Raw genomic sequence first — 72089 nt, forward strand, 5'->3', positions numbered from 1 at the left:
GGAGCTCCATAGAGGCCTCCGAAGCCGAGGGAGGTGCCTCCATTCGCTCGCAGGCAAAGCCAACTGCACGATGACCCCAAGCATAGGGGGGCTGCGGTTTGCGATGAACTCCGCCTGGAACTCCTTTCTTGACGCCAGATAAAGCCACTCCCTCGACACCGCGCTGGAATGCAGAAGGCTCTTCAAGCCATCAACGCGACGGAGAACTTCCTCTACGAGCTCGCTTAAGGAAAGAACCTTGTGCGTGGATGCCTCACCGTCGCTTGTGGTGTGTGGTACGATGGCGGGCCATGGGTGCTGCTAGCGGAGGAATTGTTGTGTGGGGGCGAAAGTGATGATACTGGTGGTTCTCGCATGGTGGTGTATGTCCCTGCCGGTGCATGGCAAAAACGAGCATGTGGGGCCGTCTGAAAAACGGCTTTTGCTCGCCAGCATGCACCTATGGCGCGATACCCAACACAGTGTCACGGACGGATACGGGCAGCGGCGCAGGTAGGTCCAGAGCGTTTGACTAGTACCCAATCGTTGGTCATGCCATGGTCAAACAGCCATGCGCGCGCGAGAGGTGATGCCCGTTATAATTCTGCATGCACTACGGGGAGTACAGTTAGCATGCATGTGCGCACCTCCTGTGGTGCCCATGTATTCCTGTGAAAACCGAAAAAGAATGTTGTAACCCGCTGAAAATTGCATCTAGTTGCACGCCATGGGGAGAACTGCCTCCAGTTGTATCCAGATTACACGGGGAGAACTGCCTCTAGTTGCACGCCATGGGGAGTTTTAGTAGTTTGGAGCAGCTAAGTGCTAACACCTGAGCTTACTAATATTGAAAGAAGTCCACATAACCCCCTCAAATTTCAAAAACCGGCCACTTAACCCCCTCAACTCTAAAGCCGGGTATTTAACCCCCTGATATTTAGAAAACCAGACAAAACACCCCCACACATTGTTATAAGCGGTTTCACTAGGCAGTTTTGCAATGCGGCATGAGTTACACTGGTAGAAAAAGAGGCTTCCGTCCAGCCCCATTAGTCGCGAAACTGTAGGAACCGCGACTAATGAAGTCTTTAGTCGCGGTTCGGCAGACGAACCGCGACCAAAGGCTTGGGCCAGGGCGCTCGGTGGCCAGCTGGTGCACGTGAGGGGCTTTAGTCGCGGTTGGCCAGGCCAACCGCGACTAAAGGTGCCCAAAGGCCTTTAGTCGCGGTTGGCCTGGCCAACCGCGACTAAAGCTCCTCCCCTATATATACCAGTTCAGCGCACTCACTTAGCCATTTGGTGCCACTTCTCTTCACAAGGGGGTGTAGGTTTGCTTTTGGTTCCTCTTATGCACACAAGGTGTTTGATGAAATGCCCAACAGCGTGAAACAAACATGATATGAAGTGTTGGAGCCACACTTGAGGTTCCTCCTCGATCGCGGTTAGCAACTTGAACCTTTCATGCATGTGTGTCATTGATAAAATATGCATGTGTGTTGTTCATTGTTTAATTTCTATTGTTTATAGCTAGTTACTTTAACAAATGCATGATGGTTAATTATATATTTTATATTATAATAATGCAGATGAATCGGCAATGGATGTACGGTAACCGACTCTCCCGCGAGTTCACTACGGGTTTGAAAGATTTCCTCGTAGTGGCTAATGCGAACAAGCAGAAGGGTTTTGTTATCTGTCCATGTGTTGACTGTAAGAATCAGAAGGGTTACTCTTCCTCAAGAGAAGTTCACCTGCACCTGCTTCGGCACGGTTTCATGCCAAGCTATAATTGTTGGACCAAGCATGGAGAAAGAGGGGTTATAATGGAAGAAGATGAAGAAGGGGATGATTTCATCGATGAAAGCTATCTTGCTCATTTCGGTGATACTTTCATGGAGGATGCTGAAGGTGAAGGGGAAGGTGAAGGGGAAGGTGAAGGGGAAGGTGAAGGTGAAGGTGAAGAAGAGGCACGTGATGAGACCGTTGATGATCTTGGTCGGACCATTGCTGATGCACGGAGACGCTGCGAAACTGAAAAGGAGAGGGAGAATTTGGATCGCATGTTAGAGGATCACAGAAAGTCGTTGTACCCTGGATGCGATGATGGTCTGAAAAAGCTGGGCTGCACACTGGATTTGCTGAAATGGAAGGCACAGGCAGGTGTAGCTGACTCGGCATTTGAAAACTTGCTGAAAATGTTGAAGAATATGTTTCCAAAGAATAACGAGTTGCCCGCCAGTACGTACGAAGCAAAGAAGGTTGTCTGCCCTCTAGGTTTAGAGGTTCTGAAGATACATGCATGCATCAACGACTGCATCCTCTACCGCGGTGAATACGAGAATTTGAATGAATGCCCGGTATGCACTGCATTGCGTTATAAGATCAGAGGCGATGACCCTGGTGACGATGTTGAGGGCGGGAAACCCAGGAAGAGGGTTCCCGCCAAGGTGATGTGGTATGCTCCTATAATACCACGGTTGAAACGTCTGTTCAGGAACAAAGAGCATGCCAAGTTGTTGCGATGGCACAAAGAGGACCGTAAGTCGGACGGGGAGTTGAGACACACCGCAGATGGAACGCAATGGAGAAAGATCGATAGAGAGTTCAAAGATTTTCCAGCTGACGCAAGGAACATAAGATTTGGTCTAAGTACAGATGGCATGAATCCTTTTGGCGAGCAGAGCTCCAGCCATAGCACCTGGCCCGTGACTCTATGCATCTACAACCTTCCTCCTTGGTTGTGCATGAAGCGGAAGTTCATTATGATGCCAGTGCTCATCCAAGGTCCGAAGCAACCCGGCAACGACATCGATGTGTACCTAAGGCCATTAGTTGATGAACTTTTACAGCTGTGGGGCAGACCTGGTGTCCGTGTGTGGGATGAGCACAAAAAAGAGGAATTTAACCTACGAGCGTTGCTTTTCGTAACCATCAACGATTGGCCTTCTCTTAGTAACCTTTCGGGACTGTCAAATAAGGGATACAATGCATGCACGCACTGCTTACATGAGACTGAAAGTGTACATTTGCCAAATTGTAAGAAGAACGTGTACCTTGGGCATCGTCGATTTCTTTCGAAAATTCATCCAGTAAGAAAGAAAGGCAAGCATTACAACGGCAAGGCAGATCACCGGCCGAAGCCTGCGGAACGCACTGGTGCTGAGGTATTTGATATGGTCAAGGATTTGAAAGTCATCTTTGGAAAGGGTCCTGGCGGACAATCAGTTCCGAAGGGAGCTGACGGGCACGCAGCCATGTGGAAGAAGAAATCTATATTCTGGGAGCTAGAATATTGGAAAGTCCTAGAAGTCCGCTCTGCAATCGACGTGATGCACGTTACGAAGAATATTTGCGTGAACCTCCTAAGCTTCTTGGGCGTGTATGGGAAGACAAATGATACAAAGGAAGCACGGCAGGACCAGCAACGTTTGAAAGACCCTGATGACCGGCATCCGGAATGGTTTCAAGGTCGTGCCAGCTACGCTCTGACCAAAGAAGAGAAGGTCATCTTTTTTGAATGCCTGAGCAGTATGAAGGTCCCGTCTGGATTCTCGTCCAATATAAAGGGAATAATAAACATGGCGGAGAAAAAGTTCCAAAACCTGAAGTCTCACGACTGCCACGTGATTATGACGCAATTGCTTCCGATTGCTTTGAGGGGGCTCCTGCCGGAAAATGTTCGAGTAGCCATTGTGAAGCTATGTGCATTCCTCAATGCAATCTCTCAGAAGGTAATCAATCCAGAAGATCTACCACGGTTACAGAACGATGTGATCCAATGTCTTGTCAGTTTCGAGTTGGTGTTCCCGCCATCCTTCTTCAATATTATGACGCACCTCTTGGTTCACCTAGTCGAAGAGATTTTCATTCTCGGTCCTGTATTTCTACACAATATGTTCCCCTTCGAGAGGTTCATGGGAGTATTAAAGAAATATGTTCGTAACCGTGCTAGGCCAGAAGGAAGCATCGCCAAGGGCTATGGAAATGAGGAGGTAATTGAGTTTTGTGTTGACTTTGTTCCTGACCTTAAGCCGATTGGTCTCCCTCGATCGCGGCACGAGGGGAGACTAAGTGGAAAAGGCACGATCGGAAGGAAATCAACGACATGTATGGACGGCCATTCTTTGACTGAAGCACACCACACTGTACTGACCAATTCCAGCTTGGTGGCTCCGTACTTTGAGAAACACAAGAATATTTTACGCTCGGACAACCCGGGGAAGCCTGAATCCTAGATTAGGAAGGCCCACATGGAGACTTTCGGCAGTTGGTTGAGAAAACATTTAATGAATGACAATGATGTTGTAGATCAGCTGTACATGTTGGCCAAGACACCATCTTCGACTATAACGACTTTCCAAGGGTACGAGATAAATGGGAATACATTTTACACGATCACCCAAGATAAAAAGAGCACCAACCAAAACAGTGGTGTCCGCTTTGATGCAGCAACCGAGAATGGGCAAAAGGTCACATATTATGGTTACATAGAGGAGATATGGGAACTTGACTATGGACCCTCCTTTAAGGTCCCTTTGTTCCGGTGCAAATGGTTCAAGCTAACAGGAGGTGGGGTAAAGGTGGACCAGCAATACGGAATGACAATGGTGGATTTCAACAATCTTGGTTACCTTGACGAACCGTTCGTCCTAGCGAAAGATGTCGCTCAGGTTTTCTATGTGAAGGACATGAGTAGCAAACCGAGGAAACAGAAAGATAAGAAAACGATCAGTACATCATGCGATGATCCAAAGCGCCACATTGTTCTTTCAGGGAAAAGAAACATCATGGGAGTGGAGTACAAGACAGACATGTCAGAAGATTATAATATGTTTGCTGAAATTCTGCCCTTCAAAGTGAACACCGACCCAAGCATTAAGTTAAATGATGAGGATGCTCCATGGATACGGCACAATCGTAAGCAAGCAGGGACACAAGGGAAGAAATGATGTGTAATAATTTATTGTACCAAACTTTGTTGAATGGATCATGTGAATTATATTACCCGTGATGTGTTTGGTGTCCATTTTCGAATGATTCGAGATACCACTGATTCAATGTGTTTTATTTTTCTGAATTTTTTGATATAATATTTGTGTTTTTAACATATTGAATTGAATTAGTTTTATTTTTCTGAATTTTTTGATATATTATTTGTATTTTTAACATTTTGAATTGAATTAGTTTTATTTTTCTTAATTTTTTGATATATTATTTGTATTTTTAGAATTTTGAATTCAATTAGTTTTATTTTTCTGAATTTTTTGATATAATATTTGTGTTTTTAACATATTGAATTGAATTAGTTTTATTTTTCTGAATTTTTTGATATATTATTTGTATTTTTAACATTTTGAATTGAATTAGTTTTATTTTTCTTAATTTTTTGATATATTATTTGTATTTTTAGAATTTTGAATTGAATTAGTTTTATTTTTCTAAATTTTTTGATATAATATTTGTGTTTTTAACATATTGAATTGAATTAGTTTTATTTTTCTGAATTTTTCGATATATTATTTGTATTTTTAAGATTTTGAAAAAGAAAAAGTATTTTAAAAATACCTTTAGTCGCGGTTGGCCGGCCCAACCGCGACTAAAGGTCGTTGCGCGCGGGAACGAAAAACCCGCCAAAAAAGCCCTTTAGTCGCGGGTCGCCTCCCCAACCGCGACTAAAGGTTACCCTTTAGTCGCGGGTCGCCTCTCCAACCGCGACTAAAGGTTGCCTTTAGTCGCGGGTCGCCTCCCCAACCGCGACTAAAGGGGGGGCTATAAATACAAGGGCCCGACCCGTCGCGGGCATTTCTCGTCTTCTCCGATTCTCTGCCGCGCCGAAGGCCTGCCGCCGTCGTCGCCCTCGCCCTCGACGCCGCCCGCCGTCGCCCTCGCCCTCGACGCCGCCCGCCGTCGCCCGCCGCCCCCTCTCGCCCACGTACGGCGCCCGCTGCCCCCTCTCGCCGTTGTACGCCGCTCGCCATCGCCCGCCGCCCCCTCTCGGCCATGTCCGTCGCCCGCCGCCCCCTCTCGCCCATGCCGGCCGGCCTCCCTCGCCCACCGCGCCGCCTCTCGCCCGCCCTCAACGCCGTCGCCCGCCGTCGCCCACCGCCCCCTCTCGCCCACGTACAGAGAGCTAGCGAGATCGTGGAGAGGGAGAGAGAATTTTTTTTGTTCTTTTTAATTTTAACTAGTTAATTAGTTTAACAAAAACGGTAAAATAACTTAACAAAAAACGTATAACCGTAAAATAACTTAATTAACAAAAAACGTATAACTTAACAAATAATCGTAAAATTTGATAATTAACAAAAAAAACGTATATACGGAGAGGGGGCGGCGAGGGGGGCGGCGATGCGCGCGGTGTTTTTTTAGGGATCGAGAGGGGGCGGCGAGGGTTATACATGTGTGTTGTCCTCGCCTCCCTCTCCGTGACGCCGTCGTCTGCCGCCCCGTCTCGCGCTCTACCGCGACACCCTCTCCCACCCCTTCCTCGCCCCCTCCTTTTGCCACCGCCCTTTCGCCACCGCCACCGCCACCGCCCCCCTTCTTCACTTAATTAATTTGTTTTTACTACATGTTTTCAGGACTGACATAATGGCGGACGATAGAGCTGACCCGATTATGGACAACTATGATCCGGACGGTGAAGCACATATGTTCGGCATCATAAACGGCGATATTCTATATGTGCCGACCGGACAAGAAGAAGATGGTATCTCTTCTTATCTGAACCTTGACGGTGAAGATGAAGGGCGCCGTCAGCAAGATGATGCCGAACAAACGTCGATAAACGACGATCTTCAAATGGAAGTAGCAACCACCTCCGGCGCCGAGGTATATATATACATTGAGCCTCTGGTGATACAAACTAACTGATTTGAATAAATATGTGTGGACTAACGCGCGCGACTCTCTTTCTTATTTTAGCCCTCAGCCGGATCGTCGAAACAATCGAGTACGTCATCAAAGCATGGCGCAACCAAGACGATGAAACAAGGAGAAACATGCACCATCGAGGTTGTCGACAGTGCAACCGGCAGGCCGCTGGAGCCCCGCAAGAACGCCACCAAGTTTGTCAACCAATGCGGAGCCATTGTTAGAGACAACGTCTCGATCACCGTCCAGGAGTGGAATAAGCCAAAGAAGGCACGAATTGCTGGTTTCACTTTTGTCGATAAGAGAACAAAAAAAGATTGCTTCAAGAAGCTTATGGAACATTTCGTTCTACCTCCGGAATACAACAAATTCGATGAGGAGGGTAACAAGATTGAGGAAAACAAGGAGAGGAGGAGGCTAGTCAAACAGTTCGGTCTTCATAAGATGGCCGACGCATTCCAGAAATTCAAGCAAAATCTAGCCCATGACTTTGTCAAGCAGAACAAGACTCCGGATTTCAAAGGACAATATGAGAAACTGAAACATGATTGGCCAGAATTTGTGAAGCAAAAGAAATCGGAGCAGTTCATTCAAATATCGAAAAAATAAGGAAAATGCGGCTAAGAAGGAGTACAATCATATATGGGGCCAGGAGGGTATCGCCTTTGGGAGCCTAGGTGGGAGAAGATGGAGAACGAGCTGAGGGCGCGAGGAATCCGTCCAGGTACGGAGGGATGGGACCCAAGGGCCAAAAGCTGGTGGTACGGGCATGGGGGAACGCTGAACCCGGAGACAGGGGAGTGTGTTTACCGGGGCAAAATAATTAAACCCACCCAAGCCCTTATTGACGTAATGAGGGATGCTCAAGAGGGGAAGATCAAGTTCAACAGAGAGAACGACGCGCTGACAAAAGCCCTCGGGAATCCTGAACACGGAGGACGTGTACGAGGCATGGGGCACATTCCGTGGAAAATAGGGTTCCCCCAGAACGATGACCCGTACGGTTATAGAAGCCGGAAGAGAAAGATGGATCAGGAAGCAGATGTTGTGGCGCGGTTGGCATCGGAAATGGATGTGATGAAGAAAACCGTGAGTGTACTAGTAGCCGAACGAGATGCAGCTCGGGCGCAGCATGAAGATCATCCAGCGGATCTCAGAAGCCAGCAGCGGAGAAGCAGTGTGGCTTCCACGGAGGCCCCACCGGCTGGTGCAGATGCACCGACAATTGAAATTACTGCACCGGAGCCTCTGGTGGTCGAAATTACTGCACCGGAGCCTCTGGTGGTCGAAATTACTGCACCGGAGCCTCCTCGCTACCCCGTGGACGATATAAAGGAGATGAAAGAATGTCATCTGTATTATCCTATCGGGAACATGTCCATGAAGGTAGCCATCGGCAGTGCTTTACCATGTTTACCTGGAGCACTCCACCACAACAACCCCATTCAAGATGGCTATGCTCGTGTCACGGTGGAGGACATAGTCCAAGGGTTTGAGGACCTGGAGATTGACATTGCTACACCTGAAGGGGAGAAAAGACTTGGAGATGTCAAGCGCCATTTCATTCTATGGCAAAAGAAGTTTATCAAGTTTCCAGGCGAGGCGCCAAGGACAACAAGTCCACCCCCCTACGGTGGTGGCGGTTCACCTACACCTCCGTCACGTCAGCCGACGCCCCCCAGTCCACAACGTCCGGCGGGTGATCAGACGCCGCCCCCCAGTCCTCGTCCGGCGGGTGATCAGACGCCGCCCCCCAATCCACCTCCGGCAAAGAAGCAGAAGCAGTCCTGGATTATTAACCCGGACCCTTATGTACCTAAGACCACAAAGGTACCGGAGCCATCATTGAAGCCTCTCTCCACAAGGCCTTGGGAACGTAGTGCCGAGGAAACTGCCGCGGCCGCGGCTGCTGATCATGAGAAATGGAAGGCGGACTGCAAGAAGAAAAGAGAGCCCGAGCCCAAGCCAGTATTTTCTGATGAGCAAAAGAAGTGGGCTAAGTCATTTTTGAGCACACCGTCCCAAGCCGCGAAGAATCTGCCTGACGACTATGCACGTGAACTTCGTAGGCAGGCACTCATGTTGAAGGAGAAGAAAGAGCGGGCGGAGAACCAGGAGAACAAAGCCTTGGAGGAGGCCGAGAAAACGGAATTAGAAAGTAAAAAAAGCGGGAAACGAGTTGCCCAGCTCGGGGAACAAAGTAAACAATCGATTGCCCCGCTTATAGTGAAAGCTGCCGGTCCGGATGACCCCGATATCATAGCAGCTGCGGCAGCACATGGATTGACTGTAACGAGTGCCAGAGAACAAGCGGCCAACTTAGGTATTACTCTTCGTGAACTATTAGGCCTTGATGAGGCGCCAGTGAAGGAGGTAGTAATTACATATGTGAAGAATGGGCCTCTCGTCGAGCCTGCGCAGGAAGAGGATCTACCTCCACAAATGAAAGGTCTGCTGAAATGGTACAAGGGTTACATAAAAAATAAAAACGCCAAAGAATATATTTATGCGGAAGTTAGATATGAGCATCACTTCAAACATTACTATGTACAAATTCATCTGAGTGAATTGTTCCAGCTTTTCAATCTACGCGAGCTCGACAAATCTATCATCAGTTGCTACATTCTGTAAGTGATTTATTTCTACCCCATCTCGTTCATATTGCCTGCACTATATATATGTCCTAACTATATTGTTGTGTCCGCTATTATACATGCAGAATGAAGATTAAGGAATGCAGAGTAAGGAACATCCATGATGTTGGGTTCATTGACCCACACATCGTTAATGGATATGTGTTGGAGCATCACCCCGCCGACATGGAGGCAGACCTGTGGCAGTTTCTTACAAAGCAGGAACTCAAAAGTGATATTCTATTTCCTTACCATTTTGGGTGAGTGTTTCTGTCTTGAGAACATTCTCTTTTGTTTACTCCATGCATGGTATGTGGCCGGCTAATCGATGAGTTATGCATGACGTACTGTGCATGTATCGTGTCCGCAGGTTCCACTGGATTCTGCTAGTAATTAAAGTTGACACCTCAGAATGTCTCGTCCACGACTCTCTGAATAAGGATCCAAAGATTTGGGTCGACATGAGAAGAATGCTGCAGAAGTAATTATTTTCATTCATTTGCGCTCTATATCGATCGGCCTATTTCGTTCATTTCCTAATATCAAGTAACTAATAACTCTCTTGTTCATTTAATTTTCTTTGCCTCGTAGGGTTTGGAGACGGTTCGTAGATACAAAGGTCGGTGAATTCAAAAAAGAGCTAGAATTCAAAAGGGCAAAGGCTAAGAATGGTGAGGATATTCAGCCAGCGGGGACCAATCTATGTGCATACTATGTCTGTGAGATGATCCGGAGATACACCTCTGAGCGGGTTCGGAGTGATACCAATGCTCAGAGGAATAACCTCCGGATGATGCTTAGTCCAGAAGCTCGCTTCCGACCACTTCAAGAGGAACTAGCTGGATGGTTCAGGAGAGAAGTCCTCCATCCTAAAGGAGAACACCATTACGAGGACGTAGAACTTTATATGCATTAAATTATGTATGGAAACTTGTTCAAAATTGTATATGGTCATCCGATGATATTGAATATATATTGTATATTCCTCTTGAATTCTTTTTGGTTCTAATTTCAAATTTGTTTGAAATTGTACATTCATATGCATGTATGTAGTACCGTAGAATATGTGAAACTCCTTCAAAATTAAAATAAAGCACAAAAGAAATAAAACAATACAAATTAAACAGAAAATAGGTTTAGGGGGGGGGCTAAAACCCTAAACCTGCGGTGGCCTTTAGTCGCGGTTGGCCAGAAGAACCGCGACTAAAGGTCCTCCGCCCCGACGGCCGCCTGGCGCCCACATGGACGGGCCTTTAGTCGCGGTTCTTAAGCAACCGCGACTAAAGGGTGGGGCCTTTAGTCGCGCCCGTTCGGTCGCGGTTGCGCAACCGCGACTAATGGCAGTTGCGAACCGCGACCAAAGGCCCTTTTTCCACCAGTGTTAACAGACCTACAGAAGGAAAAAAAAGCTAAGGTGCACATAGGGCCTAACTGTTCACGACACCACTCGTACTGCCTGATGGTGCTGCTCCTGCTGCTTCATCTAAGCATGGGCGAGCAGTGGTTGGACGCCCGGTGTATCTCTTCAGCGGCCGACGTCTCTTGCTCCTCGTCGTTCTGTGGCCTCTCCTGATGTCCTTGTTGCTCGTTCTTCAGTGGCTCCTTCCGGTGGCTTTCCCGCTGTTTTTCAGGTGTCCTAGGTTGCATCGGTGTGTCAGATGAGGTGTGCTCATGTCCTAGGAGGTTGTGCTCTGTGCCTGTTCCAGGACTCGAGGTCGGCATCTCTCCTGCTCTAGAGTGAGCGTCTCTCATGTCCGTCGGCGGCGCCTTTCGATCCAAGGCGAGAGGGTAGGGTCCCTCTACGGTGAGAGCGAAGGAAGATGCTTGGATTCCTCCATCCTTGGACTCGGTCATGTCCACAACTCCACTCTGTTTCTGCAGATCCTCGTTGTGCTCATGCTGCTCGCAACTCTTGGTTCTTGTTTGCTGCGGTCGGCGGCGTGTACTAGCTTGGGCTTCCTCTTCTTTATGTTTGGAGCTAGTATTCTACGTTGAGTTGTAAGCTTCCTAGGATGCTCCCTTCTATCGTTCGACCGATGTGCTTGTTGTTGTGTTGTAATTCCTGACCGGTTGATGGCTTTGTTAATTCAAAGCCGGGCTCATCGCGAGCCTTCGTTCTAAAAAAAAGCACTGGTTGGAGTTGTTCACAGTGAGAACGCGAAGGCTTGTCCGAAACTGGCACTGCTTGTGGCAATCCTATCATTTTGAGTGATACGTTCGTTGCTACTAGGAGTAGTACTGAATCTGACAAAGCAAAGATTGATAAGAACCTTGTGTACGCGTGTGTGTGTTGCCTTCCCGCCGGCTGCATGATCAATCAACCGGCTCTATTGTGCATGCATATGTTAATTGATGGGGATAGATAAAGCTAGCCACATAGCAGAGTCGTAGCAAGGATTGAGCGAAACCGTCAGCATGCTTTGTTGACGTCGTCCCGTGTCGCCGGAGAGTGCTTGGTTCATGGACGCATACAGCGTGTGCGCGTGGTGGCATGGAGGCGACCAACTGCAACTGGTCTCGTGTGGAGATATAAATCAACGTTGAGATGCGAGTGAGGGCGAGTAGATGTTGCATACGTCCACTTTCATGGCAAGGAAGCACGCCCGAAACGATGGCGTTGAGTGTCAATCGGCACTCCATGAGAAATCATGTGGTTGCAGGCCCGGTGGATAAAACCGCTCTCAAAACCACCTCCAAAGCTATCAGGGGGGCAAATACCCTGTTTTAGAGTTGAGGGGGTTAAGTGGCCGATTTCTGAAATTTGAGGGGGTTATGTGGACTTCTTTCTAGGTTTGCTTATATATATATATATATATATATATATATAGAGAGAGAGAGAGAGAGGAAAAAGCAAAGTTATGAAACTTCCCTCGGGAGGCTGCAATCAGAAACGCACATTGTCCCTCGTGATCTGGTCCCTCCTCTTTCCTGTTTTTCATTTTCTATATATTAGGTGATTGCCACTTATTTCCTTATATAGAGCAAAGTGGACCACGCACCGCTGTTCATAGCCCAGTAGCGACAGTCATAGGCTGCCAAAGTGGCAGCTTGCCAGTCCTCGGCCCATGCGCCTTCGGTGCCGAGCCTGACGAAAGGTGCATGGTCAAATGTTCTGCCAAGCCCGAGCAACCTTTGACTTCAATGCCTTTCTCTCTCATCTAGCTCACCCCTCGTCACCCCTCAAAAAAAATCTCACCCCTCGTCTTTCCCTAAAAAAAAGCTCACCCCTCGTCTCTTTCCTCTCTCTCTCTGATCCATCCACTTTCTCTCTCTGCCCCATCGATCTTCTTCTCTCTCCCACAGTCCCACTCGGTGCGGGCTTCTCAACCCTTTTCCTCTTGTTCCTCCACCGTCATTGGCTGCAGCCCTACCCGACGTTGGCCAGATCCATGGTGTCCTGACGTTGGCCAGATCCATGGTGTCTTGTCCTCTATGGGTGACGGCTTTCCAATACTACAACCCAGTCGCCCACGCTGTTGGCTAGGGAGATTCACGATGGAGGCTCTACGCCGTCGCCCGTCCAGGAGAGATGCAGTAGCCAGGGAGTGTCAGGACCCCGACTCAATGCCACATCGATCTAGCATGTAACACCTCATATCACTTTGCGGCCTCACGCACGGTATCCCCACGGGTGTCGCCTTACCTTTGTCCGGGACCGTTTGCGCCTTTTGGCACACGTATATGATGGTGTCGCTAGCATCCATATGATAAAGAGCCCGGGCTGACATGGCTAGTCGTAAACCCAAAGTGGCACTAACTTACAGGGACAGGCATCCATGACCCAGCATCGAACGTGTCGCTCATCAGCGAGTGAATCCAAGCTGTAGCACTGGGCTAACAGGACTCCGGTGAACCGGGCTGTAGCGGGCTAGCAGGACTCCGGTATTCATCGCGTGACATTTCCCCGAAGGGACAGACACAGGATCGAAGAAGGACACATGCCGGCCAACCTAAGTGTTCCGGAGCAGTAGCAAGCTACCAGGGCTCAGTGGAAGCACTAGGAGACATTTCCCGGTAAGAGAGTCTACTAAGGATAAACAACTAGATAGTCAGATCCCACACATAGCAATACACATTACACGTACGCATAACATGCAAGTATGTGTTGTACAACATGGCATCACAGCATAACTCAACAATCATATAGATAAAGGCTCAGAAGAGCCATCATAGCATTTATTGCAAACAGGGGTCACAAAACCCATCATATAGAGCATACAAGCAACAAGCGGAAGCATTACATGTCTGGGTACAGACATCTACAAATGAAAAAGGCTGAAGAGCCTGACTATCTACAACATCCGATCAAGATCGTAGCTGAGGTACTAGCTACTAGTCGAAGTCCACGAGAACACTAGTAAGACCGAAGTCTCTGCTGCAAAAACATAAATGAAGCAACATGAGTACAAAGGTACTCAGCAAGACTTACATCAGATCCTATCATACATGCATGTGTATCAAGAAGGTAAGGTGGGGTTTAGTTGCAGCAAGCCAGCTTTGACTCTGTGGCTATCCTGTTCTACGACTACCAGAAAACTCTGGAGGTGAGACAACGTACACGAGTCCACTAATCACCACACAATACACTACTATGGATTCATCCCCATCCCCCTACGAGAAGGCCATCCATAGCACTCACACTTGTCTTGAGCATTTTAGAGTATCCACTTCAAGTTGTCTACGTACCATGTAAGCATCCAAGAAGTCCATAACCGCGGACCCGGCTATTCGAATAGATCATGTTAACCCTGCAGGGGCGTACTTCTTCACACACGCTCTCGCCACTTACCGCCATGTACACGTCATGTATCTCGGCAACCTTCAAGCGGAAGCCTGGCGAGGGTGTCGGCCACGACCTGACTAACCACACAAGACTCTAGTCCAGGTTTATCGCCTATTCGGGTTCCACCCGTAAGGAGATCCGGCCGGGGTGTCGCTTACGGCCCCAAACGATGTGTACAGGGTTCCTGAGCCCACCATCCGGGTGCCACTCGGTACACCAGGCCACGTGTGCCTAGTCTGTCCCAAGCCCACCCTGCCGGGTGCCACTTGGTAGAAAAATAGCACTACCTACAAACACCAGAAACTAGTTGCGACTCCTGGACAGAGACCAAGTTGGTTAATAAGTCGAGAGGGGTCGAGTTACCGGAACCCAATGTGTGGTAGTATCGAGTCATTGGACAACATACATAGAACTCAGTGCTTAAGGACGGTTCCAGTGAGACAACCCACCATGTACTCCTACATGGCCTCTCACCGCTACCTTTACCAAATCGTGTTCACACACTTCACTCTCAGCATCAGAACATATCGTAACACTCCAATTCATTCCCAATGAACCAGACCTGACACAACTCTAAGCAATAGCAGGCATAGCATGGTAGGAACACAACAATGGCTTCAATCAACTCCTACACATGCTAGTGGGTTTCAACTATTTACTGTGGCAATGACAGGTAATGCAGAGGAATGGGTTCAACTACCGCAGCACAAAGTAGCAGATGAACTGTTGTTGTCCTAATGCAATAACTGAGAGCAGGAGCGAGAGAGTAGGGTTTTATCGAAATGAACAAGGGGGTTTGCTTGCCTGGTAAATCAACGGAGTAGGCACTGCTTCATAGATAGGCACTCTGGAACAGACTCCGTAGCAGGACCTATCGAGAAGGAACAGTGTCGGCAATCAAAACACAATCATATGCAACAATATGATGCATGAACATGGCATGTAGATGTGATGCTGTTTGAGCTAATGCAACTAGTAATCATTTGGTTTGAAGTCCATTTGAACCAAAGGTTCAAATGCATCTCCAAATTAAGCTCCTATATATGCCATAATGTGTTTCCTCATATTCAGCATGTATAAGTTGGTTTGCCATGCATGAAACTAGTACAGATGGAAAGATTGCATTTTTCTGATAATTTTTCATATATAAATTATTTTAATCTGAGCTACGGTTGAATTGTTATGAATTTTTGAAGTTTAAATCAATTTCTGGAATTTCCTGAAATATTTTAATTCCAGAGAATATATAATTGCGTCAGCATGACGTCAGCACGACGTCAGCGGTCAACTGCGGCTGGCTGGGGTCAAACCTGACGTGTGGGGTCCACACGTCAGTGACAGGGGGGTTAAACAGGGGTTAATTTAATCCTAATTAAAAGTTAGTGGCGCTGGGGCCCACTGTCAGTGTGAGGGGAGGTTAATTAACAGTGATTAGCACTAAGCTAACCACCTGCCGACGGGGCCCACTCGTCAGGCCGGCGAGGTCGTCGGCAGCGACCTCTGGACGCGGCGGCATCCGCGAAACAGGCCACGGGGGCGGCGTCGGAGAGCACCGGGGCGTAGCCCGGGCTCTCGCGCATCTGGTGGGGCAGGTGGAAGGAGCGAGGGGAGGCCGGAGCTCGCCGGAGCAAAGCTCGCGGCGGCGGCCGGAGCTTGGCTTCGAGCGGGAACGGGCTGCGGGGCACGGGGAGGCCACCTGAGGGGCTCGGCGGCACCCTCGTGGCACTGGGAGCGCGATGGGATGCTCGGTTTGGGCGGAGGCGGGCCGAGACGGCGACGGCGACATGGACGGCGGCGAGAGGCTTCGGCCGTGGTGGGGAACGGAGTTACGGCGCGGGAACGAGGGGGAGAAGAGAGGGAAACGGCGGCGGAGCTCACCGTGGTTGCAGCAGCGTCGAAGCGGGCTCGGGGACGCACTAGAGACGGCGAATCGACGACGATGGTGGTCGGAGCCCGAGGAGGAAGACGATGGCGATGGCGGCTCCACAGGGCGTCCGGCGTCTTGTGGCTTGACGGAGAGCTTCAGGGTGAGGGGGCGGAGCTCCTGCGCGTGTCGGGGAGGCGAGGGGAGGCCGGTGGCGGCGGCTATGGCGAACGGCGGCGACCGACGCGTTCGGACACGAGAGAGAGAGAGAGCGAGGGAGAAGGGGAAAAGCACGGGAGAGAGGGGGGTGAGGCCAGGGGATCGGGGCGGCACCGAGAAGAAGCAACGCGGCATCGCGCTGGCAGGGCAGGCAGGCAGGCGAGCTGGTGGCGTGGCGCGGTGGCGCGCGCGCGCGCCGGGCACGCTCCGCTCCCTCTGTCGAGGACGAAGACGACAAAGGAGGGGGCGGGCTGGGCCGCCTGCTGGCTGGGCCGGCCTGCTGCTGCTGGGCCAGAGGCGCCAGGCAGAAGCCCAGGTAAGGTTTTCCTGTTTTATTTCTTTTTCTAAATTTTCTGACATTTGTTTGATTTAATAAAATACTAAATCAATTTATTACCTTATGCCAATTTTTTTGCAGGAGCTAGATATATTATTCCAGAGCTCCTTTACAAATGGCATAATTTTTGGACCATATTTCATATATATAACAATATATATCCAAAGCATATAATTATCGGATTAATCCAAATGGCCAAAATTAAATATCCATGAGCTCCTAAAAATATTGGTTTGATTTTTATCTCTGTCCAATATTTTCAGAGGGCAACATGAGCATTTTCTTGGACCCTTTTGGAGAAATTTTTATTTGGGTCATTTTCAAAAATGATTCTGAGGGTTCCACCAATCCTCATTTCAAATTTAAATGAAAATTAAATATGATGCACAAATGGCTAGCTAGTCTAAGTCATACCAGACTAGGGATGTGACAACTCGCCCCCACTTGAAAGAATCTCGTCCCGAGATTCAGGGGTCGACGAAAAGAAAGCGGGGTACTCCAGTCGAAGACGATCTTCTCGCTCCCAAGTAGCTTCTCTCTCGGAATGATGAGACCACTGAACTTTGAGAAACTTGATGTTCTGACATCGGGTAACACGCTCTGCTTGATCAAGAATGCGAACCGGGTACTCTTGGTATGTGAGGTTATCTTGGAGGTCAAGCGTTTCGTGGTCCACTCCGCGGATGGGATCCGAGAAGCAACGCCTGAGTTGAGAGACGTGGAAGACATCATGAACTCGAGAAAGATATGGGGGTAGTTCCAATTGGTAGGCAACCTCTCCTCGTTTGGCGAGAATACGAAAAGGACCAATGTAACGAGGATCCAACTTGCCCTTGATACCGAAACGATGGGTACCCTTCAAGGGAGTAACCCGAAGGTAGGCCTTTTCGCCAACTTCATAAGTCATATCCTTATGATGATGATCATACTGACTCTTTTGACGAGACTGGGCTGTTTTCAAATTCTCACGAATGATGCGAACTTGCTCTTCTGCCTCCTGGATCATGTCCGGTCCAAAGAATTGTCTTTCACCGGTTTCTGACCAGTTCAAAGGTGTTCGACATCTTCGTCCATAGAGAACCTCAAAAGGAGCTTTCTTGAGGCTGGATTGATAGCTATTGTTGTAAGCAAACTCGGCAAAAGGAAGACATTTCTCCCAATCCATACCGAATGAGATAACGCAAGCTCTAAGCATGTCTTCGAGAATTTGATTGACCCGTTCCACCTGACCACTCGACTGAGGGTGGAAAGCTGTAGTGAAGGAAAGATGGGTTCCCATGGCAGTCTGGAAACTCTTCCAGAAATGAGAAGTGAAAAGACTGCCACGGTCTGAATTGATCTCTAGTGGAACACCATGAAGTGACACTATTCGAGAAATGTATAAGTCAGCAAGCTGACTAGCAGTGATACTCTCTCGAACAGGAAGGAAGTGAGCCACTTTGGAAAGACGATCAACGACTACGAAGATAGCGTTATTCCCTTTCTTGGTCCTGGGAAAGCCGGTGATGAAGTCCATACCAACTTTATCCCATTTCCACTCAGGAATAGCTAAAGGCTGAAGGGTGCCAGCAGGTCTTTGATGCTCTGCCTTAACGCGACGACAAACGTCACATTTAGCAATGAACTCAGCGATTTCTCTCTTCATCCTAGTCCACCAGAACCTCTGGCGTAGGTCCTGATACATCTTAGTACTACCGGGATGAATCGTGAGAGGAGATTCATGCGCCTCCTTAAGAATCAATTGTCGAAGATGTTGCTTCTTGGGGACCACCAGGCGGTTCCCAAAGAAAACAACACCTCGATCATCTATAGAGAAACTACCAGCAATACCTTTGGCAATGTTTCTCTTGATCCGGGTAATCCCCGTATCATGCTTCTGGGCTTCTATGATAAGATCCACAAGGGTAGGTTTCGCCACCAAGGTAGAAAGGAATCCGGGAGGAGCAATGTGAAGATTAAGCTTACATAATTCCTCATGGAGAAGTGGTTGGCCTTGCTGCAACATGAGATTGTTGCAATAGGATTTACGGCTTAGAGCATCAGCCATGACATTGGCTTTGCCTGGGGTGTAGGTAATCCCTAGATCATAATCTGTGATCAACTCCAACCAACGTCTTTGCCTAAGGTTCAGATCCGGTTGGGTGAAGATATACTTGAGACTCTGGTGATCGGTGTAGATCTTGCAACGTTTACCAAGGAGGTAATGTCGCCAGGTCTTGAGTGCATAGACTACGGCTGCAAGCTCTAGATCATGTGTAGGATAATTCTCCTCATGTGGATGCAACTGTCGAGATGCATAGGCAATCACATGACGATCCTGCATAAGAATGCAACCTAGTCCCTGTCGTGAGGCGTCGCAGTAGATAATAAAGTCTTTAGTGAAATCCGGTGGCACAAGTATGGGAGCAGAAGTCAGGCGTCTTTTCAGTTCCTGAAAACTGTACTCACACTGTGGGGACCACTCGAACTTTTTATCTTTCTTGAGAAGTTCCGTGAGGGGTTTGGCTACTTTGGAGAAGTTTTCAACAAAGCGGCGACAATAGCTGGCTAGGCCAAGGAAACTCCTAACTTGTTTAACGGTCTCAGGTGGAGTCCAATCGAGAACGGCTTGAACTCTCTCGGGATTGACAGCAATGCCCTTACCAGAGATTACGTGGCCTAAGTAGGTCACTTCTGGCAACCAAAATTCACACTTGGAGAACTTGGCATAAAGACGGTGCTCTCTGAGTTTTTCTAACACAAGTCTAAGATGTTCGGCATGCTCTTCCTCGTTCTTCGAGTAAATAAGAATGTCATCGAGGTAAACCACGACGAACTTATCTAAGTACTCCATGAAGATCGAGTTCATCAAGCGGGAGAATGTGGCTGGGGCGTTGGTTAGGCCGAAGGACATGACGGTGTACTCGTACTGACCATAACGAGTAACAAAGGCTGTCTTGGGAATGTCCCCGTTTCTGATCTTAATTTGGTGGTATCCTAACCTTAAATCCATCTTGGAGAAGACTGAGGATCCAGCGAGCTGATCATACAGATCGTTGATCCTGGGGAGCGGATATTTGTTCTTTATCGTGACCAAATTAACGGGACGATAATCTACAACCATCCGGTCCGTACCGTCTTTCTTCTTGACAAAGAGGACGGGGCAAGCCCAAGGAGAAGTAGTAGGATGGATGAAACCCTTTTGCAAGGACTCATCGAGTTGTTTCTTAAGCTCGGCTAGTTCTAGGGGTGCCATCTTGTAAGGTCTTCTGGAGATTGGAGCAGTTCCTGGAATAAGATCTATGACAAACTCTACATCTCTGTTAGGTGGAACACCTGGCAGTTCCTCTGGAAAGACATCCGGAAAGTCACGGACTACCGGTATATCTTCAAGGTCTGGAAGAGGGCTGGCATTAAGAGAATAGAGCTGACGCTTTGCAACTCTAGTGGAGACGGTGACTATCTTGCCAGACGGGTGTGTAAGCTGAACAGATCTTGTGTAACAATCAATCTTGGCATGATGAGCTGTCATCCAGTCCATACCCAAGATGATGTTAATATCTGAGGACTTGAGGGCTACAAGTGATGCACGGAATACAAATCTATCAACAAGGATTTCGTTACCATGGCTGATTCTGGTGGTCTGCCATCTAGACCCTGGGGTTTGGATTTCAAGCGGAGTTGGCATATCACAAAATGACATGTCGTGCAAACGAGCATAGCCTTCAGAAATGAAGGAGTGAGATGCTCCAGTATCGAATAGAACTGATGCTGGGTGACAATTGACAAGGAGTGTACCAAGAACGACATCTGGATCATCATGAGCGTCTTTAGCTGAGACGTGATGCACACGTCCATGTTCAGTGGGAACTGACTTGACACTGATCATCTTGCGTGATGGCTTAATACAGCCAACAGTCTTCTCGGGCTGGGGTGGAGCATAACTAGTCTGAGAGCAATCACGTGCATAGTGTCCTGGCTTCCCGCATGTGAAGCAAGTCCCTGAGGTTGGACGTGGACCCGCACTGACAAGCGGTCTACCAGTAGGCCTGGGTGGAACATACGACTGAGCTGGGGAAGGCACCACATAGGATGGCCTTGGTGTACATCCGAAAGGAAGAGCGGAGTTTGGAACCCAAATCCGGCGCTTCTGGGAACTAGAGCCAGAGGAAGATCCCAAATCACGGGTGTGCTTACGAGACTCCTCGTAAGTGAGCTGAGCTGTCTCTGCATTGATGGCTTTGTTCACAAGGGCTTGGAATGTATCACAATGATGCAGGTGGAGATCACGACGCAACTTGGGGTTGAGACCCTTCCGGAACCTAGCTTGCTTCTTGGCGTCCGTGGACACTTCTTCTGTAGCATAGCGGGCAAGGTTCTCGAACTCTCTACTATAAGCATCAACAACCATCTTATTCTGGGTGAGACTACAGAACTCTTCTCTCTTGCGATCAAGGAGGGCCTGGGGAATGTGATGCTCGCGAAAAGACTCAGTGAAATCCTTCCAGGTAGGAATCTGGCCAGCTGGAAGCAAAGCCTCATAGTTCTGCCACCAAAGACTAGCAGGACCTTCCAGGTGGTATGTGGCATAAGTGACCTTGTCATCTTCAGCTACGCTCGCGGAATGCAGCTTATGAGTGATGCTACGGAGCCAGTCATCTACATCGAGTGGCTCGCTGGAATGATGAAAGGTAGGTGGGTGCAAGCGAATGAAATCATGAATGGTAGCAGACCCTTTGAACTGATGTGCAGTGTTCTCCTCGATACGTGCCAACAAATGGTTAGACTCACGCTTGTTCCTCTCCATTTCTAACATGAACTCTGCCAGCGAAGGCTGGTCGGGAGGATCCTCATCCCTAGCATCTCCATGGTTCTGGCTACGAGCAACGGAACTTCGCTTAGCTGATGACATCCTGAGAGACGAACCAAGGACGGAGTCAGCATCAACTATGGACTGTAGAATGTAGGACAAGGAATTAGTATCTCTCGAACTCCTAGGGAAATTCCGGCAGCATAACGGCAGTAAAATGCTCAGAATGAGACATCCTACTAAAATGGGGTAATTGTTGGAAATATGCCCTAGAGGCAATAATAAAAGCATTATTATTATATTTCCTTGTTCATGATAATTGTCTTTATTCATGCTATAATTGTGTTATCCAGAAATCGTAATACATGTGTGAATAACAGACACCAACATGTCCCTAGTGAGCCTCTAGTTGACTAGCTCGTTGATCAACAGATAGTCATGGTTTCCTGACTATGGACACTAGATGTCATTGATAACGAGATCACATCATTAGGAGAATGATGTGATGGACAAGACCCAATCCTAAACATAGCACAAGATCGTATAGTTCGTTTGCTAGAGTTTTGAATGTCAAAGTATCTTTTCCTTAGACCATGAGATCGTGTAACTCCCGGATACCGTAGGAGTGCTTTGGGTATGCCAAACGTCACAACGTAACTGGGTGACTATAAAGGTAGACTACGGGTATCTCCGAAAGTGTCTGTTGGGTGACATGGATCAAGACTGGGATTTGTCACTCCGTATGGCGGAGAGGTATCACTGGGCCCACTCGGTAATGCATCATCATAATGAGCTCAGAGTGACCAAGTGTCTGGTCACGGGATCATGCATTACGGTACGAGTAAAGTGACTTGCCGGTAACGAGATTGAACGAGGTATTGGGATATCGACGATCGAATCTCGGGCAAGTAACATATCGATAGACAAAGGGAATAGCGTACGGGATTGATTGAATCCTCGACATAGTGGTTCATCCGATGAGATCATCGTGGAGCATGTGGGAGCCAACATGGGTATCCAGATCCCGCTGTTGGTTATTGACCGGAGAGTCGTCTCGGTCATGTCTGCTTGTCTCCCGAACCCGTAGGGTCTACACACTTAAGGTTCGGTTACGCTAGGGTTGTAGGGATATGTATATGCAGTAACCCGAATGTTGTTCGGAGTCCCGGATGAGATCCCGGACGTCACGAGGAGTTCCGGAATGGTCCGGAGGTAAAGATTTATATATGGGAAGTCCTGTTTCGGGCATCGGGACAAGTTTCGGGGTTATCGGTATTGTACCGGGACCACCGGAAGGGTCCCGGGGGCCCACCGGGTGGGGCCACCTGTCCCGGGGGGCCACATGGGCTGTAAGGGGGTGCGCCTTGGCCTAATGGGCCAAGGGCACCAGCCCCACATAGGCCCATGCGCCTAGGGTTAAGAAGGGGAAGAGTCCTAGGAGGGTAAGGCACCTCCTAGGTGCCTTGGGGGGAGGGAAAACCCCCTTGGCCGCCGCACCCCCTAGGAGATTGGATCTCCTAGGGCCGGCCACCCCCCCTAGGCACCCCTATATATAGTGGGGGAGAGGAGGGACTTCATACCTGAACGCCCTGGCCTTTGGTTGCCTCCTTCTCCCTCCCCAACACCTCCTCCACCTCCATAGTGCTTAGCGAAGCTCTGCCGGAGTACTGCAGCTCCATCAACACCACGCCGTCGTGCTGCTGCTGGTGCCATCTCCCTCAACCTCTCCTCCCTCCCTTGCTGGATCAAGAAGGAGGAGACGTGGCTGTTCCGTACGTGTGTTGAACGCGGAGGTGCCGTCCATTCGGCGCTGGTCATCGGTGATTTGGATCACGTCGAGTACGACTACATCATCACCGTTCTTTGAACGCTTCCGCTCGCGATCTACAAAGGTATGTAGATGCATCTAATCACTCGTTGCTAGATGAACTCCTAGATGATCTTGGTGAAACGAGTAGGAAAATTTTTGTTTTCTGCAACGTTCCCCAACAGTGGTATCAGAGCTAGGTCTATGCGTAGTTCTTCTTGCGCGAGTAGAACACAATTTGTTGTGGGCGTAGATTTGTCAACTTTCTTGCCGTTACTAGTCCTTTCTTGCTTCAGCGGTATTGTGGGATGAAGCGGCCCGGACCAACCTTACACGTACGCTTACGTGAGACCGGTTCCACCGACTAACATGCACTAGTTGCATAAGGTGGCTGGCGGGTGTCTGTCTCTCCTACTTTAGTTGGAGCGGAATCGATGAACAGGGTCCTTATGAAGGGTAAATAGAAGTTGACAAATCACGTTGTGGCTTTAACGTAGGTAAGAAAACGTTCTTGCTAGAACCCTAATTCAGCCACGTAAAACTTGCAACAACAATTAGAGGACGTCTAACTTGTTTTTGCAGCAAGTGGTTTGTGATATGATATGGCCAAAGTTGTGATGAATGATGAATGATCTATATGTGATGTATGAGATGTTCATGCTATTGTAATAGGAATCACGACTTGCATGTCGATGAGTATGACAACCGGCAGGAGCCATAGGAGTTGTCTTTATTCTTTTATATGACCTGCGTGTCATCAAGAAACGCCATGTAATTACTTTACTTTATTGCTAAACGCGTTAGCCATAGTAGTAGAAGTAATAGTTGGCGAGCAACTTCATGGAGACACGATGATGGAGATCATGATGATGGAGATCATGGTGTCAAGCCGGTGACAAGATGATCATGGAGCCCCAAGATGGAGATCAAAGGAGCTGTGTGATATTGGCCATATCATGTCACGTTTATTATTTGATTGCATGTGATGTTTATCATGTTTTGCATCTTGTTTACTTAGAACGACGGTAGTAAATAAGATGATCCCTCACAATAATTCAAGAAGTGTTCCCCCTAACTGTGCACCGTTGCGACAGTTCGCTGTTTCAAAACATCACGTGATGATCGGGTGTTTTATTCAGACGTTCACATACAACGGGTGTAAGACAGATTTACACATGCAAACACTTAGGTTGACTTGACGAGCCTAGCATGTACAGACATGGCCTCGGAACACAGAAGACCGAAAGGTCGAGCATGAGTCGTATAGAAGATACGATCAACATGAAGATGTTCACCGATGTTGACTAGTCCGTCTCACGTGATGATCGGACACGGTCTAGTTTAACTCGGATCATGTAATACTTAGATGACTAGAGGGATGTCTAATCTAAGTGGGAGTTCACTAATAATTTGATTAGTTGAACTTAATTATCATGAACTTAGTCTAAATATTTTACAATATGTCTTGTAGATCAAATGGCCAACGTAGTCCTCAACTTCAACGCGTTCCTAGAGAAAACCAAGCTGAAAGACGATGGCAGCAACTATACGGACTGGGTCCGGAACCTGAGGATCATCCTCATAGCTGCCAAGAAAGATTATGTCCTACAAGCACCGCTTGGTGACGCACCCGTTCTCCCTGCGGAACAAGACGTTATGAACGCTTGGCAGGCACGTTCTGATGACTACTCCCTCGTTCAGTGCGGCATGCTTTACAGCCTAGAGCCGGGGCTCCAAAAGCGTTTTGAGAGACATGGAGCATATGAGATGTTCGAAGAGCTGAAAATGGTTTTCCAAGCTCATGCCCGGGTCGAGAGATATGAAGTCTCCGACAAATTCTTCAGCTGTAAGATGGAGGAAAACAGTTCTGTCAGTGAGCACATACTCACTATGTCTGGGTTGCATAACCGCTTGACTCAGCTGGGAGTTAATCTCCCGGATGATGCGGTCATTGACAGAATCCTCCAGTCGCTTCCACCAAGCTACAAGAGCTTTGTGATGAACTTCAATATGCAGGGGATGGAAAAGACCATTCCTGAAGTATTTGCTATGCTGAAATCAGCAGAGGTAGAAGTCAGGAAGGAACATCAAGTGTTGATGGTCAATAAAACCACTAAGTTCAAGAAAGGCAAGGGTAAAAAGAACTTCAAGAAGGACGGCAAGGAGGTTGCCGCGCCCGGCAAGCAAGCTGCCGGGAAGAAGCCAAAGAATGGACCCAAGCCCGAGACTGAGTGCTTTTATTGCAAGGGAAGCGGTCACTGGAAGCGGAACTGCCCTAAGTACTTAGCGGATAAGAAGGCCGGCAAAACAAAAGGTATATGTGATATACATGTAATTGATGTGTACCTTACTAGTGCCCGTAGTAGCTCCTGGGTATTTGATACCGGTGCAGTTGCTCACATTTGTAACTCAAAGCAGGGGCTGCGGAATAAGCGGAAACTAGCAAAGGACGAGGTGACGATGCGCGTCGGGAATGGTTCCAAGGTCAATGTGATCGCCGTCGGCACGCTACCTCTGCATCTCCCTTCGGGATTAGTTTTAAACCTTAATAATTGTTATTTAGTGCCAGCTTTGAGCATGAACATTGTATCGGGATCTCGTTTAATTCGAGATGGCTACTCTTTTAAATCTGAGAATAATGGTTGTTCCATTTTTATGAGAGATATGTTTTATGGTCATGCTCCTATGGTGAATGGTTTATTCTTTATGAATCTCGAACGTGATGCTACACATATTCATAATGTGAGTACCAAAAGAAGTAAGGTTGATAATGATAGTCCCACATACTTGTGGCACTGCCGCCTTGGTCACATAGGTGTTAAACGCATGAAGAAGCTCCATGCTGATGGACTTTTAGAGTCTCTTGATTATGAATCATTTGACACGTGCGAACCATGCCTTATGGGTAAAATGACCAAGACTCCGTTCTCAGGAACAATGGAGCGAGCAACCGACTTATTGGAAATCATACATACTGATGTGTGCGGTCCAATGAGTGTTGAGGCTCGCGGTGGCTATCGTTATGTTCTCACCCTCACTGATGATTTAAGTAGGTATGGGTATATCTACTTAATGAAACACAAGTCTGAAACCTTTGAAAAGTTCAAGGAATTTCAGAGTGAGGTTGAAAATCAACGTGACAGGAAAATCAAGTTTCTGCGATCAGATCGTGGAGGAGAATACTTGAGTCACGAGTTTGGGGCACACTTAAGAAAATGTGGAATAGTTTCACAACTCACGCCGCCTGGAACACCTCAGCGTAATGGTGTGTCCGAACGTCGTAATCGCACTCTGTTAGATATGGTGCGATCTATGATGTCTCTTACCGATTTACCGCTTTCTTTTTGGGGCTATGCTTTAGAGACTGCCGCATTCACTTTAAATAGGGCTCCGTCGAAATCCGTTGAGACGACACCGTATGAATTGTGGTTTGGGAAGAAACCTAAGCTGTCGTTTCTAAAAGTTTGGGGATGCGATGCTTATGTCAAGAAACTTCAACCTGAAAAGCTCGAACCCAAATCGGAAAAATGCGTCTTCATAGGATACCCAAAAGAAACTATTGGGTACACCTTCTACCTCAGATCCGAAGGCAAGATCTTTGTTGCCAAGAATGGGTCCTTTCTGGAGAAAGAGTTTCTCTCGAAAGAAGTAAGTGGGAGGAAAGTAGAGCTTGATGAAGTATTGCCTCTTGAACCGGAAAATGGCGCAACTCAAGAAAATGTTCCTGAGGTGCCAGCACCGACTAGAGAGGAAGTTAATGATAATGATCAAGATACTTCTGATCAAGCCCCTACTGAAATTCGAAGGTCCACAAGGACACGTTCCGCACCAGAGTGGTACGGCAACCCTGTCTTGGAAATCATGTTGTTAGACAACGGTGAACCTTCGAACTATGAAGAAGCGATGGCGGGACCAGATTCCGACAAATGGCTAGAAGCCATGAAATCCGAGATAGGATCCATGTATGAAAACAAAGTATGGACTTTGACTGACTTGCCCGTTGAGCGGCGAGCCATAGAAAATAAATGGATCTTTAAGAAGAAGACAGACGCGGATGGTAATGTGACCATCTATAAAGCTCGGCTTGTCGCTAAGGGTTATCGACAAGTTCAAGGGGTTGACTACGATGAGACTTTCTCACCGGTAGCGAAGCTGAAGTCCGTCCGAATCATGTTAGCAATTGCCGCATTCTATGATTACGAAATATGGCAAATGGACGTCAAAACGGCATTCCTTAATGGTTTCCTTAAGGAAGAATTGTATATGATGCAGCCGGAAGGTTTTGTCGATCCTAAAAATGCTGACAAAGTGTGCAAGCTCCAACGCTCGATTTATGGGCTGGTGCAAGCATCTCGGAGTTGGAACATTCGCTTTGATGAGATGATCAAAGCGTTTGGGTTTACACAGACTTATGGAGAAGCCTGCGTTTACAAGAAAGTGAGTGGGAGCTCTGTAGCATTTCTCATATTATATGTAGATGACATACTTTTGATGGGAAATGATATAGAACTCTTGGACAGCATCAAGGCCTACTTGAATAAAAGTTTTTCAATGAAGGACCTTGGAGAAGCTGCTTATATATTAGGCATCAAAATCTATAGAGATAGATCGAGACGCCTCATAGGTCTTTCACAAAGCACATACCTTGATAAGATATTGAAGAAGTTCAATATGGATCAATCCAAGAAGGGGTTCTTGCCTGTGTTACAAGGTGTGAAATTGAGCTCAGCTCAATGTCCGACCACGGCAGAAGATATAGAAGAGATGAGCGTCATCCCCTATGCCTCAGCCATAGGTTCTATTATGTATGCCATGCTGTGTACCAGACCTGATGTTAACCTTGCCGTCAGTTTGGTAGGAAGGTACCAAAGTAATCCCGGCAAGGAACACTGGACAGCGGTCAAGAATATCCTGAAGTACCTGAAAAGGACTAAGGAAATGTTTCTCGTTTATGGAGGTGACGAAGAGCTCGTCGTAAAGGGTTACGTCGACGCTAGCTTCGACACAGATCTGGATGACTCTAAGTCACAAACCGGATACGTGTATATTTTGAATGGTGGGGCAGTAAGCTGGTGCAGTTGCAAGCAAAGCGTCGTGGCGGGATCTACATGTGAAGCGGAGTACATGGCAGCCTCGGAGGCAGCACATGAAGCAATATGGGTGAAGGAGTTCATCACCGACCTAGGAGTCATACCCAATGCGTCGGGGCCGATCAAGCTCTTCTGTGACAACACTGGAGCTATTGCACTTGCCAAGGAGCCCAGGTTTCACAAGAAGACAAGGCACATCAAGCGTCGCTTCAACTCCATTCGTGAAAATGTTCAAGATGGAGACATAGAGATTTGTAAAGTACATACGGACCTGAATGTAGCAGATCCGTTGACTAAACCTCTCCCTAGAGCAAAACATGATCAACACCAGAATTCCATGGGTGTTCGATTCATCACAATGTAACTAGATTATTGACTCTAGTGCAAGTGGGAGACTGTTGGAAATATGCCCTAGAGGCAATAATAAAAGCATTATTATTATATTTCCTTGTTCATGATAATTGTCTTTATTCATGCTATAATTGTGTTATCCGGAAATCGTAATACATGTGTGAATAACAGACACCAACATGTCCCTAGTGAGCCTCTAGTTGACTAGCTCGTTGATCAACAGATAGTCATGGTTTCCTGACTATGGACACTGGATGTCATTGATAACGAGATCACATCATTAGGAGAATGATGTGATGGACAAGACCCAATCCTAAACATAGCACAAGATCGTATAGTTCGTTTGCTAGAGTTTTGCAATGTCAAAGTATCTTTTCCTTAGACCATGAGATCGTGTAACTCCCGGATACCGTAGGAGTGCTTTGGGTATGCCAAACGTCACAACGTAACTGGGTGACTATAAAGGTAGACTACGGGTATCTCCGAAAGTGTCTGTTGGGTGACATGGATCAAGACTGGGATTTGTCACTCCGTATGACGGAGAGGTATCACTGGGCCCACTCGGTAATGCATCATCATAATGAGCTCAGAGTGACCAAGTGTCTGGTCACGGGATCATGCATTACGGTACGAGTAAAGTGACTTGCCGGTAACGAGATTGAACGAGGTATTGGGATACCGACGATCGAATCTCGGGCAAGTAACATATCGATAGACAAAGGGAATAGCGTACGGGATTGATTGAATCCTCGACATCGTGGTTCATCCGATGAGATCATCGTGGAGCATGTGGGAGCCAACATGGGTATCCAGATCCCGCTGTTGGTTATTGACCGGAGAGTCGTCTCGGTCATGTCTGCTTGTCTCCCGAACCCGTAGGGTCTACACACTTAAGGTTCGGTTACGCTAGGGTTGTAGGGATATGTATATGCAGTAACCCGAATGTTGTTCGGAGTCCCGGATGAGATCCCGGACGTCACGAGGAGTTCCGGAATGGTCCGGAGGTAAAGATTTATATATGGGAAGTCCTGTTTCGGGCATCGGGACAAGTTTCGGGGTTATCGGTATTGTACCGGGACCACCGGAAGGGTCCCGGGGGTCCACCGGGTGGGGTCCACCTGTCCCGGGGGGCCACATGGGCTGTAAGGGGGTGCGCCTTGGCCTAATGGGCCAAGGGCACCAGCCCCACATAGGCCCATGCGCCTAGGGTTAAGAGGGGAAGAGTCCTAGGAGGGTAAGGCACCTCCTAGGTGCCTTGGGGGGAAGGAAAACCCCCTTGGCCGCTGCACCCCCTAGGAGATTGGATCTCCTAGGGCCGGCCACCCCCCCTAGGCACCCCTATATATAGTGGGGAGAGGAGGGACTTCATACCTGAACGCCCTGGCCTTTGGTTGCCTCCTTCTTCCTCCCCAACACCTCCTCCACCTCCATAGTGCTTAGCGAAGCTCTGCCGGAGTACTGCAGCTCCATCAACACCACGCCGTCGTGCTGCTGCTGGTGCCATCTCCCTCAACCTCTCCTCCCTCCCTTGCTGGATCAAGAAGGAGGAGACGTGGCTGTTCCGTACGTGTGTTGAACGCGGAGGTGCCGTCCGTTCGGCGCTGGTCATCGGTGATTTGGATCACGTCGAGTACGACTACATCATCACCGTTCTTTGAACGCTTCCGCTCACGATCTACAAAGGTATGTAGATGCATCTAATCACTCGTTGCTAGATGAACTCCTAGATGATCTTGGTGAAACGAGTAGGAAATTTTTTGTTTTCTGCAACGTTCCCCAACAGTAATAACATACTCATCAGCATTACTCAAGGTTCTGAGATCATACTAAACAGACTACATCGGAAGTACTCGAAAACTGGGGTATGACTCTGATCAACCAATCCTATGGGACTACGGAGTAGTAACACGTGATCCTGATAGACGGAAGAGAAAACCTAGTTCCTTAACCCCGTAGGAAAGATAGGATGACTCAGATCAGAAGGCCATGAGGTAAAGGAGTAAAAAGAGCCTTACGTTCCTTCCCACAATCAATTCCCTTACATAACTAAAGATTTTCTGGACTCAACTTCGACCAGTTTGGCTTGGTAATCCTACAGGCGGTCAGGCTCTGATACCAGCGCTGTCAGGACCCCGACTCAATGCCACATCGATCTAGCATGTAACACCTCATATCACTTTGCGGCCTCAGCACGGTATCCCCACGGGTGTCGCCTTACCTTTGTCCGGGACCGTTTGCGCCTTTTGGCACACGTATATGATGGTGTCGCTAGCATCCATATGATAAAGAGCCCGGGCTGACATGGCTAGTCGTAAACCCAAAGTGGCACTAACTTACAAGGACAGGCATCCATGACCCAGCATCGAACGTGTCGGTCATCAGCGAGTGAATCCAGGCTGTAGCACTGGGCTAACAGGACTCCGGTGAACCGGGCTGTAGCGGGCTAGCAGGACTCCGGTATTCATCGCGTGACATTTCCCCGAAGGGACAGACACAGGATCGAAGAAGGACACATGCCGGCCAACCTAAGTGTTCCGGAGCAGTAGCAAGCTACCAGGGCTCAGTGGAAGCACTAGGAGACATTTCCCGGTAAGAGAGTCTACTAAGGATAAACAACTAGATAGTCAGATCCCACACATAGCAATACACATTACACGTACGCATAACATGCAAGTATGTGCTGTACAACATGACATCACAGCATAACTCAACAATCATATAGATAAAGGCTCAGAAGAGCCATCATAGCATTTATTGCAAACAGGGGTCACAAAACCCATCATACAGAGCATACAAGCAACAAGCGGAAGCATTACATGTCTGGGTACAGACATCTACAAATGAAAAAGGCTGAAGAGCCTGACTATCTACAACATCCGATCAAGATCGTAGCTGAGGTACTAGCTACTAGTCGAAGTCCACGAGAACACTAGTAAGACCGAAGTCTCTGCTGCAAAAACATAAATGAAGCAACATGAGTACAAAGGTACTCAGCAAGACTTACATCAGATCCTATCATACATGCATGTGTATCAAGAAGGTAAGGTGGGGTTTAGTTGCAGCAAGCCAGCTTTGACTCTGTGGCTATCCTGTTCTACGACTACCAGAAAACTCTGGAGGTGAGACAACGTACACGAGTCCACTAATCACCACACAATACACTACTATGGATTCATCCCCGTCCCCCTACGAGAAGGCCATCCATAGCACTCACACTTGTCTTGAGCATTTTAGAGTATCCACTTCAAGTTGTCTATGTACCATGTAAGCATCCAAGAAGTCCATAACCGCAGACCCGGCTATTCGAATAGATCATGTTAACCCTGCAGGGGTGTACTTCTTCACACACGCTCTCGCCACTTACCGCCATGTACACATCATGTATCTCGGCAACCTTCAAGCGGAAGCCTGGCGAGGGTGTCGGCCACGACCTGACTAACCACACAAGACTCTAGTCCAGGTTTATCGCCTATTCGGGTTCCACCCGCAAGGAGATCCGGCCGGGGTGTCGCTTATGGCCCCAAACGATGTGTACAGGGTTCCCGAGCCCACCATCCGGGTGCCACTCGGTACACCAGGCCACGTGTGCCTAGTCTGTCCCAAGCCCACCCTGCCGGGTGCCACTTGGTAGAAAAATAGCACTACCTACAAACACCAGAAACTAGTTGCGACTCCTGGACAGAGACCAAGTTGGTTAATAAGTCGAGAGGGGTCGAGTTACCGGAACCCAATGTGTGGTAGTATCGAGTCATTGGACAACATACATAGAACTCAGTGCTTAAGGACGGTTCCAGTGAGACAACCCACCATGTACTCCTACATGGCCTCTCACCGCTACCTTTACCAAATCGTGTTCACACACTTCACTCTCAGCATCAGAACATATCGTAACACTCCAATTCATTCCCAATGAACCAGACCTGACACAACTCTAAGCAATAGCAGGCATAGCATGGTAGGAACACAACAATGGCTTCAATCAACTCCTACACATGCTAGTGGGTTTCAACTATTTACTGTGGCAATGACAGGTCATGCAGAGGAATGGGTTCAACTACCGCAGCACAAAGTAGCAGATGAACCGTTGTTGTCCTAATGCAATAACTGAGAGCAGGAGCGAGAGAGTAGGGTTTTATCGAAATGAACAAGGGGGTTTGCTTGCCTGGTAAATCAACAGAGTAGGCACTACTTCATAGATAGGCACTCTGGAACAGACTCCGGAGCAGGACCTATCGAGAAGGAACAGTGTCGGCAATCAAAACACAATCATATGCAACAATATGATGCATGAACATGGCATGTAGACGTGATGCTGTTTGAGCTAATGCAACTAGTAATCATTTGGTTTGAAGTCCATTTGAACCAAAGGTTCAAATGCATCTCCAAATTAAGCTCCTATATATGCCATAATGTGTTTCCTCATATTCATCATGTATAAGTTGGTTTGCCATGCATGAAACTAGTACAGATGGAAAGATTGCATTTTTCTGATAATTTTTCATATATAAATTATTTTAATCTGAGCTACGGTTGAATTGTTATGAATTTTTGAAGTTTAAATCAATTTCTGGAATTTCCTGAAATATTTTAATTCCAGAGAATATATAATTGCGTCAGCATGACGTCAGCACGACGTCAGCGGTCAACTGTGGCTGGCTGGGGTCAAACCTGACGTGTGGGGTCCACACGTCAGTGACAGGGGGGTTAAATAGGGGTTAATTTAATCCTAATTAAAAGTTAGTGGCGCTGGGGCCCACTGTCAGTGTCAGGGGAGGTTAATTAACAGTGATTAGCACTAAGCTAACCACCTGCCGACGGGGCCCACTCGTCAGGCCGGCGAGGTCGTCGGCGGCGACCTCTGGACGCGGCGGCGTCCGCGAAACAGGCCACGGGGGCGGCGTCGGAGAGCACCGGGGCGTAGCCCGGGCTCTCGCGCATCTGGTGGGGCAGGTGGAAGGAGCGGGGTGAGGCCGGAGCTCGCCGGAGCAAAGCTCGCGGCGGCGGCCGGAGCTCGGCTTCGAGCGGGAACGGGCTGCGGGGCACGGGGAGGCCACCTGAGGGGCTCGGCGGCACCCTCGTGGCACTGGGAGCGCGATGGGATGCTCGGTTTGGGCGGAGGCGGGCCGAGACAGCGACGGCGACATGGACGGCGGCGAGAGGCTTCGGCCGTGGTGGGGAACGGAGTTACGGCGCGGGAACAAGGGGGAGAAGAGAGGGGAACGGCGGCAGAGCTCACCGCGGTTGCAGCGGCGTCGAAGCGGGCTCGGGGACGCACTGGAGACGGCGAATCGACGGCGATGGTGGTCGGAGCCCGAGGAGGAAGACGATGGCGACGGCGGCTCCACAGGGCGTCCGGCGTCTTGTGGCTTGACGGAGAGCTTCAGGGCGAGGGGGCGGAGCTCCTGCGCGTGTCGGGGAGGCGAGGGGAGGCCGGTGGCGGCGGCTATGGCGAACGGCGGTGACCGACGCGTTCGGACACGAGAGAGAGAGAGAGCGAGGGAGAAGGGGAAAAGCACGGGAGAGAGGGGGGTGAGGCCAGGGGATCGGGGCGGCACCGAGAAGAAGCAACGCGGCATCGCGCTGGCAGTGCAGGCAGGCAGGCGAGCTGGTGGCGTGGCGCGGTGGCGCGCGCGCGCGCCGGGCACGCTCCCCTCCCTCTGTCGAGGACGAAGACGACAGAGGAGGGGGCGGGCTGGGCCGCCTGCTGGCTGGGCCGGCCTGCTGCTGCTGGGCCAGAGGCGCCAGGCAGAAGCCCAGGTAAGGTTTTCCCGTTTTATTTCTTTTTCTAAATTTTCTGACATTTATTTGATTTTATAAAATACTAAATCAATTTATTACCTTATGCCAATTTTTTTGCAGGAGCTAGATATATTATTTCAGAGCTCCTTTATAAATGGCATAATTTTTGGACCATATTTCATATATATAACAATATATATCCAAAGCAAATAATTATCGGATTAATCCAAATGGCCAAAATTAAATATCCATGAGCTGCTAAAAATATTGGTTTAATTTTTATCTCTGTCCAATATTTTCAGAGGGCAACATGAGCATTTTCTTGGACCCTTTTGGAGAAATTTTTATTTGGGTCATTTTCAAAAATGATTCTGAGGGTTCCACCAATCCTCATTTCAAATTTAAATGAAAATTAAATATGATGCACAAATGGCTAGCTAGTCTAAGTCATACCAGACTATGGATGTGACAGGGAGGCTCTACGCTGTCGCCTGTCCAGTCCAGGAGAGATGCAGGTTTTTTATTGCTCGTGTCGTTGGATTTGTGCTTGGGGCAATCATGGCTTGTTGCCACTGCATCCATGGATTCCAGATTAAATTTTATTATGATTGATGGTTTGTCCACCCGCTGTCCAAGATTGTTTATTCACTACTGCTTTTCATGATCCATTCCCTTGGATTAGGCAAACAGATTTGATTTTGGATTTGTTGAAATAGCCACCGTCGAGGCAGTGTTTGATTTAGTAAACATCAGCAGTTTTTTCATACTGAGAACTTGGCAACATTAACATGATTTTCACTATGAGTTCAATTTTATTATGATTGATGGTTTGTCCACCCGCAGTCCAAGATTGTTTATTCACTACTGCTTTTCATGATCCTTTCCCTTGGATTAGGCAAACAGATTTGATTTTGGATTTGTTGAAATAGCCACCGTCGAGGCAGTGTTTGATTTAGTAAACATCAGCAGTTTTTCTCATACTGACAACTTGGCAATATCAGCAGTTTTTTTTTCTTACGGAGGGTCAAGCACCGGCCAGCATCGGAAGCCAGACTTTGGTTTTGTCCCTCCTTCTAAGCACCCGTTGTTAAAAGAGAGAGAGGGATTGTTGCGAAATATGATGGATGTATTATTGAGTCTTGATGGTGAGTATATATTGAGTACAAGACTTGGAGGGCAAGACGCCACGAATTACAAATCCTAGACTACCAAACATTTGTAACCTAAATATATCTCTAACATCCCCCCGCAGTCGTAGCGGTAGCATTGGGAATAACAGGGGCGACGCTGGCTACAGGCCGGTGCTGGAGGAAGACGAAGGGGGTGGACGGGTGGCGGCGGCTAGGGGGTAGCAGCAGCGGCGGCCGAAGAAGAGCGACGACAGTGGCTAGGTTAGGACCGCAGCGGCGGTGCTCGAGGTAGGCGAGGAACCCAACAACGTGACGAAGACCGGCGCAGACGGTGGCGTTTCCGCGCCGAGGAAGACTGCACTACGTATACCACGGGAGGTCGACGTGCGGTGACGACGGAGTAGACCGTGGGTCGCAGCCCTACAGCCCGAAGGGGCGGCACATCGGCGGTGCACAGGTCGTTGCAACCGTGGGGACGACCTCGGGGTGGCGGTGGTGACCGCAGGCCGCGGCGCTACGGCCCGAAGGGGCGGTGCAACGGTGGATCGTGGGTCGGTGCAGCTACGGAGACGGTCGTGGGCGGCGGCAAGGACCACATGTCGCGGCACTGCGGCCCGAAGGGGCGACGCAGTGGTAACGTGCGAGTCGGCGCATCCGTAGGGAGAACCACGGGGCGGCGACGCCGTGGCCCAACGGGACGATGCAGTATCAGCCCATTGCTCGATCGATGAAGAGGCGTGCTGAACTCGAAAACGATCTTCACGGGACCCGTGAGGATGCGCGAAAGCAACTGGCCAGGTCGGTCGCGCAGTGTGGATGAATAGGATCACGGGCAGTCGGGTGATCGTTCCAATCACTCGCGAGGGCGGTGTAGCTGGTCCGCGTGCGTCGCGCGGCCGTTGTGGACATGGGACCGTGCGCCAAGCTGATCGCATGTGGTCAGTATGCGTACTGCGCGATGAACGAGCACAAGCCAATATATCTCTAGCACCCGCGTCCAGCTGTCTCGGCAAAAAAAAATCCGTTTTTTTGCTGAAGCACCTGCGTTGTACAGGGCCTCATGTCGTGGTTAACTGAACCGGCTAGGAATCTTTCCATGTACTCCCTCCGTCGCGAATTAGTCGACTCAGATTTGTCTAGATACGGATATATCTAGATATGTTTTAGTGTTAGATATATCTGTATCTAAATAAATCCAAGTTAACTAATTTGAAACGGAGGGTGTACTAGAAAACAAAAACGTTGGGGTAATGTACTGTATGATGTTAGGGACACGGCTGCAGGGTTTCTACTCTGTACAAATAGGGCAAAACACAGCGGCTACAATATTTTGGTATACAATATACAGTCTTGACCAGGTGAGTACCACGCCACGGTCAAAGGGAGTCCTCTCCTTTAATCCCTGTCTCTTTATCTCTCCTCTCGGATGCATCCAGCACCGGCACGTCTCACCGAGCCACCACATGTGAACAACCCATTCTCTGCCATGCCACTATGCGAGCCACTCGAGATCTGGAGGGAGAGCAGCATCCTCTTGTATTCTTCACCACCAACGAAGCTTTCTGGCCTCTCTTTCCTCTCCCTCTCGATTCTAGCAGTCTCAACCGGCCAGAGGTCACCTTCCCGGTCAGCCCCAGCCAACCTCCCCTTCCTCCTCCCTAGTGCAACCGTCTCCCCTTGCTCCTAGCCAATAGAGATCTAGCTGAATCCATAAACTACTCATCTCCTAGCAAGCCGGCCACCCCACCCTCCCAAACCCGTACTCAACGACCACGAGCCCGGCCGAGGGGATGCTTGCTCATCCCACCACCGTGTCGTCTGCTGGGTGCCCGTCTCAATCGTCCTCCTTCGATGCGGGAGGTCGTTGTCTCCCCCAACCATGGCAACATGCGCTATCCCTGCTACATGTAGTAGGGTGTGGACGCGACAAGGTCGTCGGCTTCAGATGGATTCTCCGCTAGTCTGTGGTGCAGGTCGTCCTCGAGTTGCAGGAGGAGGAGCTCCCAGACCCTCTTCTTCGTTTGTCCCTTCTCCTCCATGGCGGTCAGGCTCACCCATCGTTATCCGTTCGCTGTTGCCTCTCCCCCACGGCCCGATGGTAGTGTGACTTTTTGTTGAGCGTCTCACACCCTTTGTTCAAGCTACTTGCAGCAATCCAGAATTTTCTTTGCAACTGTATGGACTTTGTATGCTCTTTTGTATCCAGAAAATTTGGTATGTTCTTCTTGCAAGATGTTTGCTTGTGTATACATCACGCCCCACTTTTTGTGGTGAGGAAATGAGAACGTTTTTGTTGAAAGCGCGCCCCTTTGGATTCAGAAGAGTGGGTGCTATTTTTGCACTCTTGCTAAACTAATTTTACAAGAAGACTCTGTTTGATGGTGGATGTGACTTTTTCTTTGCGCATCTCGCAACTTATGTTCAAGCAACTCGCGGCAAATCCAGAGTTATTGATCCCTGCTCAGTTCAGCTGACGAGAGAGTAAATGATACTACGTAGATTTATTAGAGTCTGCTTTGGGTTAATATAGATGACGCCTTCAGGCTCAAATTTGTAGGTCCTGATGGGAAAATCAAAAGGTACCGAACCGAATGAAATGCACGTAGACTCTGGCACGTATTTTTTCCCAGAATAAGAGTGTAAATTGATGGAACGTTTCACAAACATCAATAAAAAAAGGCTACAGACTAGCCTTGCCCAAAGGAGTAATGCACAAGCCCCGACAATACAAAACATGCAAACCTTCTCTGAATTTTTCTGATGCGAGAGGCAGTAGGTTGCCATTTGCGGCTGCTGCCTCGTAAACTCCAGTAACGCCCTATCTCCTTTGGTCATTGCGATTTTCAACAATTGAGGAAATGGGAACCTTATCCTTAAGAAAGTACGAATCACAAAGCGAACGAACAGTTTTGATAACATCCATCCGAGGTAGTGTGGATCGCAAACCCATCCTCTCTCTCTATATATAGATAGACGGTCTATTTTGCTAATATTAGCAGAATAACTATTCACCACTTCCGTACTGCATGCTGAACGCAAGTGCACGTCATTCTTTGAACCAAGTATGCTGCAGTACTCACACGAGTGAACTTCTCGTCGAAAAAAACTGCACGCATTGTTTTTTTGGTACCGTTTTCACTCTAGTTTTTTAACTATTTATCGGAATGAGGCGTGTAATATACCGTTGAAAAGCTATGGATTAGCCGCAACTTCGACATGTTGAACACTTTTCGAGATTCCACACGGTTTAAGAACAGTTTTGAAAATGGCGTGACCCATGACGAGTGGCAGCGAGCGTTTTTTCGCGATTTCTTCTAAACCGCTTGTCGGAACAAAGCAAATGATACACTATTGAAAGGATATTGTCGAGGCGCATCTTTTTCATATCTATCATTTTCTCTAATTCGTTACGGTTTAAGAGCAATTTCAAATTTACTAAATCGCGGAATTCTGCTTTTTCGAATTTTTAGCAATTTTTGTACTGTTTTTGCTCCAGTTTTTGAACCGTTTATCGAAACGAGGCGTGTGATACGCCGTTGGAAAGCTACGAACGAGGCGCAACTTTCATATGTTGGAATGTTTTTGAGAATCCTTATGGTTTTTAGTTAATTTTGAAAATCGTACGGCTAACGACGAGAGGCAGCGGCCGTTTTTTGTGAAATTCTCACAAACCGCTGGTCGAAATGATTCAAATTATACGCTGTTGGAAAGGTATCGATGAGGCGCAACTTTTTTATGTAGAACACTTCCGCTAATTCCTTATCATTTAAGAGCAGTTTCGATTTTACAAAAATGCGGACACTGTTTTTTGCAGCACTAAAATCGTCGTGTGCACTGCATCAGACAGATAGTGCACTGCTTCTGACTGAAAACCGCACTGCATCTGATAGACTAAAAATTGTCTTGCGTACCCGACGAACGAAGTGCACTGCTTCAGACAGATGAGTGCACTGCTTCAGACTGAAACCGCACTACATCAAAACGAAGTGAAAATCATCATGTGTACGCGACAATGAAGTGTGCTGCATCAGATAGATCAGTGCACTGCTTCAGACCGAAACCGCACTGCATCAAACAGACTAAAAATCATCGTGTGTACGCATGTTTCGCTTTGGATTGAAAATCGCACTGCATCAGACGGGCAAGTGCACTGCATGTTTTTGCTGGATGTCAATTTTCTCTGATGAAAAAGTGAAGTGCGCTTCACATCGACTTTTTCATGTTAAACATTTTTTTGGGAGAGTGTTTCTCATTAACATGTTTTTGGGACTGTAGCGGCAAGCCAAGTGCACCACATTCTTCTATTTTTGTCTTTTTTTTTCTTTTTTGTGTTAACGCGTCCGAGCTCCAGAGTAGAGGCTAGTATGCTGCATTAGTTTCTTTTTCTAACTATCTTTTTCTTTCTTCAAATTGAACCGCTTGAGAATGATGAAATGAACCTTTATACACAAACAATAGTACCTCAAAAACAAGCACATCCAACAACCACACATCGCATGGCACAACAAAATCAGAAGAAAAATGCAACCCCCACAGAAATTACATGTCATACTGCACTCACACGTTTGCCAAACTGCAAGAGACATGCGTTCATCCGAGTACTGTATGGTTAACGCCGCACACACATCAAATCCCCAGGATGCACAACTTACAGTTTCATTTAACTTAAAAAGAACAACCGTGCACAAACTGTACGCCTGCACACCCCCGAGCTGCACGCGGCGATACAGCAAACCGCATGCCTGTGCAAACCGAGCTGCATGAGATGAGCTGCTGAACCACTGTCGGGTAGTACATTTGAATGTAAACCTCATTAAGCTCCCATCTAAACTGCGGGCAGTGTCAGAGCTTACCGCATCGAGTGCACTACATGACTAAGTGCAAAATTACATGGAAATGTGCATAAGTAAACTGGACACCTCAGGAAAAGGAACTGATTTCCTTCTAAAAAATAACTGGAAAAAAACCAGCAAATTCAACCGGTAGAACAACTCATATCAAACTGCAGTACGTCGGCGCGAGCACCTTGAGGAAAAGTAAACTACATTATGATAAGGCCTTGACGATTTTCTGCACACCTTGTTCAGGCAGGCATGACAGTGTTCACATGCAAACGGAAGGAGTAGGATCTCGTCCGTTGACCAAGTTTGCCGTGGGAGGAGGCGGGCGGACTGCATCACCTATCTTTTTCTGCAAAAAAAGAGTAAAATGAACCTCAAGAGCAAAGAATAGTGGACTGCATCGGCACTCTTATTTCTCTTTAGAAGAACAAAAAAAACACAAATCTCATTGTCGTCGGGGGCGTGACAGCGTGAAGGAGGAGGTCGTTTGGGCACGGGGGGTGGAGAGGCATGGTGTTGACTGGTGCTGGCCACCAACCACCCAGTGGATCCGTCGTCGGGAGGAGTTTGCAGAGGCGATCGGCTGGGGTCGGTCTGAATCGTGCGCACTGGAGAGAAGGCAGGGCGGTGGACGAGAAGAGCTCGAACGGCGCAAGATCCATGGATCCGTGGCCGGGGTCACCAGATCCAGCAGCGTGGGTCGGGGCCGGAGCGCCGTCGAGGCACGGTGGTGCGGCGCCCGTGTGCACTGGAAAAGGGCACCCATGTACACTGTAAAAGAAGATCGGCCGACCTGTGAGCAGAGGAAGCAGGGGGAGAAGGGGGTCGGGCAGTTTGAAGGGAGAGGAGGTTGGAGGCTGTCACCGGTGGTAGGGGAGCTGCTCCTTTCGCGTCTTTGGCAGGCTAGAGGAGCAAGGGACGGCGGGTCCCTGTGCGCCCGCCACGCTTGAGGTAGTCGCGCACAGATGGTTGACCGCGGCGGTCAAATCCTGGGCTGATGGTGGCGGCGGCCGGATCCTCTGGCGATGGTGGCGGCGGCGGTCGTTCCTGGGACTGTTGTAAGGGCATATTTATCCCCAAGATGTTTTGGTGATTGATGACAATGCTTGTTGTTGGACTTTAAGTTCTTTCAGAGATTCATCCTTTGGCACGAGACGATTATCTCCCCTCGGTGTTTCATTCAAGACGGTGTAGCTCCTTCGTTTCGTTGTTGGTGGACTAGTTTCGTAGGAGTCACCGTACTATCAAGAGGGGATCCGCTTTGGTAAGACTAGGGTGGAATCAACACGTACACATCCATATCACACCCGTCGTTTTCCTTCTGCTTCATTGGAGCTGCCTTGTTCCCCTAAGTTTGCTTTGTTCTGCCCCAGCGGTAGTACCGCGATCCACATCGGTAGTACCGCCGAAGCATCCCAGCGGTAGTACCGCTCCCAGAGCGGTAGTACCGCTCCAAGCAGTAGTATCGCTCTCCGAGCGGTAGTACCGCTTGTGGTCTTCGGCCGTAGTACCGCAGTGCTTCCGGGCTTCTGCCATCTCGATTCGAGAACGAAGTTTTTCGTGTCGGGTTTTGCGGTACTAAGGGCGGTAGTACCGCTCCTAGCGGTAGTATCGCGCCTACCCCCATGGTAGTACCGCCCTAGGGTCAGGGCCTGTCAGCGCGGTAGTACCGGTGGGTATGAGCGGTAGTACCGCCCTTCCCTAGCGGTAGTACCTCTCTGTGCGGGGCTGCTCAGTGGAATAACGGTTGGATTGATTCCCCCTCTATATAAAGGGGTCTTCTTCCCCAAAGTTGACCTATCTCTTCCCCCAAAGCTCCATTGTTGCTCCAAGCTCCATTTTCGCCCGATCTCTCTCCCTAGCCAATCAAACTTGTTGATTTGCTCGGGATTGGTTGTGAAGGCCCAGATCTACGCTTCCACCAAGAGATATTTGATTCCCCCAACTTATCCCTAGCGGATCTTGTTACTCTTGGGTGTTGAGCACCCTAGACGGTTGAGGTCACCTCGAAGCCATACTCCATTGTGGTGAAGCTTCGTGGTGTTGTTGGGAGCCTCCAAGTGTTGTGGAGATAGCCCCAATCTTGTTTGTAAAGGTCCGGTTGCCGCCTTCAAGGGCACCAATAGTGGAATCACGGCATCTCGCATTGTGTGAGGGCGTGAGGAGATTACGGTGGCCCTAGTGGCTTCTTGGGGAGCATTGTGCCTCCACACCGCTCTAACGGAGACGTACTTCCCCTTAAAAGGAAGGAACTTCGGTAACACATCCTCGTCTCCACCGGCTCCACTCTTGGTTATCTTGTGCCTTTACTTTTGCAAGCTTACTTGAGTTGTATCTATTGCTTGCTAGTGTGCTAATTGTCTTTGCATCATATAGGTTGTCCACGTAGTTGCACATCTAGACAACCTATTTCATTGCAAGGTTTAAATTGTTAAAGAAAAGTCTAAAAATTGTTAGTTGCCTATTCACCCCCCCTCTAGTCAACCATATCGATCCTTTCAATTGGTATCAGAGCCTCGTCTCTTTATTAAGGACTTTGCCGTCCGAAGAGTATGGTTGACACCCACGACGGTGCGGAGGAGCACTCCGGTGTGAATCCCATCTCGTCTTCGGCCGAAGGGGGAACCTCGGTCTCACGTGAGGAATTCAATGTGGCTTTAGACACATTGAAAACCTCCATGACGGCCGAGGTTAAAAGCATGTTTTCTGAATTCCTAGACGGACTTAAACTATCTACCTCGCCGATGAAAGTGGGTGATCCCACTAACAAGGTGACGGATGCTACCTCCGACAAGGGGGAAGCTAACAGTGAAAAGAGTCCGTCTACTAGTGGTAGAAATGGCACCGGCATCTTTGCCAATGTGGAACCCCCAGTGTATAGAGGACCGATCCCCTCTACTCATTTGAATCATGCCGGTCCTCCTCCTAAATATGTGAAAAATGAAGATTTTGACTCTTGGGTTTATCGCTTCAAGCGTCATTTAAAACATGTGAACACTAACCTTTGGAGAATCATTGAAGAAGGTTTCTATCCTCATGATCCAAGCAACTTCACCCCTCGAGAAGAAGTGGACAATCAATTCAATGAGAGTGCTCTCTTCATCATCCAAGATGCAATCCTTCCCGAAGATCTCCCTCATCTTCGACCTCATGTCATGGCTAAAGAAGCATGGAAATGTGTTGAGTCTCTCTATCGAGGAAGTGCTAGCATTCAACGCTCCAACTATGAAGTGGTGCAAGATGAAGCCGATGAGTTTGCAATGAAAGAGGATGAAGAACCTCGTGAGCTCTTTCGAAGAGTGACCAAACTCGCGGTCGCACTCCGAGATCATGGGAGCAAGGACACGGATGACAATTGGATCAAGCGCAAGTTCCTCAAGGCCATGATGCCCTACAACAAGGCCATGTCCTCCGTCATTCGCCAAAGACCGGACTTCCACTCCATGACCTCAGGTGAAGTGTTGGATGAGTTTGTTGCAATGAGCATCTTGGACAAGACCGCCGACAATGCGGTGCTCCGTTCTCAAAGGGCAAAGAAGCCCAATCTTGCCTTGAAGGCCAAGGTTAGTGTGGAAGAAGAAGAAGAAGAGGAAGATGAGGAGAGCAACCCCGAGGACACGAAGTATGATTATCATGAGCACATGGCTCTTGCCTCAAGACAATTTTGGAGTAAGAAGAATACAAGACCCAACTTCAACAAGAACAACTCAAGTGGCCTCAAGGGCAAGCAACGAGTTAGAACTTGTTTCAACTGTGGCAATGTGAGCCATTTCGTTGCGGATTGTCCTTACGAGAAGCGGGAAGACAATGGTGGCAAGTTCATCCGAAAAGACAAAGCCAAGTCCTTCCCCAACAAGAACAACTTCACCAAGAAGACTCCTACTCGCGGGTTGGTGGTTCAAGAAGAATACCGTGAGGATGACGATGATGATGAAGATGGTGAAACAATGGCCATGGCATCCGTTGCCATTGTCACAACTCCCCGGGTGTCTCTCTTCGATGCACCTAACGAGAACATCACCGCCAAGTGCCTCATGGCTAAGGCCACCAACAAGGTAACCCCCAATATCAAAACCACCATTATTCCTAATCCTCCTTCAACGGATGACTTTGATAATGGTAAGAGGTCTAATGAGGAGGTTAATGAATTTGAGTCCTTCATGAGTAAGCTCAAGGGCAAATCCAAGAAGCACTTCGTTGCTCTCTTGGAACAACTTGGTGAAGCCAATGACATGATAGAGGCTCACGAAGAAACCATCTCTAAGATGGAAGGTCATAGTCGTGATTACGCCGATGAGATATCGGATCTATCTAATGATCTTGTGAAAGAGCGTGGGCATCGTTTGGCTCTTGAGGAGTCACACAACGATGACCATGCCAAATTAAAGAAAGATCTTGATCATGCTCTTGTTGTGTCTCGTGTTCTAACTTCCGAGAAGGCTAAACTTGGGGTTGATCATGCTAGACTCAAGGAGGAGTTTGATGTACTTGACAAGGCCCATAAGGTCTTGAAAGGTGCTCATGCAAACCTCAAGGAGTCTCATGCTCAACTCCAAGTTAAGCTTACCAAGGAAAAGGCCACATTTCCTCACATGGTCTTAATTGATAATGCAAATGCTACTAACCCATGTTGTGAGCATGTGCATCTTGTGGAGGAGAATGCCAAGTTGAAGGAACAACTCGAGAAAGGTCTTGTGTCATGCATACAAGGCGAGAAGAACCTAAATGACCTTTTGAGCAATCAAAAGGAAGTTGTGGGCAAGGAGGGAGTTGGGTTCACGCCCAAGTCCAAGAACAAGAAGAAGAACAAGGAGAAGAATAACAAGACCAATCGACCTCCCCCGCTCAAGCAAACCTTTGTGAAGGAGGGAGAGGGTGCTCCTAAGGAGAAGAATAACAATGTGAAGAGTGGTGATGCCAAAGAGCGCAAGGCCATCTCTCCCAACAAAGCCGGCGACTTTAACCCCTCTTATGTGTTGTGCCGTGCTAGTGATGGGCATGTTTATGCTAAATTTGTTGGTTCTTCTTATGAGTACATTGAATGGTCTATTTGGGTTCCTAAGACCCTTGTTACTAACATCAAAGGACCCATTACTCAATGGGTACCTAAAACCAAGCATTGATATCTTGTAGGTGTTTGCTTCCGGTGGGGGATCATGGTTGCTCGATAGTGGAGCAACAAATCATATGACCGGGAGCAAGGACTTGGTGGTGGACGTGCACAAGATCCCATCTATGCCCACCAATGTCGAATGGGGTGATGCCTCACATTCTAAGGTATTGGGTCTTGGCAAGGTTGTCATTTCTCATGATCTAACGATCGAGAAAGTCATGCTTGTTGAGTCCCTTGCGTTCAATTTACTTTCCGTTCGTCAACTCGCACTCATGGGCTTTGCCACCTTCTTTGATATTGATACCGTGGCCCTCTTGTGGAGCAAGACTCTTAAAGTAGCCTTTGTTGGGCATGTCGAGAACGGTCTCTATGTGATTAACTTTTCGGAGCAACCCACTAAGACCGCGACATGCCTAATGGCTAAAGTTGATGTGGGATGGCTTTGGCATCGCCGTTTAGCCCACGTCAATATGAGATCTTTGCAAAGTCTTCTCAAGGGGGACCATGTTCATGGACTAACGAATGTTAGTTTTGCCAAAGATCGTGTTTGCAGTGCTTGTATCGAAGGAAAGCTTCATGAGACGGCTCACCCTCCCACGACTATCATCTACTCGAAGAGACCCTTGGAGCTCCTGCACATGGACCTCTTCGGGCCTCCATCCTTTGATAGTCTTGGGGGTAGAAAGTATTGCTTGGTGATTGTGGATGATTATTCAAGATACACTTGGGTATACTTCTTCAAGAGGAAGAGTGAGACTCAACAAACCGTCATCGACTTTGCAAATGAAGCTCAACGTCAACATAATGCAAAGATCCTGACAATAAGAAGTGACAACGGCACCGAGTTCAAGAACTACACCTTGGATGAGTTTCTTAGTGATGAAGGGATCAAGCATCAATATTCTGCACCATATACCCCTCAACAAAATGGTGTTGCGGAGAGGAAGAACCGGACGTTGATGGATGCGGCAAGGACCATGATGGCGGAGTTCAAGTCTCCATACAACTTTTGGGCCGAAGCCATCAACACTGCATGTCATGCATCCAATCGGCTCTATCTCCGCAAAGGCTTGAACAAGACTCCGTATGAGATACTCACCGGGAACAAGCCCAATCTCAAGTACTTCCGGGTGTTCGGGTGTAAGTGTTTCATTCTCAAGAAAGGTGTTCGTTTGTCTAAATTCGAGGCTAGAGCTCATGAGGGCATATTTGTTGGTTATGCTACAAACTCTCATGCTTACCGTGTTCTCAACAAGTCCAACAGACTCATTGAGGAGACGTGTAACGTAGAGTTTGACGAAAATAACGGCTCCCAAGTGGAGCAAAGTGGTACTTGTGATGTAGGTGATGAAATTCCTCCCCAAGCCATAAGAAGAATGGGTATTGGTCATATCCTACCCATTGAGGAACCCCTTGTGGCCGAAGGAGAAGGACAATGCTCCACTTCAGTGGAGCCTTCACCTACTCAAGACCCACACGCTTCCGAAGAACAAAGTGAAGGCCCTCAACCTCGGGAACAAGACCAAGGGCAAGATCAATCTCAAGATGGTGGTGAACCTCCACATGATGCCCAAGGTCAAGTTCTCCCCCTCGAGCAAGTTCAAGATCATGAGCAAGCTCAAGATCAAGAACAAGCTCATGACGACGCTCAAGATGATCAAGTGAACCCTCCTCCTTCGACATCCGAGGAGGAATTGGAGCGTCGTGCCGCGAAGATTGCTTCCAAACTCACCACCAAAGGTCATCTCATGGAGAATGTGGTTGGAAGCCTAAGAAAGGGGGTAAGCACTCGTAGACAATTAGCAAACTATTGTGAACATCACGCGTTTGTCTCTTGTGTTGAACCCCATAAGGTCTATGAGGCGCTCGAAGACTCGGATTGGCTCAATGCCATGCATGAAGAACTCAACAACTTCGAGTACAACAAGGTGTGGAGGTTGGTGCCAAGGCCTTCCGGGAACCATAACATCATTGGAACCAAGTGGATCTTCAAGAACAAGCAAGATGCTCATGGGAACATCATTCGCAACAAGGCAAGATTGGTAGCACAAGGCTACTCCCAAGTCGAGGGTATCGACTACGGTGAAACCTTTGCTCCCGTTGCTCGCCTTGAATCCATTCGTTTGTTGATTGCTTATGCTTCCCATCACAACTTTAAGTTGCAACAAATGGATGTGAAAAGTGCTTTTCTTAATGGTCCTATTAATGAGTTGGTCTATGTCAAGCAACCCCCCGGGTTCGAGGATCCCTTCTTTCCGGATCATGTATATCAACTCGATAAGGCACTCTATGGCCTTAAACAAGCCCCACGTGCGTGGTATGACCACCTTACCGAGTTGTTACAAGATCGTGGATTTGAAGTAGGGCTAATCGATCCCACTCTTTTTACTAAGAAGGTCAAAGGGGAGTTGTTTGTATGCCAACTATATGTTGATGACATTATCTTTGGTTCCCCTAACAAAGCTTTCAATGAAGAATTTGCCGCTCTCATGACCTCTAAGTTCAAGATGTCTTCAATGGGAGAGTTGAAGTTCTTCCTTGGTTTTGATATCAAACAAAGAAGAGAAGGTACCTTCATCAACCAAGCCAAATACACTCAAGACATGCTCAAGAGATTCAAGCTAAGTGATGTCAAGCCGGCCTCTACTCCAATGCCCACCAAGTGCCAACTTGACATTGATCCCAATGGTAAAGCGGTGGATCAAAAGGTATATCGCTCCATGATTGGCTCCTTGCTTTACCTTTGTGCATCTAGACCGGATATCATGTTGAGTGTGGGGATGTGTGCACGGTTTCAAGCCGCACCGAAGGAAAGTCACTATGTGGCGGTCAAGCGAATCTTTCGATATTTGGCTCATACCCCAAACTTTGGCTTATGGTACCCAAGAGGGGCAAACTTCAAGCTTGAAGGATTTACGGATTCCGATTGGGCGGGAGACAAAGTGGATAGGAAGTCCACTTCCGGAGGGTGCCAGTTTCTTGGGTGCTCTTTGGTGAGTTGGTCTTCCAAAAAGCAAAGTTGTGTATCTCTCTCGTCCACCGAAGCTGAATATGTGGCGGCCGGTAGTTGTTGTGCACAACTTTTATGGATGAGGCAAACTTTAAAGGAATACGGTGTCATTTGTGACAAAGTGCCTCTTTGGTGTGACAACGAAAGTGCCATCAAGATTTCTCTCAACCCGGTGCAACACTTCAAGACGAAGCATATTGAGATTCGGTATCATTTCATCCGGGATCACATTAGGCGAGGAGAGATCGAGCTCAAGTATGTCAACACTCATGATAACCTTGCAGATATTTTCACGAAGCCCTTGGATGAAGCAAGATTTCGCGAGTTAAGGCATGAGCTAAATATCATTGATTCGAGCAATGTGACTTGAACCCTTGCACACCCCACCCCACTCAACTTGGTGTCTAGCTTAGATGTAGGCATGGACATAGGGGGAGTGTTGTTCTCTCAATGAACTCTCCCTCCCCCCATTATGCATAAATCGATCAACTCTTTCACATTAGCCATTTTTGATGGTACTTGTTCTTCAAAGACGAGTTTTGGTCATGGACCCAAGGATAATTCTTCGCGGTGCCATACCAATTGACTCAAACATAGGTGGCTCCGGCCACCGCCCTCTCCTGAGAGAGGCCAGAGCTCGCTCTGTTTCGTGTGGTTGTTTTTGTTTGAGTGGTTTCTGGTCCGTTGTTTGTGTGTGTGTTGCCTTGTTGGTCTTCTCTTTCTCTTGGCCTTGCTTTCGTTTTTTTGGAGCATTAGCCGTTGGTCTAGAAGCCGCGTGGTTGCTGAAGTGGTACTACCGCTGGTGGCGAGCGGTACTACCGCTCCTAGCGGTACTACCGCCCTCCAGCGCGGTACTACCGCTGTGAGGCACGGGCAGGGGGTTATATCGGGGGCAGGGGGAGTTTCTTCTCCCCCATACCCATTCGCTCGCCCCCTCGCTTTGTTCCTCTCTCTTCAGCAACCGACGCCGCGGGAGGGCTCCGGCGGATCTCCCTCTCCGGGGCGCTCCTCTCCATTTCCTTCGGTGGAGTCGATCCCCACCTTGTCCTCTTGCCATGGATGCCGGTATTGCCCCCGTTCCCTGTTTCCTTTTGTCTAGATTTCCAATCTAGCTTCTTAGGGGCAATAGCAGTTGCATCTCTAGATTTTTGGCCAGATGTAGGCTTGAGTAGGATGGAGAATGCTTCTAGACAGTTTGGATTAGTGTTTGGTTGGAGTTTTTTTTGAATTTGGTAGGACGGTAGTACCGGATCTGACCACGGAAGTAGGAAACTGTTGTTTCCCCGCCTCGAGCGGTACTACCGCTCTCCCAGAGCGGTACTACCGCTTGGAGCGGTACTGCCGCTGAAGGGTCACGGTACTACCGCCCCTCTACCAGTTTCCGTCATACTCCTACCTCTCAGTGATCCTTTTGCTCGTGTTTTGTGGCTTATGCTCATTCTTTCTGGTTGTTTGCGTGTTTTTGTGTGTGGTTCTAGGTGATGAGGTTCCTGAGCATCAGGCTCGTCGTGTCAACCCCGGTTGTGCCTCGTCCAAGCGCTACCGCACCACTGAGCCTGCCGGAGGATCTTCTAGTGCTCCACCTCCACCTCAACTCCAGAAGAAGCCTGGGGTCAAGCCAAAGCCAGGCAAAACCGTGCCAGAAATTCCGCCCAAGGAGTTCTGGGCAAGGCGTCGCCGCAACCCATATGAGGCAGACCAATATCCCACTTTGGTCAACCATCCGTTCTGGAACAGGTTCCAGTTTGCCATCTACTTTGATGTTCTCAAAGCCAAGAAGAACCTCTATGTCAACGTGCACTCCATCGACACCGACCATATGGAGAAAGATCCTGAATACTTTGGTGAAGCTCTTCAGATGTGCACTCAACTGAACATTCTTGGGATCATGCAATTCAACAAGGATTATGATGCTAATATTGTGGCCCAATTCTATGCCACGGTTCACCTTGGGACTGATGAGGACAGGACACTGACTTGGATGACTAATGGCAAGTTGCTTTCCGTCAAGTGGAAAGCTTTCATGGATTTGATTGGGGTGCAAGATCTAGGTCTTGAGTCTTCTGTCGGCTTTCGCCCCCACCGCCGCACCAACGCCACTCACAAGCAAGCTCTGTGGCCCTACTGCACTCTGAGGATCAATCCTGAGACGAAGAAGGAAACCTATGAGCTGCCTGCCTATCTGGATATCCTTCACCGTATCTTCAGAGAGACTCTTTTCCCTCGTATCGGGAATCTGGACCAGGTTCACTCTTATCTCGTGGACATGCTTCTCTTCTGTCAGCGTGAGAAGGGACAGAACACCGGAGAGTCCCTGGATATCTCTCATGTGATGTGGTCTGAGCTGTTATCTGCTATCTCTGAGCGCAAGTGCCCGATTTATGGTCCGTTCATCATGCTGCTGATTGAGAAGGCCTGGGATCGTGTCTATCCCCAGGTGTTGCTGGAGACTGGAGACTTGGTCTCTCACGACATCAAGCGTCTGAGGAAGAAGGATACCTGGGGCACTCAGGCCCCTAGGACTGGAGTTCCGTCATCTGCTACTGCCATGGAGACCGAGGATGAGACTGGGGCTGAGGCTGAGGATGATGATGATGACTACGTGCCCTCTGAGGCAGAGCCCTCGTGGGCAAAGAAGCTCAAGCTCAAGATGAAGAAGTTGTTCTGCATGGAGTCTCACGGTCAGTACATGACTCATGTGGCTGAGAAGAAGGCCCGAGGTCGCCACAAGGAGCTCATGCGACAGATGGGTGCTACTGTGATCAGTGGATCTGAGGATCAGCTTACTGAGGAGGAGGAGTGGATTCAGCAGCACTGCCCGTGGACCGATTCTGATGCCGAGCACTTCCAGACCAACGACGGTGGCGCAGATGATCCCACTGAGCTCTGATGTGTGTGTCCCTTGCTTGCTCTCTCCTGGAGCCGTAGCAACACTCCCTCTCCTTTTTGGTGTCTCGATGCTAAAGGGGGAGAGAGTTTAGGGATTTGTGCTTTGTGTATTCCGTCTTCTGTGTTTGTGTTTTCCTCGCTTTTGCTTTGTTTGGTTTGTGTCAGTGAGACCTAAGCTCGAGTCATATGGTGTGAGATATATGCTACCTTATCCTTCCAGTATCATTATCTATGTCACTATCTAGCTTATGAGTTGCATGCTTATCCTGTTAAGTTATCTTTTCTACTCTCTTTTACCCCACTTAGGTGGTTGGTCTCTAAAATGTAGGGGGAGCATTGATCCTAGTATGTGTGCCGTGCAGTCCAAAGCACTTATCTAGATATCACACATCTATATTTTAGGACGTTGGGGTTTTTGCGCTTGTTCTATATCTCTCATATTGTGCAAATCCCGTATTGTCATCAATCCACCAAAAAGGGGGAGATTGTAAGGGCATATTAATCCCCAAGATGTTCTGGTGATTGATGACAATGCTTGTGCAGACTAATTGTGTGCGTTAAGTTCTTTCAGAGATTCATCCTTTGGCACAAGACGATTATCTCCCCTCGGTGTTTTATTCAAGACGGTGTAGCTCCTTCATTTCATTGTTGGTGGACTAGTTTCGTAGGAGTCACCGTACTATCAAGAGGTCCGCTTTGGTAAGACTAGGGTGGAATCAACACGTACACATCCATATCACACCCGTCGTTTTCCTTCCGGTTCATTGGAGCTGCCTTGTTCCCCTAAGTTTTCTTTGTTCTGCCCCAGCGGTAGTACCGCGATCCACAGCGGTAGTACCGCCAAAGCATCCCAGCGGTAGTACCGCTCCCAGAGCGGTAGTACCTCTCCAAGTGGTAGTACCACTCTTCGAGCGGTAGTACCGCTTGTGGTCTTCGGCCGTAGTACCGCAGTGCTTCCGGGCTTTTGCCGCCTCGATTCGGGAACAAAGTTTTTTGTGTCGGGTTTTGCGGTACTAAAGGCAGTAGTAGTGGCGGTAGTACCGCTCCTAGCGGTAGTATCGCGCCTACCCCCACGGTAGTACCTCCCTGGGGTCAGGGCCCTGTCAGCGCGGCAGTACCGTTGGGTATGAGCGGTAGTACCGCCCTTCCCTAGCGGTAGTACCGCTTTGTGCGGGGCTGCTCAGTGGAATAACGGTTGGATTGATTCCCCCTCTATATAAAGGGGTCTTCTTCCCCAAAGTTGACCTATCTCTTCCCCCCAAAGCTCCATTGTTGCTCCAAGCTCCATTTTCGCCCGATCTCTCTCCCTAGCCAATCAAACTTGTTGATTTGCTCGGGATTCGTTGAGAAGGCCCAGATCTACACTTCCACCAAGAGAAATTTGATTCCCCCACTTATCCCTAGCGGATCTTGTTACTCTTGGGTGTTGAGCACCCTAGACGGTTGAGGTCACCTCGAAGCCATACTCCATTGTGGTGAAGCTTCATGGTGTTGTTGGGAGCCTCCAAGTGTTGTGGAGATAGCCCCAATCTTGTTTGTAAAGGTCCGGTTGCCGCCTTCAAAGGCACCAATAGTGGAATCATGGCATCTCGCATTGTGTGAGGGCGTGAGGATATTACGGTGGCCCTAGTGGCTTCTTGGGGAGCATTGTGCCTCCACACCGCTCTAACGGAGACGTACTTCCCCTTAAAAGGAAGGAACTTCGGTAACACATCCTCGTCTCCACTGGCTCCACTCTTGGTTATCTTGTGCCTTTACTTTTGCAAGCTTACTTGAGTTGTATCTATTGCTTGCTAGTGTGCTAATTGTCTTTGCATCATATAGGTTGTCCACGTAGTTGCACATCTAGACAACCTATTTCATTACAAGGTTTAAATTGTTAAAGAAAAGTCTAAAAATTGTTAGTTGCCTATTCACCCCCCCTCTAGTCAACCATATCGATCCTTTCAACTGTGACGACCAGATCTGTTGTTGGATGGGTGCTTGCGGGAGGTTTGGTGGCTGGATGGGGCAACGCGGCATGGGGAGGCGTGGGCGCGTGGTGGTAGTTGGCTGGTAGTGGGGCGGCGCGCGGCTACGGTTGGCCGGCCAGGTCACAGCGCGCGGGGGCAGTTGGCCGGCCCGGGGCGTGGCGATTGGCCGGTGGATGGTGGGTCGGAGTGTGGCTGGGGAAGGTGAAGGTGGGTTGGAGAGGGAGTGGGCGGGGCGGGGCGGGGCGGCGCGACGGTGGCCAGAGATGGTTCTCCGGTAGAATGTGGAGGGAGATGGGGATTTGGACAGTAGGTGGGGGTTGTGTGGGAGGTGGAGGTGGGGATGAGCCGGGTGGGGTGGCGTGGGTAGTTGTATTGGGTTTCTGCTCGCGGGTGAGTGACACCAGGTGTTAGCAGAATAAGCATGGTTGATGTGCAGAATAAGGTCTTAAAGGGTGTTATCATAATAGACCCACCCTATATATATGTATGTGTGTATGTATGTATGTATGCATGCATGCATGCGTACTTGCCCAGGATATTGTGCTACCTTAGATTCTAACAGGTGCTCAGAAACCACTGAAGCTCCGTGCCCCCGTCCTCTCCTCCTTCCGTCCACAGTAACAATGCCCCGACAAGAAATTGAGAAGGCTGCTTGGCGCAGGTGTCTCCACCGGCAACTCAACAAGATAAAGTTCCTCCCCTGCCTATTTGTGTTCGTAACTTGTGACTTGCGCATTAGAAAACCTCGCCACTCTGTTTAGACCTGGGTGCTCACATCCCTGCCTCGAACGCTGCTTCGGTCGGGGTAGTTGCAGTAACCTTGGGCAAAATAATAGTTTGGTAGGGGGCTGGACCCTGCGCCTGTAACCCGGTAGATGTGGTTCTCCGGCAGACATAGGAGCGCTGACAAGGTAGCTTGCCGGGGAGACTCATTTATTTTCATTAAAGAGGCATTTTGCCTTTGCAGGAACGCATACGTGCATGAGTTCCCGGCGAAAGCTCATCTTTTTCATTGATATGCCGATGCAAGTATAGATATTACAGAACATAAGCAGGGGCTTGGTAGATTACATTTCCTAGAAAATTAAGATTTGGTAAGTACCTACAAATCGAGAAAAAGATAAGTGCCCCGTAATCCCCGTTCTTGCACTATTCCTCCCCAGGTACGACAGGCCGCGCAAGGTGACGAGCATGGGGAACTGGGCGATGGAGAGCTTGACGAGGAAGCCCACCAACCACCATTGTCGGGGACAGCAGGCCGAGGCCCCCGGCAAGGCGTGTTGCCGGGGGAGGGAGCGGGCCAGATTATGGTGCGGCCACTGACGGTTAGCCGGAGTCAGAGTCATCGTCCCCCCGCCCACTGCCGTCGTCGTCGCTGGCGCTGTTCTCCTCGCTGTTGTCTCTCGAGGAGGAGCTTTCATCGTTGGTGGAACTCTCCACGCAGCACCCTAAGCGAATTCCCAAGTTCCTGAAGACTGGCGGAGAGTAGGCCGCTCTCCATTAACTTAAATGGAGAACGCTCTCCTCTGACAAGCTATGGGCATGTTCAAAGGTTTTCCACCCCTGACGAAGATACATGACGTGAGGGCGGGGAAAGTCGACGTCAGCCCACATGCTGCCGTTCCTGCAGCCCCTCATGTGAAGCCTCAAGGCTCGCGGGGCCTCCTGCTCCATCACCCGGGCGAACGGAGTCGGAAGCCGAAGGCAAATGCACACATGCTTATACATCCTGATGAAGAACTCGTAGGGTTGGTCCCTGATGTGGCCGCCCATTGGAGGAGGGGCCGCCGGCGCGAGCGCAGCGGGTGCGCCGCCCCGTCCGCCTCCTCCCTGAGCGCCATGACAACCTCGGCCCCGTTCCCTTCCTCTCCCCCTCGCGGCGGGCTCTGCTGCCAGAGGCTCCGGGTGAGGAGGGATGCATCGTTGAGCAGAATCACATGTCGCCGCCGTCGAGGCGCCAGCGTGCCCTTTCGCCATGGCGAATGAGAGGAAGATGGTAAGAAAGAGGGAGAGAAGAGGGCGAATGCGGAGAAGCACCACCCCTCTCCCCTTCTTATAGAAGAGCAGGACCGGGGCCGGGCCACCCAGCCCAAAGGGCGGCCGCCCCCGCGCGGCAAATGTGGCCGCCGGAAGCCAGGGAAGCGTAGCCGACCCGCTACCCCAATGAACAAACACCTGGATTTCCGCCTCAGCATTAATGCCCACATCCTCCGCATCCATCGCCTGCCCTTCCCAAGGCATGAGGGATACATGGCGAAGCGGAAGGCGGCGTGAGGACAGGTAGGACGACCGTTTTCTTCCCCGTGATCGTGGGGTGCAGCGCCATGCAAGCTGCGACCCGAGTCCACTTAGTAAATGAGTAGCACCCCTGCAGATTCCCCCTTTTTACAAGGGAAGCACGAGCGGCCTCTTTGCTATCGACTGCGAGATGACGCAAGCATGCTGAAGCCATCCCACGCACGACCCCCACGTCACGCGCTCGACACGGGTTGCGGGGAAGTGCAACTGGCAGAAGGATCATGGCTGTCCATCTCTGCCACGCCCGCCTGCACACTGCCTTGGGCCTGGCCCGACTACGCCTTGCGCTTATGTGTGGCCCAGGCCCAGGGGCTCCTGTTGGGGTACAAAAGTATGGGCACTTCTGTGCCCCTTACTAGTGCACGGGCAGTCGCAGCCACACCTGCGGCAGGGCCTGGCAAGTCAGGGGAAAGCAAAGCCCGAAGACTACCAAAATAGGTACCCGAAGCACGAGGGGCGAGGGGCAAGCTAGACCGCCCATGGCAAGGGCCTTGTCGGGGCACCAGCATCGGCAGGACCATCACCCTTGGGGCTGAGAGCTCTGACACCATCAACAATGTTAAGACCAAGATCTGGAAAGCGCATGCTCGATAGCATGCAAATCCTCATAAAGATTGACGGCCCACGAATCCACGTGGGACCAGAAGACGAAGACCCCCGGCAAGAACCTTGTCGGGGACGACTCCAAGGCCCCCTGGCAAGCCTTGCCGGGGACGATCGCTAGGCCGTGGCCAGACCCGCGCCCGACAAGGTTTCGCCACCTCACCACCACTCCAGTGCAATGATAGGCATGCCAACTAAGCAGGCGCCTGTGTGGTGGCATGCAAATCTTCGTGGAAGCTTACCATTGTGCCAATGCAACAACTAGTTAGCCAGCGTGACTTTGCATGCCTTGTCAACCTGGACGTGCGTCAAGGCGAGGAGGAGCGGCGAAGGATGAGATGGCCTCTGCTGCCGTCCCTAATAAAGCGAGAGGACACATAGGCAAAACATTAAATGCGCTTGCCCTACGTTGATTGAGTGATAAGTTCATACAACTGTAGCTTGCCACCTCCAGTGTGCCACTTTGGCAACCCCTTTGCATATAAAAGGAGGCCCGAGGCAGACAGAGAGAGGATTCAGACTTTTGGACAAAGCACGCACCGTAGCTAGTTCAAAGGCTCAAGAACACACATATAACCAGACAAGCAGGACTAGGGTATTACGCATCTTTGCGGCCCGAACCTGGATAAGAAATGCCCTATGTGCTAACGACTCGACTTGCTCTTCGTGCAACTAATCCCCCGCCGAACGTAGAAGGTATCCTTGTGACCTCGTAGGTGATCGATTTCCCCGACATCACCAAAAGGAACAATTTCCTTTGAAGGCATCACAGTCAGCAGAACAACATCGATTAGATTCACGAAAGAGCTCGTCAAAGTTTTCACTTTCTTTGGAGCTGAAGATTCTGAGGCGTCTGATGCTTTCCTTTTCTTTGCTGCTGCAATTTCGTCAGCCTTGGTTTTCTTTGCTTCTGATGCAGAAGGAAGTAGAATGCTTTTCATCTGTGAAGACTTTGCAGGGGGAGCATATGAAAGAGGAACAGTTTCTTCAAGCACAACTGTTTCAGTTACCCTGGCAGGTTCAGATTCTTCAGGCACAACGGCAGATTCTTCAGCTGGCGTGGATTAATCTTCATGCGCAACATTGGTGGTTGCCTTGGTAGTTTCATCTGGAGCTGGAATAGCATCATCAGCCCTGGCACTCTCAGTTTCTTCAGTAGCCCGAGTTTCATCAGTGGTGCTGTCATGTTCTTTAGTGGGCTGGGCAGATGCTTCACCCTGAGGAATTTCTTGTTGCGCTCTAGCAGCAACATTGGGCTTTAGGCCTTTTGCCAGCTTGACGAATCTAACTTTGTCACCTAGACAATAAGCTTTATAAGTGTCAAATTCAGCACTGAGAGCTTTTATTTCAGACTGGATAGTCACTAGTTCTCCAGTTGTCATTTTCAGGACATTTTTCTTCAGATAATGCTCCTTCTTGTACTGAGCTTTCTTCACTGATCTAGCCTTCTCAAACTTCCAGTTTTCTTCAGGAATGAAAGTAGTCAACACGTGACTTTGTCCTGGTGTGAGTTTAGATCAGGAAGAGGTTTGTTGGGATCTTTATGCCAAAGATCGATGGAATCAAGGATCTTCTTCGGATCCAGCAAGAGCGACATAGCACTGCCATTGTCCCTAGCGGCCCTGTTTTGTCGGTCCTTGATGATTTGAGCAAGTTCTTCGTCATTAGCTTCATCTTCAGACGATGGTACTTCAAAAGCGACCTGCTTCTTGTGAGGACTTGGCCTTGTGCTGCGTGCAGCAGTGACCTGTTTCTTCAGCAGTTGCGGGTGTGCTAAGGAACTTGCTGAAGCTCTTGAAGCAATTCAAAAGCCTGTAGTCCTTTGGCACGTGGCAAGATGCACATGTGTTGACGACTTTGTAGGTGCAGCTGAGGGCTTTGCTTGAGCAGAAGACCATAAGGGATTGGAGGAGCTGGGCCATGAGGGCATAGCAGAAGAAGATGGCTTTATAGTAGATTTCTTCTTCATAGCCTTCTTGGGATGACTAGCAGAGGCTTTAGCAGCACCAAAATCTTCGTTGAATTTCTTCACTACCTCCTTTGCTACTTCAGACAATTTCCTTTGGCGCTTGGCCCATTCCTTTGTAAATTCCTCACCTCTTCTGATGCTAGAGGGATCAGCTTCTTGGCCTGGTGCCAATGGAGGTCTTGGGCATGGAGGATTTACTGCGAATTTCTTCATATACTTGGGAGTAACATAGTGGTATTTCCTCCATTCCCGGGCCCATCTGCATTCTGTCCGCTTAATGCGCGCTTTTCACTGATTTTTGTTTTCTTTTCCATGAGTGGCCTCATCAGGAGTGCAATAATCTGCAAAGATATCTTCAGGGATCTCAAAAGCAGTGTTGGTTTCAGGCCTGTTGCCTCCCTTCTGAGGACGCTTTTCTTCAGCTCAGGATTCTGAATAATGGATGTGTTAGAAGAAGTATGCAATTTTTCTTCGAGGAACGCTGCAAATGAGTTAAGTTGATGAGAACCTAGTGATTCAACAACAGACACGTGTACCTGTGAACAGACTATTGGGGCGAAGAATTTGAAGAGGTCATATGCGTTCTTAGAATTTTTTTTAAAAGGAATCAAGTTTGAGGAATTTAACCAGGGGAGTCTTGAGGAATTTCAGTAAGAGTTCTTGTCTTAGGTTCCAGAGTTGTATAGATTGGAAATCCACACAATTTAGGAATGTTGAAGAAAAGTACATCTTAGAGAGATAGATCAAGAACAGATGCAACTATGGTGTTTAAGAATTTGAAGGCTGAAGAATAAACATCTTTTGAAGATTTTGTGTAAATCTTCAGAATCAACAAGGGCAGTAAAATAGAGTTTTATTTACCCTTCACGAAGAACTAGATGAACTGTGAGATTAACTGTGGAAGTACGTCCGTTCAGATCTTCCACACCCTAACTTGGCGGAGGAAGACAACTACGATGGCGGCGAAGGTGAAGATTTCCGCGGCCAGCGCGAGTACGACGGCGATGAGGTCGAGGCAGCTAAGCTCTTCCTCACCGGCGACGATGGAGATTAGCGGCGGCGCTAGGTCAAAGAGCTCGAGTGGGAGAGAGAGAGGTTGAGTGGAGTAAATGAGCTGACGTGAAAGGAGAGGGGTATTTATAAAGAGGTGAAAAACCGTTCATCTAAGGAATTTGGACGAACGTGCCCCTGACCCTTGCTATCCTAGTGACGTGTGTCACCCACATACTGAGAGGTGGAGATCATGTGAGATCGTGGGTGAGTTGTTTAATCCTGTCGTGAGATGTGGAATGATTTGAGTGGCAAAAGCCTAAAAATTAGATATGAAAATTTTAACGTTTCGTTCCCAAATTCTTCAGCTGTCAAGGACACAGTGAAGATTTTGAACGGGTTTCAAATAGAATGCACATGAAGAATTTGTGAACAAACTGGGTTGAGTTTAGCATAGAGGGGGAACGGGTCCGATCACATTCACTTAGATAAAGAGCAACTTGAAGAATTAGCTATAAGTGAATGCTATAGAGGACATGAAAAACTCATAATATTTATATAGCAATGAAGAACAACATCGGAAAGACTGAAGAAATTGCAAATCTGAAGAAATTGCAAAAATCAAATTTGAAGATTTTCAACTTTGGTTGGTGGCGTAACCCACTGTATAAGAATGATGATTTCAGACACCACATACAATTGTCGTATGGTTTTGAGAATCAAATTCTTCATTCATTTCGTCACACTTAGAGGGTTAGTCTTTGTTGATTGAAGAAAAACGTTACTTCGTGTGTTGCACATCTAAGCCATCAATTTTGCATAAGTGTTAGGATGTGTGTCCTTTTCAAAGAACATTCGAAGATTCCAAGATATTTAGCTCACACCGCAACTTGCTAAATCTCTTCTCATCCAAGGGCTTTGTGAAGATATTGGCCAGCTGATCTTCAGTATTCACGTGCTCAATGGAGATGCTCCCTCCAACACATGGTCACGAAGAAAATGATGACGAATCTGGATGTGCTTTGTCTTCGAGTGCTGAACTGGGTTGTGAGCAATCTTGATAGCACTCTCATTGTCGTAGTAGAGTGGCACATTCTTCACATTCATGCCATAGTCCTTGAGGGTTTGCTTCATCCATAGCAATTGAGCACAGCCAGATCCAGCAACAATGTACTCAGCTTCAGTGGTAGAGTGTGATATGCACTTCTGCTTCTTCGAGGACCAACATACCAAGGAACGTCCGGGGAAATGACATGTGCCTGATGTTGACTTGTGGTCCACCCAATCACCAGCATAGTCAGAGTCAGAATATCCAATGAGATCAAAAGAAGAGCCCTTCGGATACCATAATCCAAGTGTTGGAGTGTGAGCTAGATAACGAAGAATATGCTTCACAGCCTTATGGTGTGATTCCTTCGATGTAGCTTGAAATCGGGTACACATGCAAACACTAAGCATAATATCCGGCCTAGATGCACATAGATACAATAAAGAGCCAATCATGGAGCGGTATACCTTTTGATCGAAGTCTTTACCATTTTCATCGGTGCATAGATGGCCATTTTTGGGCATAGGGATTTTGACGCCTTTGCAAACTTGCATGCCGAATTTCCTCAACACATCCTTGAGGTATTTCTCCTGGGATATGAATATGCCATTGTGTTGTTGATGAATTTGAAGACTTAAGAAGAATTTCAACTCTCCCAACATGGACATTTGATATTCCTCACTCATCATATAGGCAAATTCATCACTGTAACATTGGTTAGTACAGCCAAAGACAATATCATCAACATATATTTGGCACACGAATAATTCATCATCATATGCTTTGGTGAAAAGAGTTGGGTCAAGTGAATCGGGTTTGAAGCCTTTCTTCATGAGGAATTCCTTCAATGTATCATACCACGCCCGAGGTGCTTGCTTGAGGCCATAAACATTGTGGTTGAGCAACATATACTTCTTCCTCAAGCTTACCATTGAGGAATGCAATTTTCACATCAATTTGATGTAAGATGATATTATGATGGTTAGCATAGGCAAGCAATATGCGAATATCCTCAAGTCTGGCAACAGGTGCAAAAGTTTCATCGAAATCAATTCCTTCAACCTATGTGTAGCCTTGAGCTACAAGACGAGCCTTATTCCTCACCACAAGGTCATTTTCATCTTGTTTGTTGCAGTAGACCCATTTTGTGCCGATGATATTATGCTTGCGTGGGTCTGGTCGCTTGACAAGCTCCCACACATTGTTGAGCTCAAATTGATGCAATTCATCTTGCTTAGCTTGAATCCACTCAGACTCCATGAATGCTTCATCAACTTTGGAGGGCTCTGTGATAGAGACAAATGCAAAATGCCCACAAAAGTTAGACAAATGTGAAGCTTTTGAGCACGTGAGAGGACCTGGTGCGTTGATCTCATTGATGATTTTCTCAATCTACACTTCGTTTGCAACGCGAGGATGAGCAGGTTAACGACTTTGATTTGGCCCAGCAATTTCTTCGGGGCCATTTTCTTCAGTAGCACCAGCATGGTTTTCTTCATGATCCGGAATGACTTCTCCAGTAGATCCTTCGGTAGGGATGACATCCTCAGTAGCCTTGAACTTGATGGATTCCTTAGGAGACATTTCATCTAGCATAGGAGGTAGGTGCTCTCTTTGCGAGCCATTTGTCTCATCGAACCGCACATCTAGAGTTTCAACAACCTTGTGATGATAGCTGTTGAAGACTCTGTAGGTGTGCGAGTCCTCTCCATAACCAAGCATAAAACTCTCATGTGCTTTTCGGTGCAAATTTAGAGTGGTGATGAGGATCTCTAATCCAGCATTTAGCACCGAAGACTTTGAAATAACTTACATTGGGTTTCTTATCAGTGAGGAGTTAATATGAGGTCTTTTTGAAGAATTTGTGAAGATATGCCCTATTGATGATGTGGCATGCAGTATCAATAGCATCTGGCCAGAAACGCTGTGGTGTCTTGTATTCATCAAGCATAGTGCAAGCCATCTCAACAAGATTCCTGTTCTTGCGCTCCACGATGCTGTTTTGCCGAGGAGTATAGGGGGAAAATAACTCGTGAGTAATACCAAGTATATCAAGATATTCACCGAGACCTGTACTCTTGAACTCGGATCCATTATCACTCCTGATATGCTTGATCTTCACACCAAAGTTCATAGATGCTCTTGAGGAAAATCGTTTGAAGACTTCCTGCACTTCATTTTGTAAGTGATGATATGCACCCAAGTGTTACGAGAATATTCATCAATAATAACAAAGCCATATAATGATGCAGAATTAGTGAACGTGGCATAGTGAGTAGGGCCAAAGAGATCCATGTGAAGTAATTCAAAGGGACGAGAAGTGGTCATGATAGTCTTCACGGGATGCTTGGCTCTGGTGATCTTTCTAGCCACGCAAGCCCCACAAAGATGATCTTTGAGGAATTTGACACCCTCGATGCCAATGGCATGCTTCTTCTTCGCGAGTGTATGCAAGTTCCTCATCCCAGCATGACCAAGTTGTCGATGCCATAACCAGCCTTCTGAAGCTTTTGCAAGTAGACATGTGGTAGGCTGTGGTCCTGCAGAGAAATCAACAATATACAAGTATCCTCTCCTAAAGCCTTAGAAGACTTTGGAATTGTCAGATTCCATTAGCACAATGCAACGATATTTTCCAAAGATGACAACCATATCAAGATCACAAAGCATTGAGACAGACATTAGGTTGAATCCTAAGGACTCGACAAGCATCACTTTGTCCATGTGTCTATCCTTTGAGATTACAACCCTACCTAGACCCAATACCTTGCTTTTGCCTTTGTCAGTGTAGGTGATATGCTTCAGATGAGATGGAGATAAAGCAGTGTCCATCAATAAGTTCCTGTCACCGGTCATGTGATTTGTACATCCACTGTCGAGGACCCACTCAATAGCTTTGGGTTGTTCATCATGTAGATGAATTAGTGCAACTTACGAACCCATATACTTCACCAGTGAAGAATATGATATCAATTTCATCAATAGTAACATATATAGCAGTATGAGGACGTGAGAAATGAGTAATTAATTTCTTCATGATTAGCTTGCGTCCATTCAAGCACATTCAGGTCTCCAGCAAATTCTTCAGACGATTAAGTTCGTCTGGAGACCTGACCCTGCATAAGTGATTAGTTCTTTTTCTTCACCACCCACATGTGGAGGGGTGGCAAAGAGTTCATCATTCTGCGAGCTCCATAAGAAAAAGATGGCATTGAAGCCAGTGCACTTCGTTTCACAGAAGAGGGGTTAGGATAAGCGTATGAATAAACAGAGAAATTCTTCGAGGACTTATGAACATAATGGTTTGAAGAATAATGCACATATTCATAGCCTTTAGATTTTCCCTATGAAATAACAGTGTTAGCATGATGATGTTCATATGAGGATTTGGATCCATGTGAGGAATTTGATCCATATGAAGAATTTGATCTGGGGTTCCTATTCTTCATAGGTGGTGTCATGATGACATTCACCTGAAGATTTTCAAGGCACCTTTTGGGACCCCAGGTTTTCTTCATAGGGGGGACATTCCTGCAGTTAGTTCCAACATATCGAGCAAGTACTTCACCATTTTGATTCTTGAACAGTTTATAGCTGGAGTCAAATGACACATCAGAGGAATATGAAGATTTACAGGTAAAAGCCAGATAAATTGCATGGATCTACAGAAGGTCCTTTTGCAGCAACCCATGAGGTTTCGGGGTACAGCTCAGGTTTCCAGTAGGTCCCATCAGCATTGAGTTTCCTCTTAAAGGCAATACCCTCTTTCCTAGGTTTCCTGTTCAAGATCTGCTTTTTGAGCACATCACAAAGAGTCTGATGCCCTTTGAGGCTTTTGTATGCCTATCACATACAATTCCTTCAACCCTGCATTATCGTTAGTGATACTTGTGGTATCCTCAGATGAGGAATTTGTGACCACAGAGACAGTTGAAGAATTTCCAGCAATAGAAGCATTTGAACATTCAGGTGAAGAATTAGCAGATTCAAGCTCAATGCATTTGAACATTCAGTTACCTTGGCACCTTTTGCCATAAGGCATAGTGTAGAGGATGACGATTCTAGAGCAAAAGTCATCTCCTTGAGTGATTCCTTGAAATCCTCAAACCAAGGATCATGACGACCTCGATGACCTTCATAAACCTCAAAGAGTCGGTCCTAGATAAGCTTCGCATGGTTGAGATGCATGATGTTCCTGAACTGATGTTGGGACAAACAGGAGCAGATGATGTCCTTCGTAGTGAGGTTAAGTAGAGTGTACTTGCGAATATCACCAGCTTCCGCCATCTTGCATAGATCAATAAGATCAATCTCAGTGACGGTCCACAGTTTGTTGTTCATTGCCATGAGTCGCTTCGTCATCATGGCCTTCCACTTGGGATACTCATGACCGTCAAAGATGGGGCATGTCACTTTCTTCATTCCTGCAGTCGACATAACTAAAAACTCCATGTGGTTAAACCAAAATCACACAGAACAAGGGAGTACCGTGCTCTGATACCAATTGAAAGTGCATTATATCGACTAGAGGGGGCGTGAATAGGCGATCTTTACAAATCCGTCAATGAGGAATTTCTAGGTGAAGAAACTCCTAAGCAATGACACACTAGCAGCGGAATAAGTACTCAGGTATAAACAAAACAGAGCAATAACATAGTCATCGTGATGAAATGAAAACAAGCACAGAGTATAGATAGCGTGATAATAGGATAAGGAGGCTGAGGACTAAGTAACTGAAGAATTAGGAATGAGGAATTACAGAAAATCTTCAGTCAAAGTCTTCAAACAGTAATGAACAGGTTCATAAACACATGAAAGAGGAAATGAAAGGGTTTAGGAACTAGAACCAGTTGGCTTGGTAAAGAAAATGGTTTGGTAGGCCAGTTCCAACTGCTGTGACACTTGTACGTCTGGTTGGAGCGGCTGAGTATTTAAACTCGAGGACACACAGTCCCGGACACACCGTCCTCACCGTATTCTCCTTGAGCTAAAGTCACACAGACCTCGCCCAACAATCGTGGTAAGTCTTCAGGTGACTTCCAAACCTTCACAGACTTGGTTACTTGGCGATCCACAATTCCTCTTGGATGCTCAGACCATGACGCCTAACCGTCTGGAGGATACACAGTCCTCAAAGGTAACAAGCATCGGTTCTACATAGGAACAATCTCTTCAGTGATGCTCAATCACTTTGGGTTTGTAGGTGTTTGGGTTTGGGGTTTGGGTTTTGGGTTTTCCTCACTTGATGATTTTCGCTCAAAGTCCTCGGAGGATGCGATGCTCTGAATGACAAGTGTCAGATTCTCTTGGAGCAGCCTACCGGCTATTGGTTGTAGGGGCGACTATTTATAGCCTAGGGAGCAGCCCGACATGATAAGACATAAATGCCCTTCAATGATATGACCATTAGGTGTGTCGATATTTTGGACAGCTGGCGCATAGAAGAACAATGGTAAAAAATTTAAGGTTCAAATTTCTCAGGGCTATCATGTTCCTCACTGTGTAGGCAATCCGCACTGGCGAATTCCTAACTCCTCAGTCAGAACAAATTCCTCAGAGACCAGAAGATCTTTGTCTCTGTCACTTAAGAAATTGACTGAACTAACATGAGATTTCCAATGGCTTCACTCGAAAGGATTGGGTAGGTGTAGGATTTTGGGACGAGCATCACTTGGAAATCAGTTTCCTTAGTATTACCTCGACCCCCTTTAATAGTACGGTGTTTCCTATGAATCAAGAAAGAGAAAATGAAACTACGAAAACAAAAGTCTTCACGCTTCATAATCCTCGCATGAATATCCAAGTCTTCAAGGTCACACCAATTTCTTCACTTTCAAAATCTTCAGGAGAACCAAAGTCTTCAGGTGAAGACATACATTTTTAGGGGTCGACTTTCATCGTAAATATCAAACTCCTCATTGACTTATAGAGCCTGTGTACACTCACAAACATATTAGTCCCTTAACCTATAAGTCTTCAATACACCAAAATCAGTAAGGGGCACTAGATGCACTTACATCCACACTGTCTAGAAAGGCACATATGGATTGATCTTCCACACTGGATAGAAAGGTGAAACGTTCCCTACCGAAACCATCATGCTTGTTGTAAGAGAAGCTCTGGTTTGCGAGAAGCTTATACCATAACCTGGCCCAAATGGGACAATACTTTTTTACCCTGGCATCTTGATGCTGTTCCATGATAGCATGCCAAGATTCATGAATTTCAGACGAGTTTTGTATTTACTAGAATTGCAAAAGCAAGCACCTCAACATTTGTCGGAGAGCTATGGTGCCGTGGTGTTTGAAACTCATCCCCATTTCTTGAATGGGATGTAAGCATCAACCCATGGACACATATATCATTTTACAACCCATTTTGGTACAATGGAGCATGTGCATGTGTTTTAATTTTGAATTGTGCACCTGAAATGCCTAGAAAACCAAGTTATCGTATAAAAATTTCCAAACGAACCCTGAATAATTCCAAATTTTTTGACGACACACCTATAGTTGCATGTTCACTATAGATAGAAATTCTAGCAATTCGAACACCATCCTTTGTTGCTGTGACCCCATTATGTAATTCAAATCAAGATGAAAAATCAAGTAGATCCCACACAGTTTACACTACAAAAAAATACACTTCCGTGATGATACGTGTTTGCCATAGTAGGTCGCTTTTTTTGTCATGCATGTACATCCATGACGATTTTATGACAGAATCAAGATAGTCATAACTGTGCTGTCGTAGAAGTGTTCCATGACATTACCAAAATTATCATCCCGGAAATGTCCACTTCCATGATAATAAATCGCGCGTCATAGAAGTGCTTTCGTCAAGGGTGACCGACACGTGGCATCCACCGCAACGGAACACAGTTAAGCTATCGGGTCGGGTTTTGGATCCGATAACCCGTTAACAGCCCTGACCAATGGGGATTTTCCACGTGTAAAATCATCATTGGCTGGAGGAGACACATGTCAGGTCCGCGTTGGCACAAGTGTCACTCATCCAATGGGCGAGACGCGCCTATGATATGTTGACACGTGGACCGGCCCATCGAGTTTAAATGGGCCGGCCCAACTAAAGGCCTACAAGATTTTGCGGACCATAATTGGCCAGCCCAGCTAAAGGCCCACGAGATTTTGTGGACCATAATGGGCTGGCCCAGCTAAAGGCCCACAAGATTTTGTGGGCCATAATGGGCCGGCCCACATAAAGGCCCACAAGATTTTTGTGTGCCATAATGGGCCAGCCCAGGTAAAGGCCCACAAGATTCTTGCAGATCATAATGGGCCGGCCCAGCTAAAGGCCCACGAGATTTCGCCGACATTAATGGTCCGGCCCAACTGTAGGCCCACAAGATTTTGAGGCCCCTAGTAGGCCGACCCATTAATTGGCTGCCATGTTTTGGGCCAAATGCCGGCCCATATTTGATCCGGTCCATTAATGGCCTGCCACGTTCCGGGCCTAATAATGGCCCATATGAGATCCGGCCCGTTAAAAGCCTACCACGTTCTGGGCCAAATTACGGCCCAGATCAGTTCCGACCCTTTAAGAGGCTTTGGGCTCAATTATGGCCCATATCAGATTCGGCCCGTCAACTGGATGCTATGCTTTTGGGCCCACTTGCTAAAGGCCCGTTTAGTAATTCGGCCTGATATTAGTTTCGGCCTGTTAAGGGCCCGTTTAACATTTCGGCCCTATATTAATTTCGTCTTGTTAAAAGCCCGTCATATAGTTGGGCCTAACTACGGCCCGGTTTGCATCCGGCCTGCTCGCAGCCGATATCTGATTGGGCCAAACAAGGACCGAGACAATTTTAGCCTATTAAAAGCTCGTGATTTGATTCACACAATAATGGGCCGAGGTCCATTTCGGGCTGCTGCCGGCCCGTGAGCTGTTCGGCATGTTTCAGGCCCAACCTACTTCTCAGCCTCCTAAAAGCCCATTGAGTTCTCTTGCGAAAAGAGAGCTGGGGGTTGCTCGGCCTATTAAAGGCCCGAAACCACAAGTGGGCCAGTTTACTTTTTTCCTTTTAACGGACCAAGATGATGGGGCCCATGATGCGGATCATACATCGTGATTGCATGACGGCCCGATTATGTACTGTAATTTTACGATTTGGCCGGTTTACTGCGATGACAGGATATATATACAGTAAAATAACTGCAGCATTGTGAATAAGAAAAAACCTAGACTATTCAATAAAGAAATTACGACATATTACATCCACTGGGCATCGAAGTTCGCCACTATGATAATAAAGCACAAGCAGACAGCAGATTACATACACTGGGCATCAAAGATTGCCACCAGTGCAAATAAACACGTCGACAAAATAATATACAAAACCGACATCACTTCAATAGAGTTCAAGAAAGGTTAGCCCAGCTGGGGAGCTGCAGCGCACTACGCTTGTTCAACACTTATATCTTCCTCACTCTGAAAGATAAACAAGCAGACAGATGACAGGTTTTGCACATAAAAGTATCAGTGCTGAAAATTCATCACATTTCTTACTGACGAACAAAGTGACACAGTTTAAAATTGCATTAACACAATAAGGTATTGTTCAGGTCAAGACATGGCAGGAAATGACATTCTGAAGGAGTTGGCAGCTTCATGACACCACTAGATTATAGATCAAGAACTCATAAGTATCAATGGTTAGTGTGCTGTCAATTTATCCCATTTCAGATTGGCAAATAAAGAGACGGTTTAAATAATAGTAGAATGATATGACATTGTTCATAGTTAAGACATTGCAGAATATGACATTGTGCTATAGTGGGTAGGTTCACCACACCACTGGATTACGGATGAAGAACAGAAGCATACATGCAGTGCAAAAGAAGATCACTTGCTCTGTATAGTTTAATTTACATGGTATGAAGAAGGAACTTGGTTGTACAACTGAAAACTTAAATTTAGAAGGACAAACTTTTGTTTATGAACTACATAATAAACTTTAAACATGCAATTTGATGCAAACACCAAAAATAAACATCTGTTGCAGTCATGCCTAACCAAATATATACAACAAAGTTTGAAGGCTTGAGAAGGACAAACTTACATTATTGGTGAAGACATGCTCTATAAAGGCCTTGTCCATGCTGATGGGGGGGGGGGCAATTCAAGAAGTTTACCACATAATCTTCTTCATAAGTATTGCCTTTATTCTACATTTTGTTAAGAGTAAATATAGATGTGATAATATACGAAAAATGGAGAATATTGAAGATAAGATGAAGAGTGATGCTACATAACCAAGTAGCTATAAATGTAAGTGCAGCGATACATGCAAAAGGTACATCCAAGAGCAATGCACAGCTAAACTTCTTCAGTACCAACCTTATGGTAAGAGTAAATATAGATCTGATGTGTAGAAAATGGAGGGCAAAGGAAAATAATATGCAGAGTGATGGTACATGAACAACTACCTGTCATTATAAGTACACTAATAAAGGACAGCATTGTAACGCCCAGATCCGATGCGCCAGGTGTCCACCAGTTATTCGCCGTCGTTGCCATGTCATTTGCTTGCGTGTTGCATTTTATCATGTCATCATGTGCATATCATTTTGCATACGTGTTCGTCTCATGCATCCGAGCATTTTCCCCGCTGTCCGTTTTGCAATTCGGCACTCCTATGTCATCTGGCGTCCCCTTCTTGTTTCTTTTTGTGAGCGGGTGTTAAACATTCTCGGAATGGACCGAGATTTGCCAAGCGGCCTTGGTACACCACCGGTAGACCGCCTGTCAAGTTTCGTGCCATTTGGAGTCCGTTTGATACTCCAGCGGTTAACCGGGTAGCAGCAAAGGACTCTTTTGTGTGCAGCCCAACACCCCTCCAAAGTTGCCCAATAACCCATCCAAACCCCCTCCATGCTCTCGGTCGTTCGATCATGATCGCGTGGCCGAAAACAACACCTCATTTGGACTCTCCTAGCTCCTCCTACCTATAAATAGGTGCCCCCCTCTAAATTCGTGGATGAATCCACCCTAACCCTAGATCCACCTTCCCTCTCCGCGCCGGACACGTCCGTCGGTGCCGGACGTGTCCAGCCACCTTCGCAAGTGAATCAGAGAGCGTCACCTGTCCTCCGCCGCCGTCCCCGCTCCGCCGGCCCGCGGAGCCCATCCGGGGCCCACGCGGCCCCAGATCCCGCCGCAGCCTGGCCCGTCCCTGCCGCCGCGGCCCGCGCCCCATGCTGGCACCCTCCGCCGTCCAGCCCCACCGCCGGCCTCCGCTCCACTCCTCCCGCCACCCGTGCCTTCTACCGCCCTCCTCCGCCGCCAGGTCGCCGCAGCCCCGTCGCCGTCGACCCCGCGCTCCAGGAGCCCGGCGCTGCCGCCCCGCCTCGGTTCCACCGCCCGGCGCCGCCCCGGCCACCCCGGCCGTCGCCGCCCGTCGCCGAACCGGCCACCGGAGCCGGCCCACGTCGCCTCCCCAGCCGCCTTCCTCCCCAACTCCGGCGTCTACTCCGGCGAGCACCTCTAGCCCCGCCTCGAAATCCGTGCAAGATCTAGATCCCGCAGGTTGACCCCTTTTTTCATCCAAGTCCCTTAATATTTTACATTCTGGTGCACTATACATCATGCCATAACTTCATGTGTGCTGCACCGTTTCATGCATATTATATATCAAAATGTTCATTGTGAGATGCTCTTCATTTCATTCCATTGTGCCATGCTTGTTTGAATCCATCTTGATGCCCTTATCATCGTTGTAGAAGTGCTATATGATGTTGTCTGCTGTAGTTTAACAGAACTTGGTGATTTGTCTTTTTCATTGCATTTTGTGTGTGCATCCTATGAGCTTGATGTCTACATGAGTTTTGAGCTAAATCATGTCATATTTACAGTGGTTCAATCCATTTATTTTTGTGTGGATTGTGGTGAGTGAATCGAGCTCATGAAGTAGGGTACTTGCTGTTACTATTTTGCTAGGCTGAATCTGCTATACCATGATGCTTTGTAAACCTGCTGTCACAAGTCATTCTATGCATAATCTGGAGATGTTCACTAATAATATTTTGTTATACATGTCATGCTCTATCCATCCATGCCCTTGGTTGCATTTATAGCTTGCGGTGGATTGTTCGTATCATGCTCCAAATTTGCTAAATAATGTTGATGTGAGCCTGTTAACATTAAGTTCAGTTTTGCCATGTGCTTTGCTAGTGATACATGCACCATATGAACTTGTTATTGCCATGCTTAGCTTCACAAACATGTATTATTACTGTTAGTTACCTTGTCATGCAATGTATTGCTCTGTGGTGAGTGGTACAAGCTCACCAACATGCCTACTTATTGTTGTTCCTGCCATGTTTGAATCTGTCATTTCATTTGCCATGTTTGCATGGATGCTACCATCTTTTCTGTTAATCTTTGGAATTAGTTCTGTAAGGGAGTTTTGTTATTTGTCTTTAGTATTAGCATGCCATGCCTTTGTTTGCCATGATAAGTTCCTGTAACATGTTGTTTGATAGCTCTAAACATTGCAACCTGATGTTATTTCTGCTAAGTCTGTAAACTGTTATTATTTGCAATCTTGCCATGTCCTTTTGAGCATGTTCTAGTATTTTCTGGAGATAGCTCAGTGTTAATGTTTTGTCATGCTTTACCTTTACTTCATGACCATGCCTTTTGTTCTTATGTTGAGGTGCTGTAGCATATTGTTTTGATGCTTGCTAAATGCCTAGTTGCTGTTTTGGACAGCTTGTCCTTTAAACTTGTATAGTGTATGTGT

The 72089-nt window shown here is 47.9% G+C and overlaps 1 protein-coding gene across 1 annotated transcript in view; it reads right to left on the reverse strand.

The window, feature by feature from the left end:
* Positions 1–319, reverse strand: part of LOC123094732 (uncharacterized) — a 1145-nt gene extending 826 nt beyond the window's left edge. Inside the window, exon 1 of the mRNA XM_044516663.1 lies at positions 1–319. This exon is cut by the window's left edge and continues 352 nt beyond it. Coding sequence (XP_044372598.1) covers positions 1–43 — 43 coding nt within the window. The 5' untranslated portion in view covers positions 44–319.
* Between the last annotated feature and the right edge of the window lie 71770 nt (positions 320–72089).

This window comes from Triticum aestivum, chromosome 4B (genome assembly GCF_018294505.1).
Source record: "Triticum aestivum cultivar Chinese Spring chromosome 4B, IWGSC CS RefSeq v2.1, whole genome shotgun sequence".
Taxonomy (NCBI): domain Eukaryota; kingdom Viridiplantae; phylum Streptophyta; class Magnoliopsida; order Poales; family Poaceae; genus Triticum; species Triticum aestivum.